The sequence below is a fragment of the Pagrus major genome, chromosome 4 (assembly GCF_040436345.1).
Source record: "Pagrus major chromosome 4, Pma_NU_1.0".
Taxonomy (NCBI): domain Eukaryota; kingdom Metazoa; phylum Chordata; class Actinopteri; order Spariformes; family Sparidae; genus Pagrus; species Pagrus major.
In genome coordinates, this window is record NC_133218.1 from 2564387 (window position 1) to 2636475 (window position 72089).

The window sequence follows — 72089 nt, forward strand, 5'->3', positions numbered from 1 at the left end:
CCCTCTTTGTCAGTAGGTGGCGGCATGTTTTTGATGGCTGTCACTCTACTCTGACTTATCTGGACACCCTCTGCTGTCAACACCTCACCTAAGTAGGTGATTTTAGTTTTTCTGAACTCACATTTTTTTGCATTTAGTTTCAACCCATGTGACCGGGCAGCTTCTAAAGCTTGTGCTAGCCTGGCATCATGCTCTTCCATAGTAGATCCAGTAATCAAGATGTCATCGATGTAAACCTTTGTGCCTGGCACTCTTTCAAAAATCTGTTGTATGGTTTTGTGAAAGACTTCTGGTGCGGATGTTAAGCCAAAAGGCAGTCTCTTAAAAGAGTAACGCCCAAAAGGAGTGTTGAAAGTGCAAATTCTAGAGCTCTGCTTGTCTAGACACACTTGCCAAAACCCAGAGGAGGCATCTAACTTGGAGAAATATTTGGCACCTGCTAAGTCTCCAAAAATCTCTCCCCTGGTAGGAAGTTGAAAGTGTTCTCTTTTCACATATCTGTTTAGCTCTTTTGGGTCTATACATAGCCTCAGTTTATCTTGTGTCTCTACTATGACTAATGAGTGGACCCACTCTGTGGGCTCTACAACTCTTTCTATGATATCTAGCTCTTCAAGTCGCTGAAGCTCGGCCTTGAGTTTTTCTCTTAGAGCTAGTGGTACTTTGCGAGGTGCATGGATTGTCGGTTTGTAGTTGTCCTCTAGCTGTATCTTATGTACCATCCCAAGTTTTCCTATCCCCTGAAATACATCAGTGTATTCATCCTCTATATTATGCACGATCCCATCTTTGTTAACTTTATGCACTCCCCTCACCAGTCCCAATAGAATGCTTGCTTTTAAACCTAGGAGGGATGCTTTCTTGCTCTTGACAATGATAAATTCTAGTTCGTGTGTTTTCTGACCATCTCTCAACATCATTTTACATTTTCCTATATGAGGTATGATATCCCCATTATAAGCCCTCAGTCTCACTTTAGTCTCTGTATTAATCTGAGGTTTTACTTGTAGATTTGGCAGTTCAGTCTCGGCTATGAGGTTTGCCTGGGCTCCAGTGTCCACTTTGGATTTGATGTCTGCCCCATTCACGTTGTATGTTTCAGTCCACTCCTCCTCATCTGATGTTCTGTCAATTGATCCCACGAAGAGGTCCTCTGTGTCCTCATCGTCCAAATCCACGTCTGAAACTTCTCTGGCCTGGCATATCTGTGTCCCTTTCCAGCGACAAATCAACTTCTCCCAGTAGCTTCTCTCTGAGTCCTTTATCTCTAACGCCCATCACAATTCTGTCTCTGACTAGAGACCCTGCCAGCTCTCCAAAGTTGCATGACTGGCACTTCAGTTTCAAGTCAGTAATAAATTCTTCAACTGACTCAGACTCTGTTTGATTTCTGCTGTTAAACACATACCTCTCATATGTTTCGTTACGTCTTGGCGTGCAGAACAGTTCAAATTTTCTCAGTACTGTGTTATAGTCCTTTTGTTCGTCCGCTGTTAGCTGGAAGCTGTTGAAGACGTCTATAGCTTCGGGTCCCGCGACCGTCAGAAGGAGTGCAATTTTTTGCGTGTCGGCCTTCTCCGTCGCCCCTATCGCAGTTAGGTAGAGCGTGAAGCGTTGTTTAAAACGTCTCCACTGGTCTTCAATGTTACCGGTTAGTTTCAGCTCAGTAGGAGGTTTTAGCTGCTCCATTCTCCGTCAAGGCTCACACGGTCGCTGCACTGCTCTGTCGTGGCGGTCCGCACCAGCTTCTCATGTGCCGCCGTAATGGTGGCCGGTTTTTTTGCTCCGGCTAGCTCGCTGCTCACTCGCCCCACGCTTAACAGGTGTCGAGTCAAGGCCGGGTCCATGTACTCCTGGTACCATGTGTTGTTTCCGTGTCATGGACGAAGCGACTCCCAGTTCTTTTTAACATATTCTTTTATTTAGCTACCAGGTTCAACCCTGTAATCAACTCTGCCCTTAGTTACCTTCCCACGCCTCTCGTGCACTGCTGTCACGTGACCCTCTCCCAAGTCCCAAATATGTCACATATACTTTTATTAATTATCGTAATTTTAGCCATAAGTCACATCTGTTTGTAATCGAGGCAACCAACTGCAGTGGTCTTAATGAATTAAAGTTAGCTAGTTAGCTGAGGAGTTGGGATGCTGCGTTAGCCGCAAATAACTCAAAATGCAATGATTTGGAAATCCCTTTACACCTTTAAGCTTGTGTTTAGACTGATAAACTCTGTTGGTGATTTTGTTGGTGATGTCCAGGGAACATATACAATAATAATATTAATACAGTAATGTTCAATATCTAGTGTTAGTTAATTAGTACTCACCTTTGCTTTTACAATGAAGAACCTCTTGCTCTTCACCTCCCAAACGGCGGCATTATGTACCCATCCAGATCAAAAATACATATAACTGTCCATACTTTTATAAGCTTTCATCCTGGCAGCAGTATAAGGTGAGGGATTCTCCACGAGGTACACGTAAACGTCACCGAAGTCGAGCTCTGGCAGGGACCTGGCGGTTTTTAATGGCTGAAATACCGCAGCAGGTGCTGTTTATGCAGGGGTTTCGGACATCACAGGGTTTGCTAATCCTGACTTGTATTTATTTTAACTGTCGCTTTCACTGCTGTTTTCATGTCTAGACCACAGGTCCAGATCAACAACCACTATACTTAGACTCATTAATTCTGGACTACATTGTCTAAAGGACTCAGTTTCAGATTCTTGAAACCTTTACTCTATTTGTGAAAATGCAAAAAAGGGCCATTTCACAGCTTTTTTCAGAAAGCCACTTGTAAATTATAAATTCAAGATTATTGTGTATTATTTACTTTTCTTTTTTTTTTCCACAAATACCTTAAGGTTTCACAAATCCGATGACACTGTCTGTAATTGGTTTACAATTCTAAGTTTTGACATCACAGGGTTTACGTAAAAAAAAATGAAAGTCAGGATTATCAAACCCTGTGATGTCCCGTGCCATACTGGAGTATTGGTTTCTTAAGACTTTTTTAATATTCAAAACTTAGAATTGTAAACCAATTACAGACAGTGTCATTGTATAATTCATCATTGTCATTTCATCTTCCCCATGTTTGTTACGTTTTTCGGTCCATGAACTGGCTTGAAAATGACTGAACAACGCCATCTAAAGGGGGTACACCACTTTTAAGGTGGACTGGAAAATTCCAATAAGAAGCTGCGAATCGGAGGCTAACTTCAGCGTCGTCTGTTGCGGTGTGCTGGAAATCTCTGCATGTGTCTTGCCTGTTTAATAAGTCTTTTATCATATTAGCGCATGGTTCCAGTGCGGCCATGGTGTTGATTCATTGACTTACAATCAGTGCATGATTCTGCTTATTCAGGTTTCCTTTCACACTGAACTGTAGGTGGGTGAATTTGCTGCACGCTCAAGTGCAACACACAAAGAAGTCAATAACTTCTGGCTCACACAAATTGGACAAACTAAATATCAAAATCAAGTTCGGGTCAGACCGTGGCCCATTTTTTCATTTCCCTTTTTTTTGATCGGAGCATAAAATCAAGTATGAAAAAACAAACAGTTATTTGTTTTTTGGTATCAGATTCATAAACAAATAATGGAAAAAACAATTGTTTTTTCGTTTTCCGACTTTGGTTTCCCAATTGAATATTAAAAGAACGAATGATACACAGATTTGTGTGCTCCCTCATGTCTTTGTCAGTTCATCCTGTGTTTTACCTGTGATTCCCTGTGTTTCATCAAAGCCTGTTCCAGTATCTCCCTGTGTCTCCACATGCTATGTTCCTGGTCTTTTGTTCCTCATGTTTTTACTTAGTTGTACTTTGTTCTTCTTAGTTGGTGCTTTGTCTTAGCTTTTGTTTGCTACTTTGTATATTTTGGTATTCTACTCTACCTGGTTTTGGATTGTATGTTTTTTTTGGATTATTCATCTTTTTGTTAATTAAAGCTCGCCCTTTGGTCCTTATCCTGCCTGTCTCCTTGGTGCTCTGCACAACCTTTTCCCACAAATTGAAACACATTCTTTTCTTGAGACTGTTTTCCGGTCTGGTACCTGGTCCCTGATTCCAGGGTGGTGCTCCATATTAGTAATTTATATTAATAATTTGCATTATTAATTTTACCAATTACTATTAGTAATTATTAATCGCTAATAACTAAACCTGCCCTACCTTTGTACTCATCAACATCATGGATGCTTTCATGGATACATCCCATGTATTCCTGTTATATCTTTGACAAACAAACAAAAAAAAAAATCCAAACCATCCAAAAAATAATTCACTGTGGATTGTCAATGTCAGAAAACAAAAAGCTTGACAAAATAAGGTTTTCTACACACAGCACAATCAAACATGTCATATACAGATGTTTTCACAGATGTTCTACCTGCTTAACAAGTGCATTACTCTTTTAGAGTAAAGCAGTAAGATGTCTGTGACACAAACTACAATCCATGGGTAGTTTGCCAGCTTACTCAGTGGGAGGAATCAAGTCCCTGATGGGCTTTCACTGGTGAATTAAAATAAGGTGTCTGATGTTTCTATGTGCAGCACAGCTGACAGATGATAGTCACTGAGAAAAGATCTGTGTCTTGACTTGTTGAATTACATTACTCAGAATGCCTGTTCACATATGTATGTTGTTCCAAAGAAAACCAGCATCCTCTGAGCTAGCCTCCCCATGTGTGAGAAGTTGTCCTCTTTGAGAGATGCCATGCCAGCAGTTTGTCAAACTGCAAGTCTGTGTAAAAGGAGAGCAGATTGTAAGCATTTCAAGTTCCACTACATTGAAGTCATCATATGGCCTCAGAAACTAACCATACAATGCCTTCAACATGGCTGCATATGCGTTGAGTTGTTTAGCAGATGGAGCAGTAGCGTAGGCAGAAATCATAGTGTGGGTGGGCACAGAGAAAATTAGGTGGGCCTGCCTCTACCTAAAAACCATCCTTATTAGGTTCTGAAACACATATGTTAACTAAAACACACATCAGTTTAATTAAACAAGCCACATCATAGGTAATGTTACAGGCATCGAGAGGAACATTAACAGTGTTGCATAGCCTTGCGCAGCGACCACTTATTCCCAAACACACATGGCTGACAGACGCAACAGCATCAGTATCAAGTGCATTGCTACAAGTACACAACGACAAAGTGTTCGGTAACCTTAAAAATGAGACTTTAACATAGCCTGGCAAGGTGGCCATACAGTAACAACATGCACCACGCACACTCACACACATGCGCACACACGCAAGCGCAGCTAATTTAATTATATGGCAAACAACAACAAAAACTATATCCAATAAACAATAATACTCAATATTGATTATAGGCAATAGACTAGAAAGAAATGTAAGCTTACTTGTGAGTATTAGGCCTACAGGAGACAACGTGGCTTTGTGTTGAACACTGATATTATTTCATTAGTCCAACGATTCAGTCAGTTCTCTTTCAAAAGAGAGCAGGGACTATGCGACTTACAGTTGAAAAGAGTCTTTCAACAGTACAGCTTGTTATGGGTAGGGTAATGAGGGACGTAGGAGACAATTCATTTTGGGAAAAATGTCACTAGGGATGAAAGTGATGGAAATGTCCTGTCCGCTGTAACCTTTCTCTTCAGCTGTTGTACAAACACTTCATGTTCTGCATCTTCCACAATGATGGAAAAGTGTGCGCTGGCGGGTTGTATTGATGACTTGTCAACAGAGTTGTATGAGCAAGGCAAGCAAGCAGCAGTGGCTCTCATAGGCCCGTATGTGTCCACCTTAAAGCGAGTGTTCAGTTCCATGATCTGCCTGTCTAGTATATCATTCCATATTTTTTACAGGTCCGAGTTGTCTTTTACCAGTGATGTTTTCCCAGTGGTACGTTCAACCTGTGTATCGCCCAACTTAACTAGTTATATCCTCTTTCGAGACCCAGTGACGTCCCAACCCACAATGCCATGTTTTTTCATCAGATCATCTGTCAGTTGCATTACTTTATCAAACATATTGTCTGTATTCCTGAATGTAGTGTAGCTCTCCTTAAGACCTACGATTAGATCAATGCAATCTGTAACTGATATGGTTGAGGACTGCAGGCCTTTAGTGGCGTAGTCACTCATTTCAAACTGGTTGAATGTGACAAGTAGAAAACACATTTTTTTGTTTGCATTTGCTGAAGTAGAGAGTCAGCTTCAAGTTTTGTGTGGCCCGAGCTTTCAGAGAATTTATCCAGGGTCTCCAAAATTGGGCCAAAAAGTGTTAATACTTGCACATGACCATGAGCTCCATCTGAAATTGCAGGATCTCTGTAGTTCCAAAGTTAGTTTCCCTGGTTGCAGCTGTTGCTGGATTTCCACAGCATGTCTGAGTGACATAAAACTGTGCAGGTTGTTAATTACATCAAAAAATGTTGACATGCTGATGCTGTGGACAGGGCGAGGTTCAGGCAATGAGAATTACAATACACATATACAGTGTGGGGAAATGTTTTCTTTATAATCATATGTACCCCTCCTTTGTTGCCAGACATAACTGATGCCCTGTCAAAACCAAATCCAACACACAATGCCGGGTCCAGCTGCAACTGCTCCAGTACTTGCAGGATCTTAGCTGATATAGCATTTGCACTCACGTCCCCGGTCTCCACAAAACCCAGAGCCCTTTTCTTTAACATGTCATTGTGTCTGTATCTTATACAGCCAGGTCTTTACACTCGTTACACACTGTTTTATTTCTGGGTGCCCACACAATGGGATATCTTGTTTTGCACAGAATAAAATTAGGTCTATTACAACTTCAATGTGCTCTCCATTCCTTTCCACAAACAAACTGTTGATGGCATCTATGTTCAGCCCCACCTAGACCCACTCACAGCTACGCAGCAGAGATGGAGCCTTTTCTTTTAGTGTGGGAAGGTGTGAGTGTGTTTTTGTTACACGAGAGAGAAGCAGCAGCTTCTTCATAAAGGCATTGACTAAGCTGTGCCTTCACATGTGTAAAGAGACCCTTTCCTTGCAAAGTTGAATTAATTTTATTCGTGAGGGCAGTTACATCAACAGCAAAACCCAATCAAGGCCAACATTTTTCCTGGTTAAATTAAGACACCCATCAGTTATAACACCAACAAACTTTTCCCACTGTAGTCCTTACTTTTGCATACATTTACTAACCTCCGTAAAATAAATCCTTACCGGTTGTTGTCCCTGTCATTGATTGAATGGAAACCAATTCCTCCGTAATGTCCAATTCTTTGGTTATTCGTTTTATGAAGATCAGTAGCTGGGCTGTGTTGCAAACATCACAGCTCTCATCCAGGGCCAAGGACAAGAATTTCAAGTTGTCAGTTTTGCTTTTCAGCTGTAGCTCCAGATTTTCCGCACTGTCTTTGACCCACCTTGTAACAGTTTGTCTTGAGAGGGACAGAAGAAGAAGACTCTCTTCTGCCGGGCAAAGTATTGCCATGCAGTCCACCAGGCATTTTTTGAAAAACTCCCCATCAGAACATGGTTTGCTCCTTTTGGAGATTATGTGAGCTATTACTTAGCTGGTTAATATATGTCCTTTCTTCGTAGCATGAAGCTTTGTAAAAAGTTGTTGCTGCTTTACCTACACCAACTGCATTGCAGGAACAAAATGAAAATGCCCACTCGCACTACCTGCTGTGCCTCGGTTGACTTAGCAGAAAACGCTGTGACTTCAAACATTACTCCCATGACTCAACTGTGACACCCATGATACACAAGCATTTTAAAGTAACAGCCATTTTAGGTCTTTTAATTAAAAAAAAAAAAAAAATTAGGTGTGGTCTGTTGTCGACCTTGCAGGCCAGACAAAATGGCCCGGAATATGCAGTACAATGCCCAGATCTGGCCTAGACTCTTCCTTGTGGCTTTAATACTACAGAACACAAACAAGTTTAGCTGGTTACCTGTTTCAAGCAGGTGTGTGGCAGACAGCAGGAAATGTACTTTTCCTTCTGCATTGTGGTACATTTTTCAGACTGAACCCCCACTAAGGATAGATTCTTGTGTCACTGATGGATCCCAAGTATGGTAATTTCAGCTGATCCATTAGTATCCATCCATCTGACAAACAGATCTCAAGTTCAACACTACGGCAAAGACCACTATAACCTTCCCATATTGTTTCTTTGGACTAAACATGATCATCCAGACCCTGTGTGTCTGTTAGTTGCTAGCAACATAAAAACATTTGAGGGGCCCTGATACAGAGAAGCTGCCCTGCCCCATTATCTGGTTAAACTACAGATCCCACATCCGTAGCTGTATCCGCAGGAAACTGCCTCCAAACAGGCCTTGCTTTCTCCCTCAGTGAGACTGAGACAATGAGTCACATTCTGGCCCACGACCAGCTACACACTGTTGAAACCAAAGCATCCTGAAGTGGTAGGAACTGACACGCACACACACACACAAACACAGAGGATGCCTTGGGGGGACACTCTGGACCGGATGGTCAGAAGAGACGCCCTGCATAAGAATGGAAATGCAGAGAAGGAAAAAAATTAAACTGCCATAGAAAACCGTCTAAACCGGTGTAACCGAGTATAAACAGACAAAACAGCCACACGCAAAAATAAACATGCAATCAGTGAAAAGGGATTGTGCTGCACAAATCAGGCCATTACTTTTTATTTATTTTTGGGAAACTGACAAATGTGGAGAAAAACACCCATGGCTTCAGAACAATGACCCCAATTCCACCACACAACGATAATATGATAAACCTTTCCAAAATTAATTCTGTCATGCCTTGGAAAAGCCATTAGAATGTTGTCTGACATACCATGCAAAGACAAGCCAATAATAAAATTTCCCCCAGTTTCTGGTGCACATTAGAATTTACTACATCCTGTGCCAGCCCGTTCTCACTCCAAACGCCTCAAATACAGCAGCCTGGTCAGTGGCCCTACACTTCTGTGGGTGGGGTACCACAAATAATGCTATTTTGACAGTCTAACCGGACATTTCATATTACGTAATATTGCAAACTTGACTGTGGAGCCCTTCACATGCAAAACCGATGTGAGAGGCGTTGCGCGTCCTAGTTTGAAATTTAAAGGAACTGACCAAACTGCTGAATTTGACGTGTGAATGTGCTGCTTGCACACAATACAAAGATATTCACAAAAAAATACTGAAAGTGTTTAATTGTGTGACAGTTTAATCCAAGCTGCAGACAGCAAACTTTAACTGTATGCACGAATAGTATTGGTTTGGGTGTGCCATTTATGCTAATAATAAGGTCTTATGAAGGCGGACCTCCTCATGAATAGATGGTTTTCATCAAGCAGAAATTAGGAACTTACAACAAGTTTGACTAGTTACAAGGGATAAGTGAATGTGGCCAGGAACATTGTCTGCACAAATCACACAGAAAGAGAAGTTTAGAATAAGAACAAAAATGATTTTGCATGAAGCTCATTGTTGCACAGGATTTGTGCTTGTCGCTCACCTACCTTAGCATCCAATACTGAAGAGCATTGGATCAAAAGCTTTTAAAAGTGTTGCAATCCACCTACTCTTCTTCTGTGTTCTTCATGCCATTGAGTGCCGGGTTCGAGTTACATAGGAGCCAATGGGAACTGAGCTCCCACAAGGGCAGGTCTGAGCTCCCTGGGGTCTGAAAGTAGTAAAATCATAGATCTCAGGGGGTTACTAATACATTACCAAAAAACATTATTTTAATCATAACGATATTATTAACATTAATGACATAAATAGGTTAAAAGAAACCTCCCAGCCTCAAAGTGCGGTACATTTATGATGACAGGTACATTTTTATGTATTAGTATTGCCACACCTCTACTTTTACTATTAAATGAATTATTAAATTATTAAATGTCTCTTGTAACTTTGCAAAAAAATTCTGAACAGAAAATTTCCTATTTTGCATTGCTGGATCTTTATAGCCTTTAATATTAAAGGAGCAGACTTTAACAGAGAAGCTAGACATGGTCAGGTGAATATGTTGATTTACTGTGCTATGACTAAGGCAGCCTTTGCAGACCATCAAGTATCAATATACCCATAATAAATCTCCCCACACAGAAAAAACCAAGACAAAACAAAAACAGAACAAACTCCACCCCCACAAGAGTGAGCGAGAGAGAAACAAAACAAAACAAAACAAACAAACAAAAAAACATAGATGCCAAATACCAATCTGTTTAAGAGTTATATTAGCCACATTCTACCCTAAGGGGGACTGAGGCTGTCTGCCATTAAAGTATAATAAAAATATATTATAGAGATAAAATATATATGTAGGCTATGTATCCCAACCTGTCACAGGCTCTGGGTTTGGGATGTTATCTCTTGTTCTAGTACATAGTGGTATTTCATCATTTCCTGTTGCTGTGTGTGTGTTACTGGCTTGTAGCTTACGCTGCTGCTCCTGCTAATCCCTCTCTAATTTTGTTGCTTTCACCAAAGAGATTAATTATTCATTATACATTTAAACAAACACTTGTTCGATTCAAGTTTTCATAGTCTTATCTATTTTAGCAACTTTTAATGTTAGCTCCACAGTTGTTAAGTTACACACTCTCCAGCTCCGCTAATTAGCAGCTAGTGGCTTCTCTGTCTCCTTCTCCCTCTTCTCCTTTCTCTTGCTTGTCGTGTAAGATGTTTAATTACTCCTCTGCCTCCTATTGTGATACTGGTAAATGTAATAAATGTAGTTTATTTGCTGTATTGGAGGGGAGGCTTAGTGAATTGGAGATGCGGTTCCCGCACTATGGAAACCAGATTGTTAGCTACTGTAGTTAGCCAGGCCCCAGTAGTCGGTGCGGACCGACCTTGTGTTGACATGGTCTGACACACCAGACTAGGACCCAAATGCATGACTTGAGACAGATGTGTTATGTTTAAAAAGGCAAAATCTTTACTGGAATCAGGTTTGGTACAAAGGAGATCCGTCAGTGAAGCAAACATAGACAATAGGATCAGGCAGAGGCAAAAAGTCAGGATCAAAACCAGGGTCAAACACTAGAAAGGCTATCACGAGGAGAAATGCTTGTACACTTGCTACAGGGAGACAAAGATGAACTCGCACAGAAGACGAGGAGCACACAGACTATATACACAAGGGAGGAGGGGAGAACAACACACAGGTGTAACACATCAAGGAAGGGCAGATAATCGGTGGCAGTAAAATGCACAGGGGCAGGAAGGAATATGAAACGAGAGGAGAGTTAGACTCCAAAATAAAACAGGAAGCAGAACTAAAAGACAAGAAGAAACTTAAACATGACCTGAAGGCGGATGAGACATGACAAGTGTAGCTCTTCCTAGCCATCCCTTGGCAGCTCCCAAGCACCCAGGAAACCACAGAGGCTGGGTAACTGTCTGAGGGAGGCAAAGTACGAAGAAAAAGTCCACGGTTCACCACCAAACTGTTCACGTCTATAATGAGTTTTCTCCACCCAGCGACACATCCCCTGAGAAACCTGGTTATTGGGAGCTCCTTAGTCAGAAATATAAAGTTAGAACCTACTCACTGTTTTAATCACACCTTTGACCTTGTTCTGGCATATGGCATTGAAATTGAACATTTAATCAGACCATCTTTTATCAGACCATTATTTAATAACTTTTGAATTCTTATTACAGGACTACACACCACAAGGCAAAATGTTTTATTCTAGATTGGTTTGTAATTCAATGTCATGTCCCGACACAATGGTGCTAATCCTAGTCCCTCCTAGATTGTTGCAGGCTCTCTATGAATGACACTTGACTCTATTGCCCCTCTAAAAAAGAACACAATAAAGCATAAGAGATTAGCTCCATGGTACAACCCAAAAACATGCATATTAAAGCTGACATTGAGAGGAAATGGCGTTCCACCAAACTGGAAGAAGCTCGGTTAATTTGGCTGGACAGCTTTAAAATGTATAAAAAAGCTCTCCGTAATGCCAGGGAAGCCTATTATTTAGCATTGATAGAGGAAAATAAGAACAGGTAACCCCCTAACCCCAGGTTTCTTTTCAGCACTATAGCCAGGCTGACAGAGTCATACCTCTAATGATCCTTGTGTTCATATAACACTCAGCAAAATTCATCACCTTCTGACCTCAGATGGTACCAATTTAACCTCTAACACAGAACCCTCAGAGACAGCTGTAAAACAGATATATGTCTTGACTGCTTTTCTATCATTGACCTTCACCAGCTAACTTCAATAATTTCTTCATCTCAACCATCAACATGTCTGTTAGACCCAATCCCAAATAAATTGCTTAAAGAAGTTATACCTTTACTTAGCACTTCTATACTCAACATGATCAGCCTTCCCTATTATCAGGATACTTACCACAGTCCTTTAAAGTAGCTGTAATTATACCGCTTCTTAAAAAGCCTACACTTGATCCAGAGTTTTCAGCCAACTAAAGACCCACATCTAACCTTCCCTGTTTATCTAAGATCCTTGAGAAAACAGTTAGTTTTATCTGAGAATTTCCGATCAGGTTTTAGAGTGCATCATAGCACCGAAATAGCATTGGTTAAAGTTGCAAATGATCTCTTAATTGCATCTAACAAAGGTCTTGTCTCTGTGCTAGTCTTGTTAGATCTTTGTGCAGCTTTTGACACCATTGACCATCACATCCTAATACAAAGACTGGAAGATTTAATTGGTTTTAAAGAAACTTCATTGACCTGGTTTAAGTCCTGCCTAAGTCAGTTCTGTGCTCGGACCAATACTATTTACTTTATAGTTTATGCTTCCTTTAGGGAATATCATTAGAAAACACTTAATTAATTGTCATTGTTATGCAGATGATACACAATTATACTTATCCATTAAGCCAGATGACACTAATCAGTTAGCTAAACTTCAGGCATCTATTAAGGACATAAAAACCTGGACGACCTGCAATTTTCTGCTTCTAAGCTCAGACAAAACAGAAGTCTGGGCCCTAAACATCTTAGAGAGACATTATCAAATGATATAGCTACTCTGGATGGCATTACTCTGGCCTCCAGCACCACAGTAAGGAATCTGGGAGTTATTTTTGCAGAGAAATTAGTCCACACTTTGTTACCTCTGCCGTGGGATTTCCCATGATGCACTGAGCTCCTCTCTCTCTCTGTACACATTTATGTCTCATTAATGTACGTTATTGACTTGGCTTTTTCCCCAGAGTCTCTGTGCTCTCTTGTCTTGCAGGTTCCAATGGATGGTGGTCCTGCTGCTGTGGTCCTGTCTGAGTCCTACTACCGTCACCATTATTATCATTATTATTATTATTAGTAGTAGTAGTAGTAGTAGTAGTAGTAGTAGTATTATTAATAAATATACATCAATAAGTAAAGCTGTTATTACTGTTGTGGCTTCTGTCACCCCCACATCTCTCCCACTGTTTGTTCCCCTTCCCTCCCTCCCTCCCTCCCTCACCCCCTCCCCCTCTCTCCCTTTCTCTCCCTCAATCTCTCTCTCCTTCTCCTTCTCTCTTTCCCTCTCTCTCTCTCAACCCAACTGGTCTAGGCAGATGGCCGCCAACCATTGAGTCCAATTCTGCTCCAAGGTTTCTGCCTGTCAAAAAACAGTATTTTTCTCACCACTTGCTCATGGGGGAAATGTTGGGTCTCAGTAAATAAATTAAAGAAAGATACTCTTTCTTTAAGAGTAGACTAGACCTGCTAAATTTGGAAAGTGTAATTACATGACTTTTGTTGTGAATTGGCGCTATACAAATAAAGACTGATTGATTGATAGATTGATTGATTGATTGATTGATTGATTGATTGATTGATTGATGTACTGTATCTCCTGTCAGCCTAGGATCTCTAACACCATGTATAAATTAAATAGCCTAACTAGATGAGGTGAATATTAAATTAATAACCAAAAGAGCAAACTGTTTGGTTTTTAGACCCAAATCTTGGCTTTCTTCACTACTTACTTCTAGCCCATTGACAAAATCTTGTGCTTCGATGGGCGCTTGGAATCTCAATTTTGAGCCCATGTACTGAACAGAAAGTGTAGCAGGAAAGTGCATTGCATACCTGATGCCAGCAACCTGGCATCAGGTATGCCTGGTTTCTTTCTCACCGGAGCAAATAATTTGTACTTCTCAACCAGTGACATGCAGTGAGGTTCATGGCTGGTGAGGCACTGACTCCATCAGAATCAGATTTACAAATATATGAACCCAACAGAGTAGATTATTCACCATTTGTCACAAGGGCTGGCTCAATTCGTGGCAGCGGCAGCTAGTAGTGGCACTTCCTGCCTTTCACTCCAGTTGACGGTGTCTGAGGCAGTCACTGCCCTGCCACGGCAACTGCTGCTGTTATGGGCATTTGTTTTTATTTTTATTTTATAAAACAGTCGTCAGTGTTGCATTAGACTCACTGGCAGTACACTGAAAAAAGAAAATAGTTGAACCAACTTAACTGAATTGTTTCAATTGGTAACACCTAATTTAATTAAGTTCTTTGAAATGAAGTTAATAAATTAGATTAACACAATTGATTTAAGTCACATGTACTTAATAAATTAATTGTTGTCATATAAACATTTTGCATTAATCTAACTTAAAATTAAGACATTTCAACTTAAAGTTTTCAGTTTTTCCAACCCAATAATTTGCATAACCCAAGAGTAAAATATTGCTCTTTTCTAACCTAATAATATGGTTTAGTGTAAATTACTTTTTGTAGTAACTCTAAAATGAAATTTTAGTTTGTTTAATAAAGCTAAAATTACAATTTTAAGTTGGCTGAAAATATTTTTAAAAAATTCAAAATCCAATGTTTTTTTTAAAATACTTTATTGTATAAATGTAATAAACCATTACCTTTATGGCAACCAACACAGCTTTTGGTCAAACACATTACACATTTGTCCTTTTTAAAACACATATGCACAAAATGCAAGTAACTGTTAGTAGGACCACAAAGTTGTCATCAAAGTGTAAAGTGCAACACAGTATTACACACATATGCCTAACAATCTCAACACATATAGTGTCAACTATGAAAAAGTGCCCCAAGAGTATACAGAAACTTCTCTTCAGCTATAGCCAATGAATATATATCTGAACAGTGTAGCTGACCAATGGGGATGAAAAAATATAAACACTTCTTTTAGAATTTTAGAGTGTCACAACAGTTTGTTGTATAACTGAGCACATCAAACCTGAAATGCAACCTTTCCCTTGAAACGGAGGGAAATATCTCTGAAAAAAATAAAATAAAATAAATAAAAATACCATACCCGTTACAAAGTATGTATAAAAGCACATTAAATTGTGGTTTGAGGTCTCTTGGAGCATAAAAAAGGCCCAACATCCAAAAGAGACTACATATTTTACATGCTATATGTCCAAACACAGTTGTTCCTTCGCATATGGCACAAGGCCATTTGTTGGTCATCGTTGTGTGCCATTACTGGGAGCTTTGAAGTTTGATATACAGATTTTGGACTTTGGGGGACATCTTGTGCTGATCAAGCTGCATGAAGATTTTTTGGAGCACTTCAAAAGTGAAGCGAAAGGGTTTTGGATAAGCTAGGTTGAGTGCATAAATCAAACCTAGAAGCAGGGCACAAGCTGAGGCAACCGAAGTCAGTTCATGCAACACTTCCACGCCCTCAATGACGATGCCAATGTCTTCAGGTGGCTCCTGCAGTCCCTCCCCCTCCTTCCGAATCACAAACACTGCCATGGTGACCTGCTCCAGGTCCCTCTGAACATCATCTGCTCCACAGTCCTACAGAGGGGTACAAGACACAAACACAAATCATCATTAGCCTCACTTCTTACTGTGATTAAGTGTTTGGGTGATGTACCAATATGTGTTATGTGCTGGGCTATTTCTTGGCTGGGTGTCATCACACACCAGAAACAGCAGAGAGAGGTGTATCAATCTGAAAGATAAGATTTCCCAACATGTCAAACTATTCCTTTGAACTTAAATAATCAAGTAAGCCCTTCTTACTTAAAAAAAAATCAATCCAATATGTTATGTGTTGTTGCTGGGAATTACATAATGTCCAATATGGTCATGATAATAAATACATGTCAGCAATCCAACTATGGTTCAGGTGTTATGTTTGTTCTAACAGTTAACTTTTTTTGTGTCCCTTTGACAAGATGTGCTGACAAACTGTTGAAACTTACAAGGTATTCCTTGATCAGGCCATCTGCATCTTCTCCCAGGAAGATGGTGAGGGCTTTCAGCACACATTCCCTCCGATGATTAATGTCCACAGTCTAGAACAACAAATGTTGATTAATTTTAAACTCTAAATTTCATAAGACAGACATCCTTACTCTTATTGCTTAACTCTTACATGTACTTTATTTAAAAACAGTAATTCACAAGCCCAGAGATTCATTATAGAAAGAAAAGGGGATGAGTTCAGTGGTGTATTTTTTGAGTCGCTAAAAACATTCATGCATATAAAAGCCATGATTAGCATTGGCCTGCCCATATTAATGTCTTTATGAAGGATTCAGATATATTTTGACAGCCCTCTTAGTTACGAAGTATCTTGTTTGATGGTACAGATTTACCTGGTCCAATGTGTCCATGATGTTTGCAATCTTTTGGCGTGTTGCTCCTCCTTTGGCACATATGACTTTGATCAGCTGACTTGAGTGCACGTCTAACTGGGCCATGAACTTCCCCTCAAGAGGAACAGCCATGAGCCTCTGGAACTCTGTATTTATCTAAAAACAAAACACAAATGACAGTAGATATTGTATTATGGAACAAAATGCTGAAACTGATCTCATCTTGTATGCCAAAATGTCTATATCCCAAAAAGTATAACATGTGGAAATTCAAAATGTAAATTCTGTCATTAAGTTCAGTGTTATACAATCTCAACCACATCAAGTTATGACCGATTCATGAAAGTTAACTGCAATAAATCCTGAAGCATACAGACTTCGATCACTTCAGGTCCATTCTTACCTCTTTCTGTGTGAAGAGTGAAGGCCATCTGTCCTTCAATTCCTGAATGCTTGGTTCTTGGTTTACCACCTCATGTTGTCTGTAGGCAAACGTGTTAGCCATTTTGTCTGCGATGACCCTTTCATTGTCCCTTATCCCGATCTCTGTCAGAAGTTCTAGTCTCACTTTTTCCATGCTGTCCAGAGTCTCACCAGTAGGAAAGGATGGATATAAGTTAGCTTCAGAACGTTTTGGCTTCTTCAATTTTTTAGCAGGGTAAGTATCTGTAGTAGCTTTAGATTTCAAGGAGTTTACACACAGCTCTGGACACCCCTGTAATTTGAGGTGGGTCCTGTAGTTTGCCATTTTGTACTTCAGTTGTTGTTTCCAACCGTAGCAGCCATTGAATGATCCAGGTTCTTTCAAACATGGGTGCTTTTTGATAAGGGCCTCTGGAGCTGCGCAGAAATGTGCATCCTCTGGATAGGCCTTGTAACGGTAAATTTCTTCTGCTACTCTTTTCAGGATATCAGACAGCATTCGGGAGCTGAAAGTCAACATTTTTTGGCTCACACGGTACTCAGTATTCCCCCTCTCTAGCTGTAGCTCTGTGTCATATGAAAATTGGGGAATTACAAAGTCTTCTGGCCACTGTTGTGATCGAGATGACACAGATTCAGGGGATGAGAGGATAATTGTGTCATTTGATGCCACCGAAGCACCGTCATCAGACTCAAATGAAATAGACAGAGATGAAGTGGACTGAAGGTCACTGATCAAAGGTGGATTTGTTTGCTGGTGGATCACTTTGATTGTCCCCAAATTCTGAAGTTCAGTGGTAGAATTCAGACTGAAGAAGTCGTTGCCAAAGTCTTGGTCCATGTATTGCAGTCTGAGGTTACCTTTTAACCCAAAGGTAGTCTTTATCGTGCCAAGAAGGTCTTCAAGTGACTCTTGGATGCCATTTGGAAGAGTCAGCTTTTCAATGTTGTTCTCTCCTAAAATCACCTTCAGTCTTGCAGGTGTTGAACCAGCCATGGTGGTCTGAGAACAGAGCACAAGCACAGTTAGTGAGGATCAACATGTAAACCACTGACATTTCCAATTAGGAGAATTTAATGTCAAACTAGAGGAAAAGAGAGATGGCAAAGAGAGGAGGAAAGGGGAGGAGAAAATGAAGAGGAGAGGTGGAGATCAGCTGAGGCAGCGAGGAGAGAAGGCAAACTGAAGAGGAGAGGGGAGGAGAAGAGAGATGGTGAGAATATGGGAGACATCAAAGAGAAGAGAGAAGGAGAGGTGGAGGAAAGGAGAGGGGGTGAGGAGAAGATGGGAGACAAGGAGAAGAGAGACGGAAAAGAGAAGGAGAGGTGGAGGAAAGGAGAGGAGGTGAGGAGAAGATGGGAGACAAGGAGAAGAGAGATGGAAAAGAGAAGGAGAGGTGGAGGAAAGGAGAGGAGGTGAGGAGAATATAGGAGACAACAAGGAGAGGAAAGAAGAAAAAGAGAAGAGAAGCAGAAGGGGGGAGAGCATAGGATTAGCATTCACTGACTGGAATCCAGCAACCTGCATTTAAAAAATGACATAACTGATGAGTTGCCAGTGACATCATCACACCACTTTGGCTTACAGTATAAAATAAATATGTTCTGAGAACACATTAGTATTGTATGGGTCTGGGTTTTGTTTTCCCACTTAAGAAAATAATTTATCATATTTTGAGGCCTCACCCTTTAAACATGGACATATCTTTTCAAAGTGACAAGACGCATCCCTCTAATTTTGTAGTCTGCCAGTGGGTAGGTATCATGCAGTTCTTGTGGCTCAACAAGTTCCAGTTCTTTGCTTGGTGATGTTTTGAGATCATAAGCTCTGTAGTGTTCCATATACCATCCGCTAAGCTTTTTCACAATGAAGCTTAGTTTGTCCTGCAGTATCACCATTTGGACTCTGGCAGTCCTCCCAGTGAGCCGTGGATCAAGATCATCCCACACTTGTAGATTAGTCCATTATATGCTACACTTTTAGCCAAGCACACATTGTCCATATCTGGAGACTTCTGTCTCAGTGCATTTGAAATGTCCTTGTTAAGGACATCAATGTGAACAGTGGAAACATCTGTTACTTCCAGTGGGGGTTTGGCTACTTGCATGCAAATGATGTGCAATCTGATACTGATGTCTCTGTGAAAGGGAAAGAAGTACATTTTTGAAGCGTCTGATATTCCTTGCAACTCTTTTAAAAAAGCTATGCTTTGCTTCGAATCACATAGTCCATAGGGCAACCAGTGGCCCAAACTTACAGATCAAGTATGGATAATGTTCCAAGAAGTGGTGCTTTGGTTTAAGATTAACATCTGGGAAAACCTCTTGAAACTGTGCTCGGAGATCTTAAAACCAAGATATGCAATGGAGTCCTCAGTATGAACAGGACTGACAACAAGATCAACAATGTCCTTCAAGTCTGTTAAGATGTGCCAAGCAGGCTCCTCACAGGGTACACTCTGCCCAACGAACAAAGGCAAAAATCTGATAAGACTCCAGTTCTTGTGTGCATTCCCTCCTACAGTTTTTTTGGATGCAAAACTGAGAGGCACAGGATGAGGTCGATTTGTTTTGTCAGCCCACTTAAAGTTGAAAGATGATATTGCTTCATTCAATGTACATAATGTGAAATACTTTTTTTTTTATTAACAAACTGAGGCAAAGCGCAAGTTCAAAAGGAACAATTCCCTCAAAAAGATCATGTACAACATCTGGTGGAAACCCAGTGGTAACATCAAAATATGAGAGGTGCTTTGACAAAATACACTTTGATTTCACACCATAATAACTGGGCAATTTGTTTTCCTCAATAATTCGTAAATGATCTGCATGAATGTCTTTTGTTCTCAAAGTAAAGACTTCACTTCTGACTTCAATAGTCTGGAACTCTGATCTTTCTGCAGTGCAAAATCTACATATGTATGTCCCTGAGAAATTTTCAACGAATCCAGCAATACTGTGTGCACCAAGGTTGTCGGCAACAACACACTGAACGGTGCCTTTTACTGTTCTGCCCAACTTTGACAGAAATATCCCACTCTGTTCCAAAATTACAAGATCATTAATTACAGATTTTAACACTTTCTCATACCCATAGCACTTCAGATCAACAGTCCATTTTCATGGAAGAAGGCACCATCGAAGATAGTTTTGTAGTGCACAGAAGTTTTTTGAGGCTGATTATCTACAGTATTCAAATTAACAGCCTGATCCAAGATTGTCTGGCAGTCAAGAATATGCAGCAAAGACTTTAAAATTAAAATATATTGGAATGACTTGTTATTTTTTCGGTCAAGTATATATTCCACTGGTTCCACTACTTTAAAGTGGCTCTTATAGTAAGCTTTTCGCCTCCAAGCACTGGAAAGTGGACCTTTATCTCCAATTGCTTTTTTTACAGGGTTCGTCTCACAGAGTACACTGGCTAGCTTTTCAACAACTGACTGGTCAAATTGGCATCCATTGTCTTGTAATACTTGGCTAATAGTCTTTTGGGTAACTGGCAGAGAAAGAGAACCAATCAAATAGTTTAACTCCTGCAAAAGCTCAGATGGCTCAGTAGGGCGTTCCAAGTCTCGAACCTACACGCACAATTTAAATAAGTGCATGGATATGAGTGGCCTCGTCCGTAATGCCTATGAATCAGTTTGTAGTGCTTGAGCAATTCAGATCTTTTTGTTAATGTTGTCCCAGTCCTTGCATCTCCACATGAAGCATAGCACTGGAGAAACAAAGAGACACGCTTTACTGGGTGTATATAAATAATTTGGGAAAAACACAGAGGGAGAGTTGGGCAATATTACAATATATCAATATGGTGATATGAGACTAGATCTCATCTCACCTTTTTGCCACATTGCCCAACACAAAGCAATCATTTAAACACAAAATGTATTCATCAAATGTAGCCAGCCCTCTCTAATTAGATTTTAAAGGGATAAGTTCAAAACAAAAGTTTAAAAACAAAACCCAAATGCCCATATGTAAATTTTTTTTGCAATTGTTTTATATATAAAGCTGATTCCTGTTCAGTGTAAAATTGAATTAAGTTTAAATGAGACATTACTATTTTGAGCTTGCATACCTTTGTTGTTGATGAAGTGAAAGTACGCAAGTTCACAGGTAAAACGAGCTGCCTGGCACGCCTCCACACAGGAAAGCCCCTCTTGAAGTAGTCACAGAGCTGAGAAGAAGTTAGGTCAGAAGGTGGCGGTGGGGCATCACATTGGACACCAAGCCAAAGGTTGTGGCACTGTTCCAACCAGAGGTGATGTAATCCTTCTGCCATCAGCAGACACCCCTCTGGAGAGGTTGACAGGAAGGAAAGGAAGCGCTACCCTAAGTCCTAAAGGTTAAAGATATGTTCGAGTTAGTCTGTCAATCTTTCATCATGTTTACAGTGTTCATCTGCATCTATGTACTTAAATATATGTATTCAGACACAGACTAGAAGTGTGCTAGGTCTACAAGAAATCTGATGGCTGTATTTTCTGTGTTCAATAGCGTAATACTTTCTTCTATGATTTCTAATTTTGATTTGCTGCCGCACACCATCTCCCTTTCTAATTTAGATTTTCTGCCGCACACCATCTCCCTCTCACACGGCTGATCCGTGCGTGTACGAGCGCTGCACGCACCCTTTCTCCTCGCCTTAACGTCATGTACATTGAAAGCAATGCAAGCGGCAGTAAATGCACACTTCCTGGAGCCACCACAGTTAAACTTTACCTCCCACATCACCCGTGGCCGTGACCGCATGAACTGTTCGCGCCGACAGGCATACTGCGAACCACCACTCGTGTATAAATGCGCACGCCCGAAGTAACGTAGTCTGAAGAGAACCGCGGCCCAGCTTGCCGCTATAATGTGCTAATGCTAATGAATAACTAACAGTAAGCCAACACCAACACACTGCATGAATACACAACTTTAAGCTAGCGTTACGATATTAAAACAAGAGAGTCCCGCCGGCAAACTACTAACTTAACCTACATGTCCAAGCACAAACTACCAACAGGTCTGACATTTCGCTAATGTTAGCAGGGCTGAATGATAGCGGTTTGGTCAGGTCAGTTTACTAAACACTTAACAAACTTAACAATACAGTTGGACTATTTTTATATCTAATATATTAAAATATTTGTTCTACATTTGACTTACCTTCAAGGACTATGGAAAAAGTAATATCTTCATTACCTTATTCCCAAATTGTTGGAGCCGAAAAAATGGCGTCTCAACCGCAGGTAGAAAATTCTGGAGAAGGCGGAGACGTCATGACGTCAGACGCACTGCGTCATGAGAAACCTAATTGATGCAGGTTGACTCAAATGAGAATAGCAGGTTACATGTGTACTGAGGGAACAACACGTAATAACAAGTTGATATACTCCACAAATGTAGACTGGCTCCACTAAAGCAGAAATATTAATGAAACTCACTCTGAACCTTACGTAACTTCAACTACTGCTGAAATACACTTTTTAGAGTGTAGCATTTCCATTACGTGATTTCTGCATTAATTTGGTTTTCTTAATTCGGACACACACACACACACACACACATGCACAGCGGCCCGTAACGTTAGTCTGAAGCAAACCTTTCAGCTCCGGTGTTGGTCTTCCTTTATTTATTACCTCCTGTTTCGATTGAAAATCCAGTTTAGAAAATTGTTTGAGCTTGGATATAAAATCCTCCATTGTAAATCCAGGCGGGGCGAGAGGGGGAAAAAATATCACTGCACTTGACTCGCTCGTAACCATGGACTCTAAGATTGTTGCTAGCTCGCTGTCACTTACTCTGCAGCTGCGGAGTAGCATTTAGAATTTCTGGGCTCACGAGTGCCCCCTACCTTGAGGCAAGAGAACTGCCTGCCTCACCCAGTGCCTCTTCACTGCCGTTGTAAGATCGCTGAGCACACGAAACAGGTTATACACATATATTATATACACAGGCTAAACTATGGGAAGTCAGGGGGGGCATATATTAAAAGTGTTTGAAACATTTGATTGGCGACATACAGAGAGACAGTGACACGCTCTCATTGCATGGCAGAGCACAGTTTGTGAGGGATTGCGCAATCCAAGGTGAGGCTCAGCTTGCTGCTGCCTCACCGTGCATCTCTTCCCCGTATTTGAACGGAAATGCGAAAATTCAGCGATTTTTAATAAAAAACAATCCAAATTGTTTAAGTTAAATGGAAAATTTGTTTATAGTTCAAACCATTTGATAAATATAACCATTTAATTTATTTGTTTATCATATATTTTATTTTTTCCATGATGACAGGTGAGGCTCTGCCTCCCCTGCCTCTCCTGACCGTACGTCACTGTTCTCAACGTATAAGATTTGAACTTCTCAAAATAAATAGCGATCCGTCTCCCGTTGAAAAGAAGTTGTCCTCACTCCAGGGCACAGTTCATCACTTATTCTTTGTTCTCTGTTGGTAATCACTGAACTTCACGATTATAGACCTTGTTCTGGAAGTTTGGTGTAGAGATGTGATGCGCTCTTTCAGTTTGCAAAATAGAATCCCTCTGTATATCCAGGCCCAGGATCTCCAGCATAAAACGTTGTACAAATGCCACTGTGACATCCTTTTCCGCAACCTCCAGCATGCCAAAAATCAGCAGAATGGACTGTTGGCTTTTATTTTCCAGGTAATCCACCTTCATTTCCAGGGCCTCTTATGTTTGAGCAGCCCTGTGATCTTCTTATCAGCATCCACTATATTATCCTTGGTGGCACTGACTTTGGAACTTTGAACTGAGCCAATCTGTTCATTGAGTGCATTCACTGAGGAATGTATAAGTTCATTTTTCCATTTACTGCCTACCATAACGTTTAATATCGCCCTCTGCCATTATTGCAGATAATACAACCAGGTGCAAACAGTCAGTGGGATTAGTGATGTTGGGTACAAAGTTAGGGCAGGTTTGGTTATTAGCAATTAATAATTACTAATTCTAATTATTAAAATTAATAATACAAATTATTAATTTAAATGAATAATAGGGGTGGGCAAGAATGATGTAGAAAAATGTTGATACTATCAATACTACGTACTCTATTTATAGATCGATTCAAGTGTCATTGAATCGATACAAAGGGATCGATTTCAATTTCACTTTTCTATGTTGTGCTCATTTATTTATATTTCATCAACAAGTAGAGCTGTCTAAAAACGTTCCACCCACATGTCAGCCTTCCCTTTTCTTCTCCACTGCTCTGCTGTTGTTGTGTTGTGTGCATAATTCACACGTTATGCACGTGCAGCCTGCCCCGGTGCGCACCCTGACCACCAGTTTCATCCGACATGTAGTGATGGCTGAACGAAAGAGGAGCTTCATTTGGAGGATGTAGTCACCGATAATGGAGCCAATATGGTTTCTGCAGTGAGCAAAGGGCGCATTATCCATATTTTGCAAACACTTTAAATTTAGTGGTAAAAGACCTGATTTGCTTCACATCCAGCAGCAATGTAGTACTATAGTAGCTTTCTCTCACCACAGCACTAGAGCAGCAGAGAAGCTCAAAGAAATTCAGAAACAGCTGAAGATTCCAGAACACAAACTGATACTATCAGTTGAAACAAAGTGGAACTGTCTGAGAGATTGTGTGAGTAGAAGGCAGCTGTTACCACAATACTCCGTCTTCTAGGAAAGAGCTGACTTTGCTTAAATGAGGAAGACTGGTCCATGATCAGTCTCTCCATCACTGCCCTGGGATCCTTTGAAGAAGTAACAAGAGAGATATCAACTGAAAATCATGTTTCAGTTTCAAGTGATACCCCTCGTGTCATTAGTTCTGAGAGCAACTGCATCTTATGTGCGACAAGGTAGCATGCTGGCTACTGAGCTTTCAGTGCAATGCCATCGTCCACTTTTATGGTCTTTCTGTCAGCACCTTTCTTGACACAAGATGTAAAAACCTTGGGTTTCGTGAGATGGCAAATGTTGAACCTATGAAAGGGCGACCTCAGCCACTTCAGTGTCAGCTCCTGAGGCTATCTTAAGCTCTGTCTCAAGTTTTGCCTCAAGCTCTGCCTCAAGCTCTGCCTCAGCTCCTGCAATTACCTCAAGCTTCCCTGCAGGGGCTGCTGTATCCCCACCTGCAACAAAAGGTGGGATATGGGCAGAGTTTGACACTCAACTGCTTGCATCTCAGCAGCATCACACAATTGGAACTGATGTCCTAATTGAAATGTGCCAGTTCTCAGAAGAGAAGGTGATCCACGTGATGAAGACCCACTACTTTGGTGGAAAAAGAATGACCAAACATTCCCCTCTCTAAGCAAGGTTGCCAACATATACGTAGGAATCATTGCAACATCTGTGCCTGCAGAAAGGATTTTCTCAAAGGCAGTACAATTAGTAGAGAAGAGGTGCAATGAAAGCAAAAAATGTAAACATCTTATTGTTTTTGAATAAAAACCTCTAATTCAGTGGTTCTCAACAGGATGGCCAGAGCCCAAAAGGGAGCCTCAGAAAGCTTTAAGGTGGGCATGCTCGGCTTTCTATCAAAAACTGGTTACTGATTGTGATAGTGTCCTTTTGTTGACACAGTACATTTATGATGTTATTTCAAGCAAGTGAAGAGGCACAACCTGGAAGGTTGCATGAAACGCATGTTTCAGTGAAGAGCCTAATGGTACCTTCAAGTAGAATTGTGTTTACGAGATTCACACAGCAACCCACTAATGTGCTATTCACAAGTTTATCTGGAAATTTAATGAAAGATTTGAGTTTGCAAATGTATGTTAATGTTACACCGACAAGAATGACTGAGTTCATTCTAGCGAAACACATTTTATTTCCTGTTGGAAATATGAAAGTAAACATTTGGTCAGAAACGATCTCTTCAGTGGCGTTCATACACTCATTCATCCCGTACTATTACTTCTTCTACTCTTTTACTGAGCTACGGATATTCTACCCAAATGTGTAGCGCGCCCTCTGCTGACCAGGTTGTTTTTAGCAGCCTAAACACGCTTCTCAGTAGGAAAACCTAACAACAGAATAGTACAGTTAAAAGACAAAGCAATGATTCTGAGGTCTTTAGAAATACCTAGTGCAACACTTTCCCATACCTTACCTTACCTACATTAGTCAGTGGCCCACTGTTTCAACAGACCTCTACCTTCCAAGGCCTCCAAAAGGTCCTAGTCTCTGTAACCTGAGTCTCTGTTACCTTACAGTCTCTCTGTACCCAGGTTGGCTGGACTAACGTGTCATAACTCAGTACCACAGGTTGCTGTCTCAGTCTCTAAGGTTGCTTACTAACTTGTGGCAAGTCATTGTCTGAGTCTGGGGTGTCTACCTCCTCACTGGTATGACTGTCTGAGGTACATACAAGTCTTTGAAGCTGTAGTGGCACATTCCCTTCTGATTGGCAGTGTAGTGGCACATCCTCTTCTGACTGACATTGTAGACTCTGCCTGGACCAGAAGGGCTCAGCATGTGGGTTCAACAATGACTGCTTTCGTTGGTCTCCCCTGCTAGTGTCCTGATGCCACTGGTAGGTACCCTCATCGTCATTATCTGAATTGCTGTCCGACTCTCGCTGCTGCCGTTGTTTGCAGTGCGGCCCCATCTTTTTCTTTGCAGGGCTCTGTGAGTCTCTCTGCGGCTGAGGAGACTTGACTGACGGCAGCTCGAGGGGTAAGTGGTGGCACGGCAGCAGGAGGTTTCTGTGAACCACTCTGTCCCTCCCTCTCCCAGTAAGACTGGATCTTTCCAGGACCACCCCTGGGAGTGAGGTTTCGGATGAGGACTCAATCGCCTGGTTGAACGTCTCTACTCTGCACCTTTTTGTCATAGTGGGCCTTCCCATGCGCTGTTCCCTTCTCTGCGTTTCAGCAATCTGGTATGCCTCTTGCATTCTCTTTTTCCAATGGCTCACGTAGACCTTGTAGCTCCCATGGGCCTAGTCTCTTTTGAGATTGAACAGCAGATCAATTGGCAGGCGAGGGGAACGCCCAAAGATGAGGTGATAAGGTGCATAACCCGTTGTCTCATTCTTTGTGCAGTTATATGCGTGGATAACTTTAGCCAAGGACTCTTTCCAATCTTCCTTCTCTTTTTCCTCCAGGGTGCACAACATGGACAGCAGCGTACGGTTGAATCTCTCTACCTGCCCATTTCCCTGTGGGTGGTAGGGTGTGGTGTGTGAACCCTGAATGCAAAAGTAATGATTCTGATGAGAGTTCCTTCAGCCTAGCCATCAGTCTGTTCTCAAACTCTCTTCCCATATCATGATGCAACTTGCATGGGAAGCTGAACTTGAGAGCGAAGTCATTGAAGATCTTATCAGCCACTGTTTTCGCAGATTTGTTCCTTGTAGCATAGGCCTGTGCAAACCTTGTGAAATGGTCCATGACCACCAGGATGTACTCGTAGCCATGCTTGCACTTATCCAAATGAAGAAAGTCTATTGAGACTAACTGGAGTGGATAGGTGGTCTGGATTGGAATCAAGGGTGCACGGGTCTGTCTACTTGGTTTCTTCTTCTTTAGACACTCAAGGGTCCTCTCCACCCCCAAATGGCCCATTTCCTGGTGCAGCTCTTTGAAAACCAGCGGATGGTAGGCCATCCAGTTGTTCTCGTCGGGAGGTTCTACGGCGCAGGACACCATCCTCATCCACACAGATCTTTCGCCATTGTTTCAGCAGTGTAGCCACTGCAGGGTGTTTGGCTTTCACCCTAGTTCTGCTCGGTCTTCTGTTCTGGATTTTATACCAGAAGACTCTAGACAGGATTTCATCCTCTTCCTGAGCCTTGCAAATTTGTGCTGGAGCAAGAGGCTGGCCAGTACTGCCACCCCCACAGTCTTTTACAAGGCTCAAAGCACTGATATGAACCACTCCAACTCCCTGGCAAGGGTCTTTCCTTTCCACTGTCACGCTCTCAATAGACGCACCAATTGCCTCTTGACTTACTTCTGCAGTACAGCTGTTCATGTAGTCCTCAATGTCCATAGGCATCCAAGACAGCACATCAGCATCTGAGTTGTTTTTTCCAGGACGATAGTATATGGTAAAGTTACAGTCGGCCAGTTCCACCACCCATCTGTACCCCGTGGCGTTGAGTTTTGCCGTAGTGAGTACATACGTCAACGGGTTGTTGTCAGTGTACAACACGAATGACGAGGCATGGTACAGGTAATCATGGAAACGTTCACATATGGCCTATTTCAACGCTATCACTCTCATCTTTCCTTGCTGACGCTGATACAACACAGCACCCAACCCATCCTGGGATGCATTACAATGTAGCATGAAGGGCTGGTCAAAGTCTGGGTACCCGAGGACAGGGGGCTCTGTGAGTGCATCAATCAGCTGGTTCAACACTTTCTGGCGTGAGCTGGTCCACTGTATGGGCGTGTGTGACGGTAAGTGGCCTTTCTGTGTCTTTCTTGTTTTTTATGTCTCTCTGTCGGTAGGTATGGGTCTGGGGGAGGTTCCTCAGGGTTGGAGACAGTCAGTAAGTTGTACAGTGGTTTTGCCTTGCAGGAAAAGCTTGGGATGAAGGGGCGGTAAATGGAAAGGAACCCCAGTATCTGGCGTAGATCTCCGGCAGTTGTAGGTGTTCTCTCCATCAAAGCCTTCACAGGTGCAACCTCTGCAGGGTCCATAGTGTAACCCTCTCCTGTCACCATCTTGCACAGGAACCTCACACTGCGCTTGAACAGCTCACATTTCTTCGGAGTCAGCTTCACACCATGCTCCTTATAGCGCTGGAGGACAAGGCGGATGTGCTCCAGGTGTTCTTCGAAGCTGCTGCTGTGCACTAGGTTGTCATCCAGGTATGGGAGGCAAATTGTGTCTCTCAGGCCAGCCAAGCAGTGTTCCATGCTCCTCTGAAACTCTGTGGGTGCCGCACTCAAACCAAAGGGTATGCATACCCATTCGTAGAGCCCCCAAGGCTTGATGAAAGCTGTTAATGGCCAGCTCTCTTCGTCCAGGAAGCCCTGGTGGTACGCTTTACTTTAGTCTAATACAGAAAACCATGAGCTCCCACCCAGTGTATCCAGCATGTCCTGGATCCTTGGTATCGGATGGCGGTCAGGAAATGACTTGCGGTTGAGTTCTCTGAAGTCACAACAGAGGCGGAGGCCACTGTCCTTCTTGCATACGCATACCTCGGCGATGAATATGGAGACCAGGGTACAGTGCAGTCTGACTTTCTATGGGGAAATCTTCCTTCTGCAAGGATGAGAGGCTGGATTGTGCAGTGTCTCCTCTGGATCCAGAATGTGTTTGGTAGCTCGTTCAGCGGGGGTTTAAGACTGTGGCCTAGGCGAAGGTAGAAATCCAAATATTTTGTTGCTCCCTTTTTGTAACAGCTGCACAAGAGAAAGTTGATGCTTTCAGCAACACATTACGATGGGACTGTGGTGAGTTGCGGCTTGCAGCTTTACTTAAACTCTCCGTGCATCAGGCTGTTGTGCTGGAAGTGACAGTGTGTTCAGGTGCACTTTGGAAGAAGGGAGTTTCAAACCTGGGGAAATGTGGCAAACAAGTGTGACCTACTGGACACTGGGTTTGGCACACTTTCCTTTGTTCCTTCCTTAGGCTTTGGTTTACATGCAGGCCTCTCTATTGTTAGGACCATGTGGTGAGGTCCTAACAGCGTGGATTCTTCAGGTCGCAAAATCAAACTCAAAACTACCCTATTCAGTCCACTGTTAACAAGTTCTGTGTGAAAAAGTTTCAGTAAAAAAGCCTCCAATCTTATGAATCAAAGTGATTATGGCAGTTTGCATACTGTGTGTAAGAGAACCCCCCTCTACTGTATCCTTAAAGAGTCTAAGTAGTCTTGGGGCAAGTAGATCAGCTAAAGCATTGTAAAATTTGGAGATTTTGAGATTTCTCTCTATGTAAGTCTCCGATGGCCCTTTTAACCTCTTCTAATGAAATGTCCACAAAAAATTCACACTGTTCCTCATCTGAGGAAGGTTGGACATAACACCAGATTATATGGATTTTATGTCTTGATGATCAGGATTGTGTGATTTACAGAGGTCTTGATAGAACGTGTTAAATATAGCATTGACATTTGTCTCCTCTGTCTTCAGGTCACCTCTGCTGTACTGTACTACTGATGTCATTGATTGAGTATATTGCTGCTTTGCTCTCTGCGTCAGAAATCTCTCCGTTCTTTCCCCTTGTTCATAATATTTTGGTTTAGTTCTGAATAATGCATGTTCAAGTTTCTTATTCAATATGGAGTTAAGTTAGGTTACTTTTAGTTTGTTTAGTTTAAGAAGGATGAAGTGGTTACATTGGGAAGAGTGTATATTCTCCAGCATTTTTATTCCCACCTCCAGCAATAACCAGCAATGCCCAAACGTAACTGAATGGCCTTTAAGAGTTCAATACCAGCACTTAATCTAGTTCAATAAATGAAGCGTTAGTTCATGCAGGACACAGAAGCCATACGCCCCAGCTGTAATCAGATGACAGCCTGCCGTTCGACTCATCGGTCTCACACTAATCACAACTATTCTCACCACGAGGCCATGGTCCACTAAAATATGGCTGCCTCCTCACTTATAACCACTCCTGCTCAAAATCTGCCACACACTGCTGCTGCTGGAAAGCTTGCTGCCACCACCCCAGCCTCCACCTTTTTTTAAAAGTAGAGTCCTGTCAGGGCCCAAGGTTAAAATACAGTATTATAACAGTTTAAGTATTGTCCTCCTTATGGCTCAAACTTGTACACCCTGGGGGATTTTCTGCATTGCGCTCCCTGTTTTGGCTTAGCATGCTGCTTAGTCAAAACAGGGAGCATCTTAAGAGCAGAGCCGTCAGCGGCAAGCATAACTTTATTCCATTTGTTGCAATAAATGGTTAAACTTATGATGAGAGTGTTCCTTACTGAACCAGGGATGCCCATTCTTATGCTGTAAGGAAGTCCGCTGCTGTGTCCAGTGAGGTGAAGGTGTGGCTTCCTTTGCTGCTGAAGCACATCTTGAGAAAGATCCTGAAAGAAGGAGATCATGTTGCCCTGCCACTCGACTCTCCACCTCCAACAGACAGCTCAAAGGATGGCTTCTCTAGCATAGAATCAGAAAGCAGACCAGGAAGTGTCAACTGCACCCGTTGCAACGCTCCGGCCAATGCCATTGGCTTGTTCTAATTCTAATCTATGGCAAGCACAAAGCCATTTCCTGTTTTTCAGCATTTTCGGGTATGCCTTTCACAGAGACATTATTGCACCTCCCTGCATCCCCTCAGTACGTAACTTTCTCCTGGAGCTTTATTGAGTTTGACATGGCGGCGTCTATGCTATCACCTCAGCTATTGCTAACGCCCTCCAGGTTAGAAATCCTGGTTTCACCTTTCGGACCTTCTTGCTCCTAGTTTCTCTACAGTGGACTGTGGTTTTTCTAGACCTGTTTTCATGCTGCTCAAGTCTGCTGCAATCCCTTGCAAAAGACCTTTGATGCTGGTAAGCGAGCTTTAGTGTAGTTGGCAGCCACTGGTCAGCTATCTGTCACGTCCATCTTGTCCTCCGTCGTGTCCTTTTTTTGATGTCTTAATGGCCAAGGTGGATTGTGCTGTGGCATATCTGCTTATTAACGCTAACTGACACTAATTTAGCTAAATTTAATCCAGTTTTCTGGCTATGACATGGGGGTAGGGTAGCTCAACTGAACAGAGCAGAAGGCCATGCGGCCATGCTGGTCTCTCACCTCAATGGAAGTCCCTGATCCATTTTCTTTATAATGACAACTAATTTACTATAGTGTTGAGCCATGTTTTAACAGTAGCATAGCTCCTGTAAGGAAGAGGGCAGTGGGTGATGTGTGTGCATGAATAAACTGTGGTTGAGCAGCAGGACACTGCCAGTGACTTATTACACATTTTTTTTTCTTTTCATGAGGTTTGTAGTTATTTATGGACCCCAGAATGATGGGTATCATTTTCCCATAGTATCCCCATATGAGAAGCAGGGGCCCTGGTGAAATCACAGTACAGGCACACTGGATGCGTGTGCAGCACTGCTGCGTGGCATTACCTCTCGCTTTTCATTTCAGCGTCCATGTTAAGAGGTTAGAACAGCCACACTGGATGCATGAGTCGCGCTTCTCACGTACATGTATAGTGAGGCTGCTGCATCGCTTCATCTAGAGATTCGGAGTCTCGCCTATTTTTTACCATGACACACACAGTTCTCTGCAAAATTGTGCTGAAAATGACCTGTAGACAGTCATATAGACATCACTACCAGTGTTTCACTACAGTTTTAATATCTGCATCTGTAGAATATGTCACAGACATCAAGGGAATACACAAAACAGGTGTTTTTTTCCAGTGCACTGTCTTATCGTTCTGTTTAAAGGGCAACACTTCATGCATGGTGTGTACTACAGACATAATACAACTATTATCTGTGTTGTAATTTTTGTCTGTTACTTCAGATCAGAATCAGAATCAGAATCAGAAACAGATTTATTGCCAAGAAGGATTTTACACCAACAAGGAATTTGTCTAGGTGAATAAGGTGCATACATTGAAGACAATAAACATTAAACAAACAGTGACTATAATAAATATAAAAAAGAAAAAATATTTTAAAAAATATTAAAAATAGAAGATGTACAAATTCTGCATTAATGTAATGCAAAGATATCAAGGGCGGTGATGAGTTTGAGTGCCAGAGTGCAAGAGTCAGTGTCAGTTTCAGTGTCAGTGGGGGTGGGGGTCCCGGGACTTGTTAAGGATCCCAACTGCAAAGGGGAAGAAACTGTTCATGTGGCGGGAGGTTTTGGTCCTGATGGACCGCAGCCTCCTGCCAGAGGGAAGAGTGTCAAAAAGACTGTGACCGGGATGGGAGGGGTCGGCCACAATCCTACCTGCACGCCTCAGAGCCCTGGAGTTGTGCAGGTCCTGGAGGGATGGAAGGTTGCAGCCAATAACCTTCTCAGCAGAGCGTATGATACGGTGCAGTCTGCTCTTGTCCTTAGCAGTGGCAGCAGCGTACCAGACGGTGATGGAGGAGGTGAGAATGGACTCGATGATGGCAGTGTAGAAGTGCACCATCATCGTCTTTGGCAGGTTGAACTTCTTCAGCTGCCGCAGGAAGAACATCCTCTGTTGAGCTTTTTTGGTGAGGGATCTGATGTTCAGCTCCCATTTTAGGTCCTGGGAGATGATGGTGCCCAGGAAGCGGCAGGACTCCACAGAGTCGACTGGGGAGCCACACAGGATGACAGGGGCGGGTGGGGCTGGGTTCTTCCTGAAGTCCACGATTATCTCCACTGTCTTTAGAGCGTTAAGCTCCAGGTTGTTCTGGCTGCACCAGTTCACCAGATGCTCAATCTCCCACCTGTAGGCAGACTCATCCCCGCCAGAGATGAGCCCAATGAGCGTGGTGTCGTCCGCGAACTTTAGGAGCTTGACGGACTGGTGACTGGAGGTGCAACCGTTAGTGTACAGCGAGAAGAGCAGGGGAGAAAGAACGCAGCCTTGGGGGGATCCGGTGCTGATGGTCTGGGATTCAGAGACATGTTTCCCCAGCTTCACACGCTGCTTCCTGTCAGACAGGAAGTCTGTGATCCACCTGCAGGTGGAGTCAGGCACATGGAGCTGGGAGAGCTTGTCCTGTAGCAGAGCCGGGAGGATAGTGTTAAAGGCAGAGCTGAAGTCCACAAACAGGATCCTGGCATATGTTCCTGGGGAGTCCAGATGCTGGAGGGAGTAGTGCAGGGCCATATTTACTGCATCATCTACAGACCTGTTGGCTCTGTAGGCAAACTGCAGTGGGTCCAGGAGAGGGTTAGTTAGGGATTTGAGATGGGACAGCACAAGGCGCTCAAATGACTTCATGACCATAGAGGTCAGGGCGACGGGTCTGTAGTCATTAAGTCCTGTGGTCCTTGGTTTTTTGGGGACAGGGATGATGGTGGAGACTTTGAAGCAGGCTGGCACATGACATATCTCCAGTGAGGTGTTGAAGATGTCTGTGAACACTGGAGACAGCTGGTCAGCGCAGTGCTTCAGAGTGGATGGAGAGACAGAGTCTGGTCCGGCTGCTTTGCGGGGGTTCTGTCTCTTGAAGAGATTATTGACGTCCTTCTCCTGCAGGCAGAGAGTCGTCACTGTGGTTGAGGAGGGGAGGGACCCAGAGGTGTGAAGTGGAGAGGCCCAGGGTCCTGTTGGGCTTCCTTGTCAGGTTAACTTTCTCAGTCACCATCTACAAAGGTCAGGGACAAGAAAATGAGCGAGTAGGCATCTACCTGCCTGAGCTTTGCTCAAGGACAGCGCTACACAGCCTTCTCCATGAGAAGAGACCCACCAATGTGAAAGAAATGAGGAGGAAAGAATACAAAACTAGTTTAGTTTAGTTAAACTGGTTCAACTGATAAAATACATAGATTCATATTCTTCACATATTCTATTCTTTAACTTATCTAGTTGCACAATCTTTGGGGAAAGAAATTAATGTATAACACAAATAATTACTATCACCTTGATAAACAAATATACAATATTAATATTGCACTTGAATTTGTGACGTGTGTGTTTGTGTGCACATTTTCATATATGTGTCATGCAACTTGGGTCACATCACTTTCTAATTTACCAGCAGTAGCCTGCTAATTGAAGGTCCCCTCGTTAAAAAAACAAACAAACAAAAAAAAACAACAAAAAACACAAGTTGACCACAAATTTTTTACTAAATGTATTATAGTTGTAATTGAATTAAAAAAGCACAATTTGAAATATGTTCAATGTATTTATATCGGCTAAAGTGGACAAACTTCAAGTATACTTTGTACACTTTAAGGAATATTGCTGTGTATGTACTAATGTACATACTTGATAGTTTATTTAAAGTCTACCTTATTTGTGTTACAAGTACATTAAAATGTATATGCTAAAGTCTGAATTACTTATGGGGTCTATCTTCCAATGATGAATGCACTTCCCAGGTGAAAAAAAAGAAAAAGATAAAAAAAGATTTTAAAAAAATAGTACATTGCAAATATACTAAAAAAAAACATATACTATCTGTGAGTACATAAAAAGTTTACCAACATCATGCTTTTACCAATTTTAACAAAACACTTTTAAAACTTTTAAAACATTTAAAGTAATTGTACTGTAGTACAGAGAAATATTATAGGAATATATACTTGATGAAGAGAGAGAAAATTTTCAGTAATCTTCACATGGTTCCAGAATAATTAGTATCAAAACTACTTTAAAAAGAAAGGACAGTTGATCAAACATTGAGATTGCCAAACACAAACTGTAACTCATTACCTTTTAACTCTACTTAGGTTACATCATAAGTAGTTTAACCAACCACCACCACCAATCATGAAGTCATCGCACTCCTTTTCCACATTTTTTTGTCATTCATCACAAGTGACATTAGTAGCTGCAGTTTGCAGGAGGCTTAGCTGACAGGGGTATGTTGTGCTGTCACTCATTTAAGCCCAACTATAATCCAGTGTAATGCTTTTAATTCATTTAATTTCATATTTCTACATTAGCTTTAAGGTGTTTTTTTCCTGTTTGCTCTATCAAGTCTGTGTGGCGTGCCCAGCTGAGGTCCTCGCTGATGTTGATCCCCAGGAATCTGAAGCTGCTAACTCGCCTTTGGAGTTGTGAGAGACGGGCTAGATCCCACCTGTATAGGTAGGCATTATTAGTTATTATATTGTTATATTGTATAGGAGTCCACTGAGGTGGCGTCTGAGAACTGCCATTACTTTCTGCAGTGAGGATAGTTTGCATTGTGATGCATTATGCCTTGCCATAGTGCATTTTTCTGCCCATATTGTATGCCTCCTTGCCTGATTTTATTGTTGTTATGTTTTGTCTCATTGATGTAGCCTGCTTTTGGCTTTTGTTTATTTGTTTGGTTTTTGTGAGACGAACCTACTGTGCCTTGTTTTACATCCTTGTGTTTTAATGCTGTCTTGTATTTTAGTATTAGTATCCAGGCTGTACTGTTGGGGGCGCTGGTCAGCTTGTTTGCGGTGCACTTGCATGCAGGTAAGTATTGCACAACCCTTAGGGCAGTTAGTTTGCTGTGACTGTGTGTGTGTGCGTGCATGATCAATGGGGAGACACGTGGTGAAATAAAACTGCATAGCAGGCTAGCCCTTTTACATTTATTTAACTATACCTTTTCACCTTTTTCTGTAGTTTTTGGTGATAGAGTAATCTTTCTTTGTTATTGAATTAATGCTCAGAGCCAGCATGGCATTTTTGGATCATACCCTCGCTATTTCAAAACTGTAAGTGCCTTATCCTCCTGTGTCAGTGTCAATACTAAATCTACATTCTCTTTAAGTCCTTTCCTAAGAGTGACATATCTGTTTGTTGTGCAGTGCAGGTACACATAATGGATTGTGAGGATTGCGGGGAGTAGTGTGGAATGAATGGTAACACATACCAACGGTGAGGAAGATAGCTGCAATGTATGTGTCTTTGTGTGTGTGTGTGTGTTAGTGTATGTCTGCCATCACATTATCAAACAATACATCAAGGATTTTAAAAGACGCTCACACGCACAGTGTCTGACCTAGAGTTTAACATCAACAGACACTTAAAAGCCACTGATTTATGGCATTATATCTGTGCCTCATTCCTTAGTAAGCAATGGGAGATTAGTGGCACTTAAAAATATATATTCTGCAATCGCATGAATTATATTTTGAACGGAAATTATACATACAGTGCCTATAGCAGAGAAAGTACAGTCACACTTTTAATTACCAGCTGTACCAACAGCAGCTTGCACTGCCAAACAGAGCAAGAAAAGAAAGACCGAACCCCAGAAGGCTACAAACAAAAAGAAGTTGGATAGCTCAAGAGGTTAAATGAGAGTCAACATTGGAGTGGTTGTTCAACGATGGAGACAACTGATGGAGTTGAAGGCCTGAAAACGGACGCCATGGTAGCTGTGTCTCTGTTGGACAGGTAATGAGCTGGCTTGTTTTGGTAAGGGGAAATGTATTATTACAATGCATTTTGTAGTTAACGTAGCTAAATTAGCTCCTTATGTCGCTGTCATATGTATTAGTCCAACACTTACATCATTAGCATCGTCAGCTTGTAGTTAAGGTTAGCTAGCTAGCTATGATAGACTACTGCTGTATGGAACATATTTACATGTAACGTTACCGTTTACATGCAGGCCAACGTTTACACGTACTGTGGATCTAATGTGCTACACGTGTTAAAGCCCAAGTCAATTGTTCAGAAGTCATGGGAAGATTGTGTATATCTGTGAATATTGTTTGCATTGTATTTGTAAGCAGATGTTGTTCGATGGTATTTATGCAACATTCATTCATATAGACTTTGAACTGGACGTTTTATAAATGTGTTGATGTAGCCTATTTCTGTGTCCTATACTTATGAGAGGGACGCATCAACTTCCAGCAGTCGACGTGTCAGTCCACAGCAGAACCATGCCCTGCTGTTTCGACTATTTCTGTATAGTCTCTCTCTGACAGGTGAGTGTAACTTGATGCTGATAGCAACATGGATCAGACCACTGTTATTCATGTAATATGTATCTCTGATGGATACATTTCATACATGTGTCCTTCTTTCATATCATGTTGGTTTGCTTTATGTGCATGAATGTGCTCCTTAGCAGGGATACAATACAAAAAGGAATGGCATCATTTCATTAGCTGCACAAGGAAAATGCTTCAAGTACTGGTCCTAACACTCACACTTGTCCTATTCTTTCTACAAGACAATCACTGCTAAAACAACAGTAGAGGACTGCGACAGCACCGACATCAACAGCCTAACCTGTTGGCCAACACTGATCTGTGTTTATAATCAGTCAAGAAACCTCTGGATGTCCTTCCTGTATATAGTTGTTTATGCTAATTATACTGTACTTTCTCTAAATGATAAAAGGTATACTATTTTTGTAGTGTTAAAAAAAATTCAATAAACAAGAGTCTTACCTAATTCAGAGTGTGAGTGGCCAGCAAGCAGTTTTATCCAAACCGCGAGTGGACCAGGACAAAGTGGTAGCTAGCTTCGTGGTGAGTGAGCTAATTGCTAAGAAGCTGAACCCTCATGCCGACGGTGAATTTGTGAAGGAGTGCCTCGTTGCTGCTGTGGAGTTGCTCACGCCAGAAAAAATCAAGCTGTTCCAAAGTGTCAGTTTGTCTCGGAGAACCGTCTCAGATCGGATTACTGACATGGCACAAGATATTGAGAAATCATTGAAGGATACTGCAAGAGATTTCCAGTTTTTATCTTTGGCCTGTGATGAGACAACTGACATAACAAACACAGCTCAACTAGCCATTTTTGTGCGAGGGATTGCAGCTGACTTTGATATCAGAGAGGAATTGCTCACGTTGCAAGCCATGTGAGGATCTGTTTGAGCAAGTTGTTTTGGCTATGAACGTATTTGACCTGCAGTTTCACAAGCTGAACAGCCTGGTGACAGACGGAGCCCTGGCTATGGTTGGCGCCCGAAAAGGATTTACTGCATTGGTCAAAAAAGAAATGAGTCTGGATCCAAGTGAGTTATTTGTATGCCACTGTATCATATACCAAGAGAGTGTGTGTGCACATTCCTTGAAGCTCAATACCGTGTTGAAAGTTGTTGTTTCCGCTATAAACTTCATCAAAAGCCGAGGACTGAATAGTCGCTAGTTTAGGGAACTACTGGGTGAGCTGGAGTTGGAGTATGGAGCTTTGGTTTACCATTGTGAGGTATGGTGGCTAAGTCGCGCAAATATGCTTGCACGGTTTTACAACTTGAGGGAAGAAGTAAAGCAGTTCATGGGGATGAAGGGGAAACCAGTTGTGGAACTCAGTGACAGCAAGTGGCTGTGTGATTTGGCCTTCATGGTGGACATTACCAAGTACCTCTCAGAGCTGAATGTCAAGCTCTAAGGTCCTAACCAGCTTATCAGCTCTCTTTTTTCAAATGTGAAATCATTTGAAGCTAAGCTAAAGCTGTGGCAAGTGCAACTGGAAAATGGAATCACCGTGCACTTTCCCACTCTGCAAGAATGAAAGCCAGCTGTGACATCTGAATATGCTGATGAATGTATAAAACTCCTTCAGGCCTTTGGAGAGAGGTTCCAGGACTTGAAAGGTAAACAAAAAGAACTGAACATATTTGCAGCACCCTTCAATGTGGAACCAGCTGATGTGCCAGACAACCTACAGCTCAAAATTATTGAGCTGCAAAGCAATGATGAGCTCAAATGCAGATACAACAATCTCCCTCTGCTTGAGTTCTACAAACTGTATCTATGTGTGGAGGATTTTCCTGCTCTGAGGAGACATGTGCTGAAGTTTGCATCACTGTTTGGGACAACCTACAGCTGTGAACAGTTCTTTTCAAAACTGACTCTTGCAAAGACTCGGCTCCGCTCAAGACTGACTGACCCAAACCTGGAAAACCAGCTGAGAGTAGCATCGTCATCACTGCCACCTGACATCAGACGTCTCACCAAGGAGATAATATAATAATGATACTAATAAGTAAGATTTTAAAATATATATATATATATATATATATATATATATATATATATATATATATATATATATATCACCTGTCATAATATTAAATGCTGCAAAAACCGCTTAACTATAGTGAATACCGCTTAACTTCAGTGAATACCCCTGATGTAGGGATGTAACGGTTACCGGTGTCACAGTAAACCACGGTAAAATTCCCGACGGTGAAGGTTACCGTTTAAGTTTTAATTACCATGGTAACCGCCGCGGTCGATAACCACGGTGTGGAAAACTCGCTCCATGATTGATTCGTGATTTGGCACATTATCTGAACCGCTTATTAATTGTAGATTTCACTTTTTAAAGTCGACCTAATAATTCCCCAGATATTGATGCAGAGCTGCAGTGAGGAGGATTTGAGACAAACACGTACTGGGTGGACTGAGTTAGTGAATGCAAACTGACTGAGATGACTGACTTTCATCTCAGCTCTCTTCACCAGAGCAGCGTCTACCTGTGGCTCAGCAGCCATTAGACCAATCAGATTGACCGAGTCCATTGACAACAGACAAGCAAGCAGACAGAGACAGACAGCCTATATATAAGTAATATCAGAAATATATAATACTTGTGGACTATTTGTAGAATAGACTATATATAAAGAATAATATAAAATGGTGAATATAACAAGTGTCTAGATAGAGATAAGAGCCAAAATAGAGTATTCATAATTAATTTAACAATAATCCTTTTTGTTTTGATCTAAAAGATTATCCAACCTGTTTCTCACAAAAGTGATATGATCTAGATTGTGAGTTTTGTGATCTGTTGGTTGCACCCTTAGTATTAAGTAACAATGACAGTAATAATTAATAATGACATTTTCTATTCATTTTTTTCACAGAGATGGTCTGCTGGCCAATCGAGTGCTACTGCCAGTACATCTCATTCTACCTCTGTAACGCAGACATTAAAGGACGCGTTTCAAAAACAAGCTGCTTATACCTTAACCCTTTTAATATATAATAAATCTATTTAAATATAGTCTTGGTGAAATTATTTCAATTTATCAGTGTATCAGTGTTTTTTCAACATTTTGAAGACATTTTAAAAATACTGCGGTATACCGATAACCGTGATAATTTTGGTCACTATTACCGTGGTGTGAAATGTTCATACCGTTACATCCCTACCCTGATGTAAAGTGTAAGAACTGTAATGAGTTGGTTGTTTATGCTGGAAGTGTAAAAAAAAAAAAAAAAAAAAAAGGCATTTATCATTTTCAAGACTTTATTCAAACATGTTAGAGATAATGCAAAATGAGGAATAAATACAGAACAACAAGTGTCAGGCAGAGTTCCAGCACTTGATGTGGTTGCTCCAAATGTAGTCCTTGAATTCTGCCTGTAAAGCAACAGATGAGCAACATGATTAGATATTTTTATGGAACAGAGCTCGACTGTCCTCAGCATGCTGTGAATATATACACTTTCAATGGCATTGACATTCCTGGACAAAACTGTACAGATGTCCAGTTTATATGACCTTTTTTTCATTTTATCTATTCATGCTTTTGACTTGGAGTACCAGCCCTTTATCTTTCTTTACATTTTTCTTCTTACTGTGTTTATTGTTTTGCACCAAAACACAAATTCAAATGGTGAAAAACTATTTGGCAAAAAATGTGATTCTGATTAGGGCACTTGTGTGTCCAAGTTACATGCCTGGTCAATAAACTGTACAAACACAAGTAGTTTAGTTGTAGGTGGTGTTTATCAGAAAATATGCACAACTAATGTTCTACTTTAGATACCTGCTCATGTGCAATCCTTTGAGCTTTAAGATCTTCTACTTGATGTCTGTCATCTTTTCTGAGAACATCTGCTCCTTGACCTGTCGCCCTCCCACGTCCACGGCCTCTGCCTCCACTTCCTCGGACACTGCTGGTTGCCCTCCTGTCATCCTCTCTAATCTGATGATGTGCTTCGCTCTGGCGTGTTCTCGTCATCAGAGTCAACTATGCTTTCATCGTGGAAGCTCTAACATGCAAATTATCTTATCATCATAAGTCCAATACAATATTCACATTCGTCTGTGAATCACTGAGGGAAACGAAATAAACCGTGTAGCAGGCCCACCACTAATCTTGATGTTTTAGCTTTGCCATATCTTACATTACCGTAGCCAGCTACTGCTAGCTAACCAGCAATAAGTTACTACTTCAAAATACACTTTCAAAACAATTTCTGAATACTTACCAAGCTAGCTTGACAGCTATCAGTACTAGCAATGGCTATGTTGGTTGTTAACGTTCAATTTGATAATATTAGGTGTTTACTTACAGGTAAATGAGACATGAGGTAGCTACTTGTAGTTAGATGTTGTGATGAAAACGATCGATACACTCTTCTTCCCACCGCTAGTGAGAACTCGGACTCTGTATTCAGCAGTCGTCGGACAGTGTGCGTTCATGGTTTCGGGGGAGTGACTTTGGAGAGAGGCCTGAGTGCAGGGGGTGGGATTTTTCGGCTGGATACTTTCAAAACCTAGCCATGGCTTGCCGGTTTTTCCATGTTACCAACCCCAGCTTTAAGAAATGGAAGGAATATGGCACGTGTAAATCTGCCATCAGGGATGTTTTGAGGTCACGGACTGGCAGCCACTTTGTGAGCCCATCAATGTCCTCTCCCAATGTGGCTCACAGAGTGCATCACAGAGTATATCAACTTTTGTGTAGACTCCACTGTTCCAGCTGAGACTGTACATTGTTACCCTAATAACAAGCCACAAAGGACATCAAAGAAATCCTCAATGAAAAGAAGAGGGCTTTCAGAGCTGGCAAAAGGGAGGAGGTGAGAACAATACAGGGACATCTAAAGGTGAAGATCAGGGAGGGTAAAGAAAACTGCAGGAGGAAGCTTGAGTGGAAACTTCAGCAGAACAATACAAGAGAGGTCTGGAGAGGAATGAGGACCATCACTGGATTCAGGTCAGCTAGCAATAGAGGAGTTGAAAGCAGCGTGGACTGGGCCAACAAACTCAATCTCTTTTTTAACAGATTTGATACTGAGGCCCCTGCACCCCCTGATAACACCACCATCAATCCCACTGCTGTCTACCAACTACCACCTTCTCCACCCCCTCCTCCTCCTTACAGCCTTTCATCCTCCTGTGAGATCCATCCCCACTCCTCCTCCCCTGGTCTCCAAACTCACTACACACTACAATTGACTCTACACCTCCCCCTCCCCTACCTGTCACCTCTACAGTGAGCATCACAGCTGACCATGTTAGCAGACAGCTGGTGAGACTCCATTCGGGCAAGGCTGCGGGTCCTGATGATGTCAGCCCCAAGGTGCTCAAAGCCTGTGCCCCCCCGCTATGTGGAGTACTTCACCATGCCTTCAGCATGAGCCTGAGTCTACAGAGGGTCCCTGTGATGTTGAAGACATCCTGCCTTGTCCCTGTGCCGAAGATGACACGTCCCTGTGGCTTCAAGGACTATAGACCTGTGGCACTGACCTCCCACATCATGAAGACCCTGGAGAGACTCGTCTTGGAGCAGCTCCGGCCCTTCGTCAAACCACTCAGCCCACATTGGAGTTGAGGATGCCATCATCTACCTGCTCAACCGTGTCTACGCCCACCTGGACAAACCAGCGAGCACTGTGAGAGTTGTGTTTTTTGACTTCTCCAGTGCATTCAACACCATCCTCTACTGGGTGAGAAGCTGACAGCGATGCAGGTGGATTTCCCCTTGTGACCTGGATTATTGACTATCTGACTGGCAGACCACAGTATGTGCGCTTACAACACGGTGTATCAGACAGAGTGGTCAGCAACACCGGGGCCCCACAGGGGACTGTCCTCTCTCCCTTCCTCTTCACCCTCTACACCACGGACTTCAACTACTGCACAGAGACCTGTCATCTCCAGAAGTTCTCGGATGACTCAGCAATAGTTCAATTGTTGGATGTATCAGTGAAGGTGCTGAGGATGAGTACAGGACTACTGTGAACAACTTTGTCACATGGTGTAATCAGAACCATCTACAGCTCAATGTGACAAAGACCATGGAACTGGTTGTGGACCTGAGGAGGACCAAGGTGGCGTTGATCCCTGTTTCCATCCAGGGGGTCAGTGTGGATATTGTGGAGGATTATAAGTATCTGGGAGTCTACATTGATAATAAACTGGACTGGGTTAAGAACACTAACGCCCTCTACAGGAAGGGACAGAGTTGTCTCTATTTTCTGAGACGACTGAGGTCTTTCAACATCTGCCGGACTATGCTCAGGATGTGGTGGCCAGTGCTATACTCTATGCTGTTGTGTGCTGGGGCAGCAGGCTGAGGGTAGCGCACGCAAAAAGACTGAACAGACTGATCCGCAAGGCCACACAGCAAATCTCTGGAGTGGAAAAATCTGGAGTTAGATAAAAAGGTGTGAGAGTTAATTCTCTCTTTTTTACTACAGCTTGTGGTCAGGGTTACTCTTTCGCAGTATAATATTTCGGTGTTCATTCACTGGGTGTTGAGGAGCGTGAATCAACACTACTCCTGTGTTGGTTCGTCTTTACAGCTTTGTTGCAACGCCCAATGGTTTTCACTTGGATCTCATCTTGTCGTGAGGCAGGTAACAGCACCATTTTACTTCTCAAACTATATGTTGTGCTGTGAGGGATTTTCAGCCTGTGTAATATATTTGTATATTTTTGCTTGGACAAACTTGCTAACTAGCTGCAGAAGTTAATGCTTGCCCCAGACTTGTTGAACGCACAGAATATAACTCGATAGCTTCTTGCATTTTACTCCATGATTTTGTGGATGAAATTAATGTTAAACTCCTAATTACTTCTGTTTTTGTGTGTTTTGTAAGTTAGTTAATGTTAGCTTACAGTGTTCCTTGCTCTATCAACACATTTACTGAATAAACATTGTTTCCTGTAGATTCAACTAAACTCTGCACGGCTAGGACGTTAACGTTGTATTGGCCTGCATTGAAGGAATGACGACAAGGTAACGTCTCATAAATTTTCCTACAATTTTGGTAGAGAAGAGCCTAGTCAGCAATGTTACCCTGTCTCCACTATTTTTTTCAAGTAAATGAGGAAGACACGGTCGCCTCACTTGCTAAACCTACCTAGCTAACAAGCTAACAGTTGAGCTGGATAATGTAGGCAGGCTAAAACAATACTTGAACATGTTTATGGATTAGCTAATATTGTGCCATACATTCAATAACAGCTACCACAAAGATTTGTCCGTTACAGTGACAGTCCACATGTTGCTTTTATTATTGGTAAAAGTAATCTCTTTTCCTTAAGTGGTCAAGATGTTGATAAAGGTCGAACACGGAGGGACAAAGAAATATGTGAAACTGGAAGATGTCAGCTTCTCAGATTTCATCAGTGCAGGTAAGTTGAGTATGTTTTCATTGTTCAAAGAAATTAAAAGGGGAGTAATAATTGTAATTAAAACTATGCTTCAGTGCAGCAGAAGTTTCTCATACCAGAAAATACAGCGCTAAAAGTGACAGATGAGCAGGGCATAGAGGTGGATGAAGATGTCTTTCCAGAACTTGCAACCGTCAAGGAAGTGTGTTTTGTCATATACACTGATGATGGCAAGATGACTGTAAATTTATGCTTTATTTTTTTGTTTGGGAGATCCTTTGAGAGATTTGTAGACAGACTCTGAAAAAAAGTGTTAATGTCTGTCTGATATTCAACAAAACAACAATCACTCAATAATAATTTGTACGTGTAATGTCCTTTTCAGACCTCCCGCTAGCAGAATCATCCAAGAACATGGCTGACTGCTCAGACCCGACAGAATTTGTGATACTAGGTAGGCAGGATTATAGTAAATGCTTAGAATGAAATACAAAATATCATATCTGGTCTTATGGGGCAAGTGGTGATTTGGTAAACTAAACTCTTGCTACATTGTGCTGGTGCACAAAAATCTTTTGTCATGAGCCAATGAGTTTCTTCATAGTTTGACTAGGTAGTTTCTGCTTGAACACACAATAAAATTGAAATGTTTAAGACATTTACACTACTGAGGTTACTTTTATCTCTCAGCATCAGTACTACACACTTCAGAAGAGCACAGATTGAAGCAAGATTATTTCCCACAACCAGAATTTAAACTTTTATCAAATGTATAGTGTTGACGTGATCACAGCTTACCCCATGAGAGTGACATAGTATCCAGCATGTTTATCATAAAATTGCTAATGCTGAAAAGGAGAGAGAATCGGAGTAAACATTAGTGGTGGGACACCATGGGTCTTGGATGGGTCTGCAAGGTCCAGCTAAAGACTGCATCAGATGATTTCACTGATCAGCACTCCTTTCAGATGTTTGGAGGAACTTTCCAGTGAAATCATTGGCTGAGGTGATCAGTCAGAATGAAAATGCCAAATAGGGTGCCATATTGGGCCAACAAATGGCACATCTGGCCATTTGTTGGTCCTTTATAGCACCATATTACATGGTAATTGCACAGTATGTGCCCTGTATCCTGATGTTGTTATTCGTGATCCTCAGATCTTACTCTCCTGCAGCAAAGCGATGAAGGGCCTCCCTCCCCAAGTCTAACAGATACATTGTCCATCTCAACCTCATGCAGCAGTGACAAGTGATGCTGGATGTCAAATGATTAAACCTGTCATGGACAGCACCCGTGCAAGAAATGTAATTTTATTTACTTACATACCTTTACACTTTTCTCTTTAGTAGGCCTGACTTCAAAACTTAGACAAGCTTAAACAAATTGGGGTTAAGGAATGGAAATACCATTGTAATTGATGATCTGTGTTATTATTAGATTGAGATAGTAGTTTTGCTTAAAAATTAGGTCTTATTTTTGTTGTTAATTGTTGTTTTGTCTTATATCAATTGTATTTAGATAGTGGAGGAGCAGATTCTCACATCTAAGCCAGCAGGCTTAATGTATGTAATGCTAATGTAATGTAATGCTGAATGTATGGAGGCCATGTCTCGTCTTCACCACACCACTGACCGTGACATAGTCTTCCAGAAGATGAGAGAAATATTCCACTATCGTCAACAGATGCTTCAAGACCCACAGCAATCGGCAGACATTCTTCAAATGTGGGACAAAACTGAGGGACTGGTAGGTAACAAATGTGAATTTGAAAAACATTTGTGAAAAACACTTGATTTTGTCATTGTAATGGTAGTCCTTCCCTTTTTATTAGATTTTGCAAGATGCAAGATTCATTGATGTTTGGAGCAGAGATTGCTTCCAGGTTCCTGGAAAAATGGAACCCCTGTTTTAAAGACAATGTCATCCAAGAGGCCAGGGCCCTGAGAGAGATGTCTCTCCTGACAAAACAGCTGAAATCTGCCCTGAATGAAGAATCTGACACTGCTGATGAACCAAGTAGTATTACAACAGTCATACTTTTTAATGAGTTGTCAAAAAATCTCAATATCTTGCAGATACAAAGTAGCATTTCTAATATTTCCCCAAAGGCTTTTGTTCTAAATTAAAATATAGTTTGACAATCCTGTCTGGCATATCATGTACATCCTGTATGCTGTGGATCATGTTGTTGCAGATCTTCATTGAATCTCCATGATGTTTCTACTCTGTGAAATATTCAAACTCAAGACTTCGGCTGCACTATTCTTGCAAGTGGAAATATAGATTAATGTGTCCCAAAGAAGGCCCAAAAAGATCAGTGTCGAAGAGGCAACAGATCATCTGGTGAAATTTCAGGCGGTTTGTCAAGACAATACGATCCCATTCCAAATATTGTGGTTCATGCAACATTTTTAAACTAATGGCTTATATTGAGATGCTTTTCATTGTGTTTCAGGTCTACCAGAGCCTGGAAGATCACCTCATTACCACTGAGGGAAACCCCCAGCCATATCTTCTGGCCGCAGGAACTTCAAAAGCACAGGTTTCAAGCTTCTACATTGTCTTGGATAGAAAGCTTCTACCATGTCAGTCATGTACATCCTTAGGCACATTTGTTGAGCTGTTCAAGGCCCACTTTGTTTTCAGTGTGAAATATGATGATGCTCTGTCCAGCCTGTACACATTTTTGCAGACGACTCTGTACATGGAATGTATCCTGGAAAAATTAATGTGGTCAAATAGGATGCTGCTTGCAATTCTCAATTTATTCTGGATTTAGAAGACATCTAATTAAGATACATGCTCCTACTGACAACAAATGTGTGCCTCATGAGGCCCCTTCTGACCTTGACCTACAAGAGCACAATATTTCACATTGCTTAAATGATGAAACGCCCTCTACTTCAACTCAATGCCAAAATATTGAAGCGGGCCATTCAGCGTCAACTCACAGCAAAGAAATGTCTGCCTTTATTATAGCCAAACTTTTGGGAAACGGTGTACCAAACACTGTAGTTCTTTCTACAATTGAGAATTTAGAGGAATTTGTGGGAGATTTGCAAGTTTTTAACTCCCAGCTGACAGTACCTCCAGATCAGCCAAAGAAGAGTTATTTAACAGTATGGACAACCCTTTTAGCCAGTTGAATTCTGAAAGCAAATAGAAGAAATATTTCAGGAAAAAATGGGATATAATAGATCCAGTTGAACTGCGCCTAGGAGTAAGGTATGATACCAGACGAAATAGTAAAACTGGAACCTATGAGCAAGTTCCAATCAATGACAAATTCATATATATTCCATACTGAAAACACCCCAGTTCATTTTCAAGAATGAAAATATTTGTGAGATGATGCAAAAATGTGCTCCGTGTGACAATTATGAAGACTTCTGTGATGGAAGCTACTTCAAAAGTCATGCTTTGTTTTCGAGTAATAAGTTTGCCCTCCAAATCCAATTGTACTACGACGACTTTGAGTGTGCGAATCCTCTAGGTTCAAAAAAAGGTATACACAAAGTTGGCTGCCTTTACTTCATCCTCAGAAATTTTCCCCCCAGGGTAAATTCTGCCTTACTGAACATTCATCTGGTATAATTTTTTCATGCACAAGTTGCTAAAAATTATGGAATTAATGAAATACTGAAACCCTTAGTCAAGGACTTGAAAATATTTGAGACTACTGGTGTTGCTGTTCCATTTGCTGAGGTTTCTGTACGTGGCACTCTTGCACAAATTACTGGTGATAACTTGGGTATGCATAGCATTCTTGGGTTCTTGGAGTCATTTAGTGCAAATTATTTCTGTAGATTTTGCTTAATTGATAAATCTTCAGCTCATTCAGTTTTCACAGAAGACAACCCACGTTTGACTTTAAGATCACCAATTCTAAATGATCAACATTATAGTACTTTGGGAGATGATCCAACATTACCCTCTTCATTTGGCATCAAGACAAAGAGCATAGTGAATACATTGCAATATTTCAATATTGCTGTTGACATCATGCATGATATTTTGGAAGGGGTTGGTCAATATTAGGTCAAATTGCTATTTGAATATTTGATTGAACATTTCATTTCTAAAGAAAGCTTGTTAAATAGGATGTATGCTTTTAATTCTGGCTATTTGGAAAAGAAAAACAAGCCAACAAATATTAAGCTTGACTGTGGAGGACATGGAATAGGGCTAAATGCATCACAAACATTGTGTTTGATCAACAACATACCTTTGATATTTGGTGACCTGGTACCAGAGGATGATTTATGGTTTGCTTGTTAATCCTCCTGCTTTTGGAGTAAGAGGAGAAGCGGCTCCGTCAGTTTAACATATCTGTTAGATGTTCAAATGAGTAAAAACTGAGTACAAACCCAATACATACATTTAAATGTGAGATCTGCGCCACTTGATGTCGCCATTTTCTTTCTTTCTTTCTTTCTTTCTTTCTTTCTTTCTTTCTTTCCTCTTTTTCGGGACTAAGCAGCGGCGCACAAAGAATCTTGGGATATGGGAGGCCGCAAAGGATAGGAGCAGTGCATCCTCCAAAAAGAGGGAAAAGAAGGCCGCATTTGTGGGGTGCATTTGAAGGAGCCTTCGAATTGGGACAGCCTTCGCGTGGCATTGTGACGTAATTGACCTTCAAATGTGTCCTTCGAAGGATGCAGCCCCTGAATTGGGATACAGCTTTTGATTCACAAGACACTGTCAACCTCACAAACTGTCGTCCTAATGGAATCCATATGGATAAGCAATCTCTACATTAGAGTACTTTTTTGTAATCTTGTCAGACTTCTGTATAGTGAACAAGGTTTATACAATGTTACACTTTAATTTGAAGGGTTTATGCAATACATAGAGATGTGGTATTGACCATATTTATGCTTTATTTTATACAGTAATTGAAATAACCAATTTCTTTTTTTTTACTTATCTCTTTTATGTGTTTTTTCCTTTTTCATTTCTATTTGACAGCACAATTTCCCAACTGTTTAGCTGCCCTGATAGCAGGTTGTTTTAAATGTGAACGTTTGCTGTTACATGTTTACACTGTTACTGAAGACAGCAAAAATGTAAGTTGTTACATATGTAACATGCAGCATGTAGTTTTGAACACACTGTATGGATTTGTTAAATAAAAGACATTTGTAGTAATCAATATGGCGCTTTTTGTCATCATTTTCACGTAATACTTTTTTAGTGTTTTGAAATATAAACTTCAGTTAGCATTAACTATTAACACTATGAAAAATTTCACATTAAAATTAACTCAAGGTGAGAGTTGTTTTTACTCTACATGGGATTAGTGTTTTATCTCCCACAAAAGTTCAGTTTTAACTCCTGAAAAGAGTTAAAGATCAACTGAAAAGAGAAAAGAGTTACTTTAACTCTGCCCTAGAGTGTGTGCGATGGTCTCACATGTACACTCAAATTGAGTTGATTTTGACTCTCAGAGAGTTTATTCCAAAAGCCTGACTTTGCTGTGCAGTGACGTTGTGGGAGTGGAGCTGGACTCTGACGGTGGTGTCAGAGAGGAGGATGCTGTCCAAGTTACATGTCATCTTGGACAATGGCTCCCATCCACTCCATGATGTGGTGGTCAGCCACAGGAGTACATTCAGCACTAGACTGATCCCACCAAGATGCACCACAGGAAATCATTCCTGCCTGTGGCCATCAAACTGTTCCAATTCCTTGCTCTGAGTGTCAGACACAAAGTTTTCAACTTTGGCATTATTTATTGCTCTGTATATATGTGTATTTATTCTAGTGAAGTGTACATTTCTTGTATTTTTGTTTTGTTTTTGTTGTTCTTGTTTATATATAGATATTATTATTATTATTATTACTATTATTATTATTATTTCTGCATATTCTGAACTTTGAATGGGAGCAGCTGTAACGTAAACAATTTCCCCTCGGGGATAATGAAGTATTTCTGATTCTGATTCTGATATCAGTATCGAGTTCCAATCCTGACATAATTGTCTCATAGGATATCAGACTGGTATCAGTGATTCACATCCTGATCCAGATTTCATAGTCTGATGTTTTTATATCCCCCTGGAGCTGTTAGCCGAGGACACTAACCCAATCGAAGCTGAAAGAGAAGTATAGAGCTGTCAGACTGTATGTGAACCCCAACAGAATAGGAACTTGTTTCCACACCCCCAGGGCCATTTTAACTGCCATATTGCTGGATTTCCTATGTCGTATTTGCTCTCAGCTTGGAACAGTTTGCATGAGACAAAGAGGAGCAGATCATGAAAGGTGAAATGAGTCTTTAACTCATGAAATGCCTTCTCTGCCCACGGGGCACACTGGAACCGGATGGTCAGGGAGGTTAGGGCAGTGAGGCGAGCCACCAAGATGTAGTTACTGATAAAGCAAACATAGAAGTTAAAAAAAAACAGGAATCGCTGGATCAGTGGCCAATTAGTACCTTTATTTTGACATTGTTAAGGCTGAGTTTGTGTCTGGCCCAGATGCAGAGATCCGAGAAAGACGTGCAGTCCAAAAATGTTTTATTCACAACAAAGCTATGAGACTGCAGTCTGAGCAGAGAGATGCTGGAGAATCTGCAAAAAACACGAAGCATGACATGATGCAAAAGCTAAAAAAACACTAGCAAAAAAGTCACAAGAAACTGAGAAAATACTTTAAGCCATAGAGAGTGCTGGAATAGTCATCGCACGTGGCAGGACAATCTGGCACTGGAGTGAGAGACTAGGGTAAAATAGCAGGAGGTAATGAGCTGATGACTGTCAGGTGTGTCTCTCTGCTGCAGCAGGAACCAGCAAGTCACAAACACACACACTGGGAAGCACAAGTGAGGAAAAAGGGGTGTGTGCTGCAGGGGTCTGAAACTGCAGGCCCCCGGGCCACGTCCAGCCCCCCTCCCCCTCCATCCAACCTATGATCTGATGGCAAAAATATAATGTAATCCGGCCCGCAAACATTTAATTATCGTTTTTTAGTTGTTTTACACCAATTTAAATTACTCCCTCATATGCAATTGAAATAGAAACAAAACTCTATTAAAAAAAAAAACCCAAAAAAACAACGCAAGTTGACTTTTATTTTGAAGTAGACTTGCCACAGGAAATTGAAAGTCAGTCTACACCGTTGACGTTCATCAAAATCAAAAATCAAAAGTTCATCAAAAACAGCGGATCAATTTTGATGACTGAACCAGGCTCAGCAGCTTCTCAGTGAAAATTGCTAGACTGGGACCAAACACAGTCTCTAGCACAGACAGAGGCCAACTTGATGACAGGAAATACTGTAGCAAGGTTATATTACAGTGCTCCAACCAGGACTCTGACTCAGGAGGGACAAGATAGGTGTGAAGCGCAATGGAGGTTAGGCATCAGAGAGGCAGCGGGGGGCCAAAACATTTTCAAACCCAACTCAGTGAATTATCAATCAATCATTATTTGTATAGCATCAATTCACAACAAAAGTAATGTCATGACACTTTAGAAATTGAGCAGGTCTAAACCATACTCCTTGATTAATTTATTTACAGAGACCCAACATTTCCCCCACTTGAGAAACTGCCTTTTAACAGGCACAAATCTCAGAGCAGAACTGGACTCAATGGTGGGTGGCCATCTGCCTTGATTGGTTGGGTTGAGAGAGAGAAAAGGAATGGGGGAGAGAGAGAGGGAGACAGAGAGGGAGGGGGGCGAAAGAGAGAGGTGAGGTGAGGGAAGGGCGAGAGAGGGGAGAAGCTGTGGGAGAGATGGGAGGAGGGGATACAGCAGCCACAGCAGTAGTAACAGCTTTACTAATTGAGATATGAATATTAATAATACTAAAAGTATAATAATCATCATCATCATCATCATCATCATCATAATTATTATTATTATTATTATTACTATTATTATTATTATTACAATAACACCAATAATGTTAATAATAATAATAATAACAATTATTATTATTATTATTATTATGACATTATAAGTCAAGCAGCACCACAGCAGCAGGGCCAACCACCATCCATGGGAACCTGCAAGATGAGAGAACACAGAGACTACGGGGAAGAAGCCAGGTCAGTAAAATGCATTCAGAATCAGAATCAGTATTCCTTTATTGTCCCACAATGGGGAAATTTGTTTGCCACAGCAGCCAAAGGACAGAATATTTACAAAAAACAATAACAATAGCCAAAAATTTACAATATGAATTAAAAAGGTAAGAAATAGAATAGACTTGTATATAAACATGATATTGTACAAAATTAACAGCAGTGAATTTTTATTTACAATATGAATAATAAACATGGTTATTAAGAGCATACTCTTAATAATAGTAAACTCTTAATAATACTATAATAGTATACTCTGCCAAAGAGTGTACTCTTTCACATGCTCAGTCCTTAGTTTATTTCTCACCATCCTTTCATTCACTCCCCTCACACATGCTCACTCATTATGCCCATCACTATTTAGAGTTCTCAATTGATTTCAGCTGTTCACATCAGCCGGTCACATCTATCCAATCGCACAGCGACACACCTTCAATGTTAGCCTATCATCTTGCTGCTGTCTTTTTAAATATGATTCATTCATGCTGCTGTTCTGTGCGCACACTCCACCTCCCCATCACTGCCCAGACTTAGCAGATTCACCAGCTTCATTGTTTCATCAGCTCATCTGTTCCAGAAGAGTCATCAGCCACCACCACCAGTGTCTGGACTCCATAGGGGGATTCTTCTTGCTGCTGCTCAGAACAGATGCCCTTCGATCACAAAATCTCCCTGCAGAGTTCAAGCGCCAAAGACTTTTTAACAAGATTCATTTTCACATTTGCTAGTCTCTGCCATTTGAAATAACTTTTAACTGGTTATCAAAAAAAAACAGGCTCAATTTAAATACTGGCTTTTTCTGTGCAGTTGTTTAATTTATTCTTAATGCCTGTCACCAGGTTGGATCACAACTTATTCAAGTTAGAAACGTTTTAAGGATGCTGTGGATGAATTGAGGGGTCTCACAGCTTCAGGAAAGAAGACAGTGACCTGTCTCCAACACAACATCCTGGATCAGACTGTTGCAGTTGACCGACTGTTTTCTGAGCTGACAGCGCAGGACTCCACCAGGACGAGGAGAGGTGGACTCACCGTCACAGTTGATGAGAACTAGGTGTACGGGTGATGCACATGCATTATAGCCTCATGTTTCTACATAGTATAATGATGATGATGTGATTTGTATTCACCCTCGTTTAGATAGAGAGCACAATGTAGTATTAATAGTAGTAATGTAGTATTAATGAGACATCAATGTGTACAGATAGAGAGAAAGAGAGAGGAGCTCTGTGCAGGCCCTTACTATAGGCTTTATCAAAAAGGAACATTTTAAGTCTACTGTTAAACATAGAGAGGGTGTCTGCCTCCAGAACCGACACTGGAAGATGGTTCCACAGGGGAGGAGCTTGATGGCTAAAGGTGTTCAGTGAACTTACTGAACATGCAGCGTTTACTCGCGGTGAAAGTGTCTGAGACAATCTCAGGCTCAGCCACCACTTACATATTGCAGGGCAGGTTTCCCCACACATTATAAACTACTACACTCACACATTTGGTTTAGTTGTGTAGCCGTTCATTGCTAAAAAAAAATACTGCTGTTTTGTCATTCATGAACGTTTCATTCAAAAGAACATTTTTTTGGGATAAACAAACTGAAGCACTTCCTGAAATGATTCATTCATTAGTCAGTTCAGTTTAGCTCTCAGTCAGTTGCAAATTAATGTGCAGGGAAACACTTGATCACTGATTTATGCCATTCGCTTGCTAAAGAAACTGAAGCTACATGTCTTTGGGGTCAAAACAACCAAACACAACATTAAGCGTTTTTATACTGGACAGCAACCCACCAATTTGGCGGTCCTTTTTGCGGTTAGGTCCGCGAATTTAGACAGACCGCGGTATATTGGGGGTCTGTTTTGGTCTGCCAATATGACACCTCGGAGGGTACACTTTTTGCCGCCTCCATTGCTATGTAAATCCAAGGCGTCGATGTGCCAGCAATTGCTTGACATAGGCGGAGGTGTCGATGACGTGCACTGTTGTGTGACCCACAGCCGGGAGTTATAAAAGCAGGAAACAGCTGATCACAGCAGTCAGTTCATCACTTCATCCGCGGACGTCAAGATGAGCAACTGGAAAGCTGCTGAGATCCGGGAGATGCTAACCATCACAGCCGAGAGAATCGTCAATAACCAGATCACTCGTCACTGTTCACGCCCAACTTTGTGCTTCACGTCACGTCACATGTTTACGCCTACCCCAGTGGCGGCTTTTTTGAAAAGGAGGAATATTACACCTCCGTTTCACATAGACAAGACGGCAGATTACAGTCTTTACCTGGCTGCAAATGTGGCACATTTTCTAACTAAAAGGGGCTAAAGATGCTATTTTGCCTGACACCTTAACTTGATATGATTTGGATTGCAGTGCCAACCTTCTTCTCCTTCTTGTTAAAAGTAACAAGAAAGGGAGAGAGCTCTCCTATCTGGCAGCAAGACCCCAAACTTAACATTGATTTTATTTGTGTCAGATTTATGTCATGTGGTCATGTGGTTCTCTATCTGCAATTTAGGTTCTCCTCCAAAGATACGCAACAGCTCATTAATCATCAGTATCTGATCAGTTCTGTTAAGTTGGTCAAACAAGCTCCGCTACACTTCATGATAAATATGAGAGGTTCATTTTATTATAAGACTCCACAAAACCAGACTGCAGTCCTCTGATGACTGGAGTGGAATGATTGCAGTTGAAAGAAGTGTGTGTGTGTGTGTGTGTGTGTGTGTGTGTGTGTGTGTGTGTGTGTGTGTGTGTGTGTGTGTGTGTGTGTGTGTTTGGTGGGGCCAGTGCAAACAAAAGTTCGAATAGCCTGGCTTTCTCTCTCAAAATAAAAGACAGCGAGCTAGCGAAAGAGGGATGAATGGGAGAAAGCAAAGTAAGAGAGGAGGCTGTGTGCTGCTCCGGCATGCAGCCTGTGAATTACCACATTACCACAGCAGATGGTGTGTGTATGTATGTGTGTGTGTGTGTTTGAAACACAAAGGGCCCAAGTGGCAGATGAGTGGCATGCAGAGGTACGAGCCACAAGCCCTCTTGTCAATCATGGCCATAAACTGACTGTGTGTCTGACTGGCTGAACAGACTGTTTGCTGCTGTCACTGCCTTTCTCACTGCCATCAGTCTCTTTATTACCTGTCCCACTGCTATCGGTCTCTATTACAGGTCTTTATTTCCTTACTCACTGCAATCAGTTACTAATACAGATCTTCACTACCTGTCTCACTGCCATCAGTAACTTAAAGAGAGGAAAAGTCACGCAGCTTCAAGAGGACAACCATGGGGCCTTATTTCAGATAAAAATATTCATGGTGGTGAATGTCGAGAGACAGATAATTTTTTGAGCCCATTTGAATCGTGCCATGAATTAGACGCTTGTGACTTTAAAAGTCAATTTTTCAATTCTCAACTTAATAAAACATAAGACTTAAAATATGCAACTTAAAAAAATAATTGTTCTTTGCCGAGTTGACAGCTATGTTCGTAACATATATTGAGCCAGATGATGTAGTTCACTGAGCTGTTTTACACAAAACTAAATGATATTTTACAATCTTACAATCTTACAAACTGTGACTTTCTTGACTGGAAAATTGTCTTTTAAATTGACAAACATCATATGTGTGATTCATGGCACAATTCGAATGGGATCAACATTTTTTTTCCCTCCCCATTGACTACTGTACTTTTTTTTTTCCAAAATAGCTCAGGGGACACCTTTATATGCAAATCTTTACTTCCCGTCTGACTCAGTAGCCCTTTTCACACAGAGACTCCACATTATTTCCGCAGCAGAGACTCGCCAATTCTCCACCTTTGTTTGTTCACACATAATCAAGCAGCTCCGGCGTAAAGTGGCACCAGTGTGTTAATTCATACAGTCCTCCGGCGCTGTGGATCCAAAAGAGGCATGACGGTACACGTCATGATGATGACGTCTGTGTGGTTTTTTCAACGTGTTTCCCCCGGTGTCCACCTGTTAATCTAAACATGTACCTGCTGACTGTTTATAATCATATGGATGCAGTTATAATGTGTTGTGATTGAGATCCTAACCCATCATACATCCTGGAAAGTGACAAAGTTACGTTTTTTCGCTCTAAATTACATAATTACATAATCGCCATCAGTAAACAGGACGTTGTCTGACTCTGTCAGTCTCGGGGAGGGATGCTGTTTTCTGGGGGAAAGTTCACTGAAGTCTCGGTCGGGAGGGCTGACCATCGCGGTGATTTTTTTCAAGACAGTAACTACAACAACACAATAGTGGAAGGAGACAAACACATGGTGAGTAAAAGTTTTTTGCCAGGGACAGATGCTGTTTTTCAGGCAGAAATGTGATGAAGAGTCGGTAGGACAGACAGGAATAGAGACACTTCTCCGCATATTACTGTGGTATTTCTTTCCTCATATAAGTTGCCAAAGACACAACCAGTTACTACGCTACTGTTGTTTGGTCTGTTTAGTTGCAACGCACATCTCGGAATGTTCTCCGCTTGGACAACTGCGCACCACCTCAAGCTCAACCTTCATAAAACTGAACTCCTCTTCATCCCGGGGAAAGACTGCCCTTGCATGGACCTGTCAGTCACTGTCAAGGACGTCACAGTATTGCCTTCATCGACTGCGAGGAACCTGGGTGTAATCCTCGACGACAGACTATCCTGCACCCCCAACATCACTGCTGTGGCCCGATCCTGCAGATTTTCCCCCTACAACATTCACAGGATCCGGTCTTTCTTCACAAAGGACGCAACACAACTCCTGGTCCAAGCGCTGGTCATCTCCCACCTGAACTACTGCAACTCACTCTTGGCTGGACTCCAAGCCTCTGCGACTAAACCGTTGCAGTGTATCCAGAACGGTGCAGCGTGCCTTGTTTTCAATCTACCCAAATTCTCCCATGTGACCCCCCTCCTCTGTGACCTCTACTGGCTTCCTGTTGTAGCCCGGATCCAATTCAAGACAAGACAAGGCCGTCAATGGAACTGCTCCCATCTACCTCCAAACACTGGTCAGAAAACACGCCCCAGCGCAAGCACTTCACTCCACTACATCAGCTGGCCGGCTGGTACCGCCATCACTGAGCGCAAACAAAGGTCGCTCAGCGAAGTCACGACTCTTCTCTGTTCTGGTGCCTCAGTGGTGGAACGAACTCCCGACTAATGTCAGGAGAGCAGAGTCACTCGCCATCTTCCGCTCAAGACTCACTTGTTCAGACTTCACCTCGACCCCGCATAGCATGACTCAATAGTCACCAATGCATGTCTCCACTGCCTGCCATCAGTCAGTTATACACATCTTTACTGCCTGTCTCACTGCCATCAGTCAGTTATACACATCTTCACTGACTGCCATCAGTCACTTCATCGCCTGTCTAAGTGACATCAGTTACAAATAACCCTTACACTGGTCAAAAAAAAAAACACATACTCACTTACATCAGGCTTTTGTCTTTGTGAAATGCTGAAGTCCCATGCACTCCTACTACACTACAGTGTAAAAATGTCTGTGGCACAGATATTCTGCAGAGGATAAACAGAGAAACCACGGATGTCAGCTTAGGCACTGACAGGGTATATAATGATTAAACTGTTGATTGTATCACATCTTTATTACTTTCAGAGTACCTCTCCACCCAACTACATATTCCAAATGTACTATGATTCTGTAAGACACCTTGCAAAGAACAGGACCAGTGTGATACCCACACACATCATGATGAGCCTAAGCCCATGCTACATACAAACCCCTAAGCTGGTAGGACAGCTAGGCACTGTGTGTGGCTGCTATAGCTGCAGTTTCCCTGGCTCTGCCTCACTGCCTACTCCTATTACCAGGAGGGTAGCAAACTCTGCACATAACACCACCTTGTGCCACGGATCCATCACTGATGTAACCACTGCTGTTCTTGCCATGGGGGGGTCTGAGTAAACTGAAGTTGATAACCCTGGGCCATGGCTAAAACTACCCAGGGGTCAGCACCCAGGCTGCCCAGGTCATGTGATGGATTGAGGCGATGCAGTGGCAGGCTGGGTTCTCGCTGGCATCAGTAGGAAGGTGGTGGCTGCCACCATGCTGACCTGCATGTCTCCAACTGTCCTGCCTGGAGGCCCCAAGATAGGATCTCAGATCTTAAGGTGGTTGCTAAAGGGCATTCGCCTGAGGGGTTGCTGTTCTGTATCCAGCGGCGGCGGCAAAAATTACTGAACTCTACTACTGACAAACATGGCCATTGTGTTATGTTTTATGAAATGTCATTGTGCCGTTTGTAATGTATTTTGTAAAAGTCCTGTTATCCAAGATATTGGGTTTTCTCAAAAGTTGTTATGCTTTCTAAAATATTGTGTTTTCTGAAAAGTTGTGTTGTCTATAACGTGTTTTGTGAAATGTTGTTGAGTTGTTTATTTAAAATATTGAATTTTGTGAAAAGTTGTTGTTCTGAAATGTGTCAACATTTGTCCTTCATTTAATTTATCTTAAATTGTTAGGTCAGTCTTGTCAGTTTATGTTATCACAGCCTGAGTTTAGTTCTTTTTAACTCACCTCTTTAATGGGCCCAGAACTTTGTTGCATATTTTGTAAATTGTTCTTTCTTTTTAGTAAAACTATGTTGCACTGCCGGATTTGTCCATGAAAACTCAGTTGCACTCAATAGTTAAATTCCTGTGAATAGAGTGCAGGGTTTTTTTTCCATGTTTTTGTATTAAGTGCTCCAAATGATTCTGTGCAGATTCATCTAAAAACTTTAAAGGCATAATGCAAAATCTATGCAAAGATATGCAAATCAAATGGGTGAAGTCCAACACAAGCACTGATTACCCAGGTGAAATCAACAGACTGGGTGTGTCTTGTTTTTGCCAGCACAGAAAACAACTTGTCTAACTGATGTGTCTTTAACCCACCTTGTGCCTCTTCATATGAGACAGTAGAGTACCAACACATAAATGTAAAACCACTGAATTAATTGCATGATTACATAATTAGGTTTAAGCTTCACTTTTGTTCTTTTGACTATATGCACACTCCCTTTCTCACATTTTCTACTTTCTGTCTTGTCCATGTCTTAGTTTTCCCCCCTATTGTTTTGTTGAGCAATATCAGTATTGTTAGATGATAATCATCTCTTTTAGAGATATCTGGTCACCGAACCTTCGAATCTTCTTCCTCTTTTAAGACATGATGAGAGGTCCATGCCAGGTTCAGAGACGATATTGAAAAGAGAAAACCACTTGAATCATTTTGAATAGAAAAATCCGTAATGCCAGAGATGGCGGTTGTATGACTCATATCCTGCCCCTTCCAAAAGCCATTCGCTTGATGGGTAAACATATCAGCCAATCGCAATGTTGCATTGACGGGGGAAACATACTGTTGAAGATTCACAACAGTTTCAAGCAATTTGAAATTGGCATCACGAAACCATACGCATGCTGAGATCTGTGTGGTTTTTATCAACGTGTTTCCCCCAGTGTCCACCTGTAAATCTAAACATGTATCGGCCAACTGTTAATAATCATATGGATGCAGCTATAATGTGTTGTGATTGAGATCCTGACCCACCATGCATCGTGGAAAGTGTCAAAGTTATGTTTTTTGCTCTAAATTACATAATTACATAATCGCCATCAGTTAACAGGACGCTGTCTGATTCTCTCACTCGTGGGGAGGGATGCTGTTTTCTGGGGGAGAGTTCACTGAAGTATCGGTCGGGAGGGCTGACCGTTGCGGAGATTTTTTTTCAATACAAGTTTTCAGAGACAGTAGCTACAACAACACAATAGTGGAAGGTAGTGTTGTAGTACTCAAGATCGGTCTCAAAAAATGGTCTTGAGACCGGTCTCAAGACCATTTTTTGAGGTTCTTGGTCTTGTCTTGGAATCGAGGACATTTTTACTCGGTCTTGTCTCGGTCTCGGACTGGGCGGACTCAGGTTTTTTGAACGAGACCGGTCAAGACCACCGCTGATAGGCTTTTTGTGAATAGAGTGAAAAAGGACCCTCTCAAAAACAGCTAATAACTTCAAATATTTGGTAGTGTAAAGATTTCCCCCAGCTAAAAAAAAAGAAAACTCACATTTTGATGTTTTGTTATGATTTTCCTTTGATATATATGGTCTTGGTCTTGTCTAGGTCTCGACCTCCAAATGTCTTGGCCTTGTCTCGGTCTCAGTACTCTCTGGTCTCTGTAATGTCTTGGTCTCGGTTGGTGCGGTCTTGACTACAACACTAGTGGAAGGAGACAAAGACATGGTGAGCAAGTATTTTGCTCAGAATCACGTCACATAATCACTGCTATTTAACTACAGATGCCGCCTGGATCTGCTGCTAGGGACAGACGCTGTTTTTCAGGCAGAAATGTGACGAAGAGTCGGTAGGACAGACAGGACGACAGAGGCTTTTCCATGCTTTTCCTCATTTAAGTTGCCAAAGACACTACCAGTTACCACATTACTGTTGTTTGGTCCTGTAACGTTGCTTTGTGGGTTGAAGTGTGGGACATTTCTGTGAACACCGTGAGACAGACACACCCCTGTTCTGCACTGTCGGCTTATCCATTCACACAGAAGCTGGCTCTCCTCTGCTGCAGCTCTGATACTACCTCAGCGAAACTGTCCCCCCTCTCTACATCTGAAATTTCACACAGACGGTGATGCAGAGAATTGGCGCATGATTCCCGCACTGAAAGGGCAGTGTGAATGGGGCTATTTGTCTCAAGTCTAACTCAAGTCTAAAATCGTGAAATACCAAGTCAAGATCAAGTCAAGTCTTTCTTCACCGTTAAGCTAAACAAGTGTATCATCAAATTTGCGATACAAGTCTTACTGACTGATTCGAGTCCTCCACCTCTGCTATTCAGTCACAACATGTCCTTCCCTGATTCATCACACTCCTTTCATGTGACCCTTTCAGAAGCTATAAGGCTGGCTGTTGCTTGATCCTTCAGTTCTAATGCCTTCTTGATGTTGATGTTGTCTGGATGTTTGGTTTGTAATTGATCTTAATCTGCCTTTTAATCTTGCCTCAATTAATCCATATTGGATTTTGCTGTTAAAGAGTCAACAGACACAGCAGGCAGTGAACATTATACCGACTGGATGTAAAAAACATTCATACATTCTGTGGTCCTCTAGTAAATGTAAACAACTGATCAACAAAGTAATCTATACTTTGGCTTCTTGTTGGACTTGCTGGGCCTGATTCTGGCAGTTTTTAGCTGTCTGCGGACACCACACTAGGCTAATAGTACGGGTAACAGGATGTATTACCTGAGTGACAAGGGAACACTTGCATTTGAACCGTGTGTGTGTGTGTGTGTGTGTGTGTGTGTGTGTGAGTAAATAATGGATTCATTTTGATGCATTGCAATGCTTAAAAGTTTGCGAGAATATTATAGCTTTGGTTAACCAGCTATTAGTTGGTTCAGCAGTTAGCAGTGCAGCCATATACAAAGAAACACAAACATTGGCACCGACTTAAATTAAACACTAGGGGGTCAAGAAATGTAATGTAATGTGTAATGTAATGTTAGATGATGTCATGCTGTGTGGAGACTGCAAACACAGGGAATGGACTAAGTAAAATAAAATCACTGAAGAAAATAATTTCCAATTTCCTATGGTACAGTGCACCTGGTGTGCATCGCCCTTGGTTGTATTTTAGCCATTTTTAAAAGTTAGAATATTCTCAACAATCAGCACAAAGCCGGGTTGCTGCTTTTTCCATTGATTACATTCAATTGCTCAGTTGTACACACAGTTCCACTCCACAGGTGCACCCTGCTGTTTTGTTGAAGGCCATTTTGAAACAGCCACTTCGCGAGTAGAGTAACTTTCCAGATCCACAGCTCCCAACCATAATCAGGAGACCTGGAGTTATAGGCTATTGTTACTTCAGCATGTCTCGTACAGGGTAAATAGCTTTTCACAGTCTGGACCGACTGCTGTGAGTTATGCAGGAACATGTCATAGTAACGTTGCATGAACACTGACCTTTAATTTCTCTGGCACAGCAAACACAATACACAACTGTTTAGTATTCATGATGCTGCAGTTTGACCTTATCCAGACTAAACTACACCTAGCAGCATGCACTTTTAAGTGGCTGCGCAATGTGCTGATAGCTTTCCCAAACACTCACTCCCTCACTTCCCGCTTACCACACATAGGTTACCCACAAGGTTTGGTTGGTAGCCCACAGGTTCAGAGCAACTGAACTGATCATGAAATCTAACATTAAGCATAGTATAGGCAATAAAAGGCTAAGCTCTGACCTGGCCACTGCAAAATAGCCAGATTATACCATAGCAGTTTTACCACAAATGACACATACTGTATGCACACATAGCTTGGCGGCTTGTAGGAAACAGACAACAGAAATGAGAGAAATGTAGTTTTAATCAAAGGTTTACAGTTTGTTTGGTAATTTCATTTTGGCAGGATAGACATGGACCATACATATTAAAGTTAATAAAGACTCTAACTCACCAATTTTTTAAATGTAATGTATACTTTACCATGTCTGCGATGATGATTTCAAATGTTATTGCAAGATTTCATGTGTTTAGCAAGAAAAAAAGCTCATAGCATCATACTACATTACATAAGGGAGCCTGTCTCCTGATGGAATGATGAAGGTATAACCTGGCAGTATGCCAGCTGCAATAAGCCTGCTTCAGTACACAGAGCTGCTTCATGATCACCAGGTCCACAATAGCAGGCAGCTGGTAAAGTTACTGCCTATAGCAAAAACATGAACAGTGCACCCTAGGTCTTGTTTTCTGCAAACTTTCAGGTTATTCAGTATAATGATTTCAGTATGATTTTAAGAATGTAAAGCAATATGTTGGAAGTATTTATTGTGGTAAGGTAGCTGTCACAGAGTAGTTGCAGGGTGGACCTAACTGCAAGACACAGACTGTTGATCCGGACTGGGGATATTTGTCGAGCGGTGGAAAGAACACATTGAGGAGCTTGAGCTCTTTGAGACTCATTGGAAGACTCGCCAATATCCCTGGCAGAAGTTGCTGAGGTAGTCAAGACGCTCCTGAACAGAAAGGTGCCATGTGTGGATGAAATACGCCCTGAGATGCTGAAGGCTCTGGACATTGTTGAGCTGTATTGGTTGACATGCCTCTTCAGTGTTATGATGAAGGTTCTCAGTCATCCAGGTCATGGTAATTCTAAGTTCTATATCATAGGCAACTGGACTTGTTTCAGTTTCTCTTCAGTGTTGCATAGAAGTCATCCCTAAGAGCGAGCACACTGTGAGCATGCGGCTACAGCTCAACACTTGCTTGCATGCACAGTCTATACTGGCTTGTCAAGTTGCCTTTTGAGACTTTTTGTGGTGGGGATGGAAGACAATGGCTGATATATTTTCTACTGTACTTTGATTGGTGACTCTAAATGCTGATCATGAACTATGATTGGCCGTTTGGTTTGAACACTGACACAGTCTACAATGCTTTGTTTTAGCTAACTAAATGCTTGATGTTAGAAAAGCTAACATCAACTTGCAAAGGTTTACTAAGCGAAAGCTAGCTGGCTAACCGCTAATGTTAGCTAATCAACCAGCTCAGTGATCAGACTCATAGCTACCATTGAGTTCACCTATGTCATGTCCTTGGTATTTTTGCTGGGTCTTTTTAAAAATAATAGGCTAGATTTTCCAAAATGTTAATCTAAAACTACCATTTGCTAAAACTACTTGTATGCCATGTTTTGAACAAAGTTTGGCATCATCTCCCCAGCAGAGTTTAACAGCTCTTTAAATGCAACCCCTTCTACTGTGTGCCATACAATTATGTATAACGAGTTGCACACATACAGTATGGTCCATTGTGCAAGGTTATGGGGCTGTACTGCACCTCACCTACACACTCAAAACAAGTTATTAGGATACTACTGAGTTACCACAGGAACAGAAGCAGAAGGAGCAACTGCATTCAAGTTCTGAGCTCACAAATAATGGCATGATCACATTAATTTAAAACATGACATCTCCAAACTTTTGCGCACAGGGTCAATAGGGAGCGTAATCAAGCTCTGACATTTTCAGTGGCAAAAATATTTTTGGCAGGAAATACATTACAGTGAAACTCACTAAAGTCAACCTTCCCTGCTGCAGTCACACTGTTACTCCAAAACCTGTGCCAGGCTTTGCGCAAGGTTCATGGTGATGAAGGGTCACATCAGGACAATAGACGTTTGTGTGTATAGCTGCTAAAGATTTTGTAATGACAAGATTTTCTCATTCCTTTTGTTCCCTGCTGCATCTTCATATCAGAATCTTTGCAGACAGGAAGTGAGGGAGATAGTGAGATCAAAATGTTAGTTATTAAGTGATTAATTTGTCGCTGTGGATCAATAATGAGAAATCTCTTTAATATTCTATTGCAAATTTACATTTTCAGCGTACTATTTCTTATTTCAAAGGGCATATTATGGATTGGTATATTTTATTTGAAAGACATTGGAGGCCTATGTATCTTTTCAACAATGTGATATAACATTGTTAAATCTCTGAAACATGCAAGTGTTTTTCTTTTCTTTTTTTTTTTGCAAAGAAATACATTTAAATCATACTAATTTTCTAAGTCAAAACATTTCTAGCTCCTTTTTCTTGCCTGTACACAGAGGCGCCCCCAAAGTGGGGCCAGGGTGTGCCAAGCACCACCCTGATAGAATAGCTGGCCACCCTCTTCTGCTCCATTTGACAGTGAAGGTTATTTCAATGCACAAAGAAACTGAACTGACAAGAAGAAATTTCAAAGTTGGCCATATTTATGACTTGTCCTCTGTTGATTTCCAGTCTGATTTTCATCTATGTGTTGGCACTGACAACATCTAGATGCCCTCGGACCAACCCAGCAGGGCTAGAATGCATGACCTCAGTACTTCTAAAATCCCGGCTTTGGCCCTGTCTGTGATTCACAAACTGTGATGCATAAACACTGCATCCAACCATAATACAGCCAGTTTGCCAATTTACCTCGCAGCAAAGCCCTGGTAGAACTGTGTTCCTCTGCCATGAACAATGCTCCAACAGACGGGGTGGAGGAAGTATCATATCCTTTACTTCAATAAATGTACTGATACTGTCAGTGTTACAGTTATACACTGAACAAAAATATAAACGCAACACTTTTGTTTTTGCTCCCTTTTTCATGAGCTGAACTCAAAGATCTAAAACATTTTCTATATACACAAAAGACCATTTCTGTCAAATATTGTCCACAAATCTGTCTAAATCTGTGTTAGTGAGCACTTCTCCTTTGCCGAGATAATCCATCCCACCTCACAGGTGTGGCATATCAAGATGCTGATTAGACAGCATGAATATTGCACAGGTGTGCCTTAGGCTGGCCACAATAAAAGGCCACTCTACTCTAGTTTGCAGTGTGTGTGTACTTACAATGTGTAGCCAGGTATGGGTCAAATGCAGAGGACAAATTTCAGGTGTGTTTGCATGTTGCATGTAAAAATAACTGACAAAATAAAGATTCTATTCTGAAGAGCGATTTGACCTAATGTTAGACTGTACAAACCTGTTTGATACTTCACCACAGACAGTGCTATGGAATTATCAATACACAGCACAGAAAGGTCACTGATATTTCAGAGCACAGGCAGGCCATAGGTAACTGTAACTGTCACAAATGTCAGTCAAATAAAGGATTAATTAGTCAGGAAGACAAGACAAACATATTCAACTAAACAACCCATCTGCCCATACACTCTCTCTGATACTACTTCTCATTGTAATCATGCTAATGTGGTAAGATGGATAGCGTTCCTCATACAGGTGCTCTCATCTGTTAGCAGTAGTGGTACATCTACTTAAGTACTGTAATTAAGTACAAATTTGAGGTACTTGTACTTTACTTAAGCATTTCATTTTTATTCCATTTTGTACGTGTACTCTACTGCATCTTAAAGAAAAATATTATACTCCACTACATTCGTCTGACAGTTAGTAACTAGTTTCTTTTCAGACTACAATTTTTCATACCTGTCCTGTACAATAAAAAAAGATGTAAGAAGATGTGTCTCCTGATTTGGTCATTCAGTGTTCCATTATGGATTGAGAAAATTCTCTTACTTATGATAAATTAACTATTTATAAATACTCTTGGATTAGCTGGGAAATGCATTGTCACAAAGCTGACAACAGGCTGTTTTTCTGACAGCATTAAAAACTGACTTCTAAGCAGTTCTAGGTCTTTTGGTTATCCATGACCTCACATATGGAGCTGGTTGAACTTGGTCAGCAGTGGTCCAACAAGGTAAAGAAAGACTAGCAAGATTAAGTTCAGCTTGGAAAAGCCCCTCTCACACTCTGCACTTGAGATGGGGACAGTTCTGAACGCAGCCAAGAGGCCCTTCAGTCCATCTGGATAAATTCCCCATTATCACCCTCTGGTCCAGGGTTTTATCGCTGGATTGCCCTGTATGAAGGGGGACACCTTGAAAATAGTTTTCTTCTATTCCCCTCTGGCTCAGTTGGCTATGTCAAACTAGCCACCCAGACATGGCCTCCCAAAAAAAAATGGCTTTATGTGCCATTATGATTGTTCAATCTCACTTTTGGAGTTCAAGAGACAGTTCAGACAGTTCTTGTAGTACATCATACAAGTCCTAAATTGTGCCACATTAGAGGGGAGAATCCTCCCCATGCCCACACCATCAGTTCATGGCAGTCTGTTTAATGCTCAAATCCATAAGCTGGTCTATGGTGCTTGACTTTCTTGTAAACTGTACAAAAAACCCTGGTTGGATTTGTTATTGATTACTGTATTTGTGAATTTGCCTTGTCCAAAATGTTTGATGCTATTATGTGTACCTTAGTCTTCTCTAAAATCTTTTTCCTTAAGGCCCTTTGTTGTTTTTTAATCTCTGTCGCAGATGAAGTAACTGAGCCTAATAACCATTCTTGAGCCAGTCTCATGCCTGCAGTCTTTTCTGCACCCAATGACCTGGCTTTTTTACAGTTGATACAGCCCTGACCTCTCTTGTCCATTGCAAGCCAGGGATAATAGCCTTTCATGACTTTGAACTGAGCTTCTGTCCAAAATTTCCACAGTTTGAGTCTCCTCACCAACATCATCTGTATCGTGTTCATCTCCACCATCCCCTCTCCCTGATTTAAAGATCTCCTCGTTATCATCTTCTCGTTCCCCGTGCTGGTCATGTTGGCTAGCGACAGGTACACTTGCACTAGCATTGCTCCAACTAGCAATGCAGCTGCTAACATTGCCTGTGCTGCTTTCTCCATTATGTTGATTCAGCTTAGGGTCTGACTGGTCGGCTGGTTTGAAGAAACTCACCAAACTTGACTGTCTTTTTTCCATTTTACTAGTTTCCTCCTTGTTGCTGAGGACAGGCTATCCTAATTCACATCATGGTTTCAAATCACACAATTAGCTCACCTGACATGCACAAAATGACCACACTACAGGTGCAGCGTGACCACTCTCTTTCTTACTTTCCCTCTTTTAAAATCTGATTTAAAATAAATCAAAAATAGGCAAACAAGTGATTTATGAGCAACTTCAATGAGAAATAAGGACTTACAAGTTGGCTGTGGCTCAGGGGGTACAGTGAGTTGTCCAGTCAGAAGGTTGCTGGTTCAATTCCCCAGCTCACCTGTTTACATGTCGAAGTATCTTTGAGCAAGATACTGAACCCCAAATTGCTCCTGATTAGCAAGTTGGCACCTTGCACAGAAGCCTGACCATGACAGTACTGCAGCATTTTTTTATTTTGATATTGCAAAATTCGGTTTATCATTACATCCCTAGTTAGTATAGCATGGCATTTGATAAAACTGACAGGCTTCCCTATTTATCATCATAAAGGCCACAAGAATTTGCTGACCATATATGAGGTGAATTCGTTGAACCTACAAGGACTTAAGGGAAAAAAAGGGGCTGTAATTTCCTGTTGCCACTAGCTGGCACTATGACTACGAGCTAATATGAGCATGTAAATAATGGCAGACCAGGGGTCTCATTTAGAAACATTGCGTACGCACAAAATGGGGCCTGAAAGAGGCGTACGCCACTTCCCACACAAAAGTTGTGATCTATAAAAACAAACAAGTAAACTCTGACCCATGTGTACGAACATTTTGGAGGCAAGGGGAATTGGCAGCACATATGTTGAGGTGGTGAATTGAAGCAGATTGTAGAAATTAAACATGAGAGGCATTATTTTGTGCATAATAACACATCTCATAATTGATTTCACTTCATATCAAATGTTACCAACTGTCCTGGTAGGCCTTCTTTTAAAACTGCCATCATCTCCTCCCATCATGCTCAATATCACAACCCTCTGCAGCTAATCATAAACATTTAATTCAAGTTTTCTGCAAGTTCTGTCACCATCTGCTCCTCAGAATACTCCTGTTAACTTTGTTTTTTTAAATATCAGATCAACAACAAATCCTTTTTATGTCATGATTTTTTTTGTGATAATTTTCTTTTTATTATCACAGTGACTTGAAGATTTTAGTTCACTTATGAAGCAACCCCCCGATTTTACTCATCTACATCAACACTGGCTGTCGGGCAAGGGAGGGGGTGTTGCTGTTATCTACAAGAAGGATTTCAAATGCATCATCCTGTCATTTCACCGATGTCACACAAGAAACATATGAAAAAATAAAGTTAACGATATAAGACAAAAGATAATCCCCCTGACCGTGATTTACATGCCAGTTGGCACATTCAGAGTTATCTTAGTGACTTTAAATCTGTATTGTCATTTTTAACAGAAATCTTGTCTCTGATGAATCCAACCATATGCAGCCTTGAAACTATCCCTACCAAATTTCTCAAAGAAGTTTTTGACACATTTGGGCCCAATATTTTATTGATTATTACACTTTTAAATGACCATTTTCCATCTATTTTTAAACTTGATGTGGTCCAACCCCTTTTAAAGAAACCCAACCCAACCATCCCACTGTTCTTAAAAAAGGTCCCATATTATGAAAAACTCACTTTTTTGGGGGGTGGGGATTTGGGGTGTTATTTTGGGTCTATGGTGCTGCCACACGCATAAAAACTTTGAAAAAAGACCATCCGTGCTTTTTTGAGTGAGATACAGATTTCTGACGGTGTCTTGCCTGCAGTTTCCAGATGAGCAAGTCAAATTCGGCATCGGTCACCGACGTCATTGACCAATCATTTGAATATTCCCACCCACAGTGTCCACCCACCAGGTACAGCATTACCGTCTCGGAGATCCGCCATTACGCTATCGAAAGCACCATGTCGAAGCACAACGAGAAGTGTTCTGTTGTTGGTTGTACAAATCAACATAAGTGCCTATATTCTGTCCCAGCTACAGAAGAACAGAAGAGACAGTGGTTGCGTTTCATTTTTAACGACAACGTGCCGGCTAGGGTTCCTGTAAGTCTGTTTGTGTGTGCTAACCACTTCACATCGGACTGCTTCAGTAACGAGGGTCAGTACAAAGCTGGCTTTGCCTCGACACTGACCCTTGTAAAAGGATCAGTCCCAACCATACAGGACCCAGCAACTGCACCCGAGCCACAGGTAAGTGTCGCCACGTTTTGATAGTATTTACAGTTGCCTATGAGTATGGTGAAGTCAGCTTGAAATTGGCTAACTAGTTAGCTCCGCTTCGGTCCGCTATGCAACGGCGTTTGAAGAGAGTTTAATGTTAATAATATTACGGTTGTCACAGTAAAAAGTCTGGAAACACGTGCAGACTGGAGACAGAGACTATGCGAACAGTGTTAGCGAAGAGTTTGGAGACTGTGTTGGAGACAAACACAGCTTTCACTAGCTGTTTTTTACCTGTTGCAGGTCAGTGGGGGATGGGAGTCGGTGGTGGTGTTGGGGAGTCCTGCTGCAGCCACAGAGTCTGTATTTTTCTGAGCCTCTCCTTCTGGGTCCGATTCTGGGTCAAACTGGTGTGGTTGAACGACAGCATCTCGGCGAGCCATAGCGATACATCCACCGTAAACATTAGTGCATGCTCTTTTCATTGCTATGCAGACGACACACAGGTATACCTTTTGCTGAGACCTGATGACCCAAAAAACCTAGTTGCTGTTTTAAGAGTCTCAACAATATCAAATGTTGGATAGCACAAAATGTTCTTCAGCTCAACAACTCAAAATCAGAAATCATACTTTTCAACTCCCCACACCAAAACATTAGCCCCACTGACCAACTGAACCAACATAAAGTCCGCTGCCAGAAATTAAGGAGTTATATTGGATTCAGACTTTACCTTCGAACCACAAGTCAAAAGTCTTGATTAGAACCCCATCGAGAACATGTGGACTGTGCTGAAGAAACAAGTCTGTGCCAGGAAGCCAACAAATTTGGTTGAATTTCACCAATTCTGTCAAGAGGAGTGGTTAAAAATTCTGCCAGAGGACTACCAGATGCATGAAGATGGCTATCAAAAGTGCCTAATTGAGGTGTGAAAAGGAACATTTTACCAAATATAAGAATTACTGTATGTATATGTTTGACCTAGCAGATTTGGTCACATTTTCACAAGACCTATAATTATTGAACCAAATTTCATGAATGTTTTTTGTGACACAGTAGTATGTGTCCCTCATTCCATCACAGAAAAATGAGAGCTGTAGAAATAATTGGAACTGAAGACTGCCATGATAAACCATGCCATGATTTATTTTTACAAGTGTATATAAACGTTTGACCATGACTGTATATATGTATGTATATATGTATATATGTATATATGTGTGCTTTTTTTTTTTTTTTTGTCTTCTTGTTTTTACTTCAACTAGGCTTGAAGGTTAAGCATTCTGTCATATTGTCTTCCTGAGAATCAGGTTTTTGTTCTGTCAAAGCACTTTGTAAACCTTGTTTTTAAAAAGGTGCTCTACAAATAAAGTTATTATTATTATTATTATTATTATTATTATTATTAATAATAATAATTATGATTATACTGGTAAATATTTTGAAGTAAACTGCTACATTTAGCCATCCCTGCTGCATTTATAAAATACTAAATAAAATAAAGAGCCCCTGAAAACTGAACACAGCACAACTGTGAGCTTTTAAATTAAGATCTTTCACCTATAAAATTGAACTTGAAAACTGTCTTTTTACACCCCTTGACCTCATAAAAGTGGAAAATAAGGTACACAGGAATTTCTATTTCAT